A 72,089-nucleotide genomic window follows, 5' to 3' on the forward strand; every position below is an offset into this window, starting at 1 on the left:
GCTTAGGAGCAAAAATGTTCTTGTAGCTGCAGTCAAGTCTTTAGCAGCAAACCTTTGAAGAGGTAGGTGCAAGGCAAAGGACAATGTTAAGAGAGAGGGCGGCCGACCCCACAAGTAGTTAAATGATTTAAAACACCTTTAGGGCTACCACAGAGAAAGGGCGGCCTGGCAGAACAATGTACCTTAAACGTGGAGAAGTGGCTCCTGCGGTGGCGGTTGTTCGTGGTAGTTCCTGCATGTCGAGGGATCCAACAGAGGAAGAGAGGCTCTCGTCGTGGAGGAAGGGTTGAGTCACTGTACTACCCAGGGATGAAACCAGCCGTGGTGCTGCCAAACGAAGTTTAAAAGGTACGCTCCTTTTAATCGCAGTCCGGGTCGATAGCTGCCTGGCTATCTGGTCTTCAAGTGCGGAGCACTGTTGAGTCAACCAAGGCAGGTCCGAGGATGCGATAGGTGAACTGGTTGACTCCACCAGCTCAAGGGAAGGAGGCTCCTCCGCTGAGGATCTCCTCTCGTCGTGTGGAAGAAAAGTGGTGAGACGATCCGGCAGGGCTTCACCGGTGGTGTAGATGCTGAAGATGTCTCTGGCTTCTCTTCCCTTCGGTTCCGTAGTTCCAGTGGCGACGTCTTGCTCTTCCAGTCCTCAGGACCCTGCTTTTATGCAGAAAGAGACCCATTCATACAGCCTAGCTGTGACTCACACAGTGGAGTGGTCATCTTGGCGGGAGACCCTCCAGACTATCAGGTTAGAGTGCGACCAGAGTTGCGGTGGCAATTCTGTCCGGGGGTTCTACTCCCCCTCCCAAACAACAGACCCACCCCAGACTCAGAAGCCCGCCAAAAGGAGGAACAAAGGATCCCCAACCTGGGTTAGGAAAATGGAGTAAGACTCGAGAAAGAAGTTTTATCAAAGTTCTTGCAAATAAAACCTACCGAAGTAAAGTTAATAAAGAAATAGACCGGCGGTATGTTAGAGGCTTTCAGTAAAAGTGGTAGCCTCGAACAAATCCCATAGAGAAATATTTGCGGTTGAATATAAAAGGTAGTAACCACTGCCACCAGCCCGAAACTTTGTGGAGAGGGACATTAGGACTTTAAGGTACCCTCTCGAAAATGAACATAGGGGAAAAACTATTAACTATTAACCCCTTCCAGTACTTCCATATTAAGATGGGGTGTACTGGTTAAGTTCATAAAAATCGACTAGTAAAGTCAATGGGGACTTTACATGCCCTGGGAGACAGTAGTCAGTCCCAGGGTATGGAGTCTATGTTTGGGGGTCGCTACGACACCGCTGTGTCACGACACGGAGGGTGCTGTGTGACACATATGCATAAAGATGGTTCCTATGGGGGAGAGAAAAGATCCCATAGGCATTAAACACAAAGATAGCCTAGAACACACACAGCAAAAATGCCTAAGAGTGAGGAAAATAGTCTCGCTCTTAGCAGGTAAAAAGAAACAAACCCTTCAAATCCAGCAAAGCTGCTGAGGGACTCTATAGGTAAGGGAAATTAGCCATGAAATGAGAATTCTCCCTAACAGAACCACTACGGAAAGTGTCTGAAATAAGTACAGGAGCTTTGTTAGGATAGTCATTTTTATAACTGCTACTCTACCCACCAGTGATAGCTCTTGTGAACTAATAAAGAAAAAATAAAAAAAACATTTATTGTCATCCACATGAGTTATACACAAACACTGCAGTTTCTAATGACGTTACAACTTCGCATGTGATCGACAAAAGAGTTTTTTAACATTTTGAAAATCAAAAAACAATTGTGAGAAAAGACCCTGCTAAGCCCCCCCTCTCACCTCCCAAGAAATATGCCCTCCTCTCCCCCCTTCCTAGGTCCTTACTACTCGGGTATGTAGGGAGTCCGTTCAGTTCGATCCTTTCACTGTGTCGGTCCATCTGTCTGATCAATGCAGAGTGTCCTACCCCTTTGTGTGAAACGGCTGAGGGTCACAGAATAAGGAGCATAGCCTTTGAGTCCGTGTGTGGTTTGGGCTGCCTCGGGATGGAGTGGTTCTAAGATGTGCGGTTGGGTGGGGTTTCGCCTGTTGTATTTCTCGGCTGTCCAGTGAGGTGTCAGGGCCGGTTATTTGCTTCTCTGAAGAAGTCCAGATAGGGGAGCCATTGCATGTCGATATGCGAGTGGGTTTCCATAAGTAGCACTTCGAGGCTCTCCATTTCATAGATCTCTTTTGCTTTGCGCAGCCAATCTGTTTTCGTAGGGAGCGAGTTTGCTTTCCATTTTATAATTACGCATATTCGTGAGGCTAAGAGCATGTTCCTTGGCATGTGAGGGAGAACTTGATATTGCTCTCCCGTATGCTCGACCCTAAATAGCACTAGGAGCACTACGAGAGGGGAGAGTTCGAGGGGATTGGGTCCTCCGACGTATTCCATATCTATGACAGTAATCACCACAGCGGTGCTGCTTCAGAAAATCTTTCTGCGTCGATGACGTTGATTCTCCGTCCTTGAGGGCCTCCGTCAAGCCGACGTCACCGGATGTTATAAGTAGGACGCACGACGCCCGTAGCCTCAGTTCCGTTTTTTCCACAAATGTGTTTGTTTCGGAGATCTCAGCGCGCCTCAATTCTACTGAATCCTGTTCTTTCGGTTCTTCGAACCTGTTTCTTCATTGCTATCGAATATGATGTCTTCGGCTTCTTCCACCCCGCGGTCCGGGTTTAAGAAGTGTCGGGTGTGCGGGTCCAAGATGTCCCTGATAGATACGCACGTCGCTTGCCTCTGGTGCCTCGGGGAGGACCATGATACAGACGACTGGGATCATTTAAGCCAGAAGGTTATTCTTCCAGCATTTTATCCTCCGCCACATCCTGGTAAGGATGAAGAGAGGGTTCATAGGCTGGATCCTAGGAGAGCTTTAAGTTTCTACATTTCACGCATGTCCCGGGTCAGAGTGGACGATCAGCTCTTTATTGGTTACGCTGGAAGGCGTTTGGGACAAGCTGTTACTAAGCAGACATTGTCTCGATGGATTATCTTGGCAATTTCTGAATATTACCGCTTGGCGGTTAAGGACCCTCCGGTAGGCTTACGGGCCCATTCTACTAGGGGTATGGCTGCCTCTACTGCCCTGCAGAGGGATGTTCCTATTCGTAACATCTGTGATGCAGCCACTTGGGCTTCGGTCCATACTTTTGTACGTCACTACTCCCTTGATTCTATCCATGTGCAGGATCTGGACTTTGGCAAGGAGGTCCTTTACTCTGCAATTTTTTTTTGAAAATCAATTTTATTAAGTTTCCTTGGTGCATAACGAGGTTACATTCTTGCATTGCATTTATTAATGTGAGTTAACATAAAGAGAAAACCAGACGAAACACACCCCATGCCCCCCCCCCTCCCTCTCCCTCCCCCCACCCCCCTTCAGTTCGCGCTTACATAGCCTTGATAAACACTTGCACAACGGGCTCTCTTAATGATGGAGGCGTCAATACAATATGCGTGTGGCACGCCAAAGTCATATGGGCCAAACGAGTTCAGTTCTCAGCCGGGTCCTTGGCCCATGGTCCCACATCCGTGGGGAGGAGGGGAATCCCTCAGCTCAGTCTTCAGGACCTAGACCACTCGGCCGTACTTATCAAAGAAGGGGAGCCAAATTTCCTCGATACTGGACTTAGACTCATCGAGCAGGTGTGTGAGGAACTCCATGTCGTAGATGGCCCTTACTTTGGTCACCCAGGTTTTTTCCCCTGGCATTCTCGGGTGTTTCCATTTCTGCGCTAGACAGCATCTAGCTGCTACCAGCATCACCTGGAGCATGTGATCATGAGTGTTACCCCGGTCCTCTTCGTTACTAATCCCGAAGAGGAAGAGCCACGGGCAGGATACTCGTTCTATCCCATCTACCCCTTTGATCCAGGTCCGCACCTTGTCCCAGTATTTCTGGACCACTGGGCATCCCCACCACATGTGGATATAGTCACCTCTCTCTGTCCTACATTTCCAACAGTGTGGGTCATATCCTGGACGCATTTTGGCTATTCTTTGCGGGGGGTAGTGCCATCTATGTAATATCTTGAGGGCCTGATGGCGATATTGGAGGGAGGATGTGGATCGATTGGCCCGTCTACACATCTCTGTCCATCTCTCGTCATCAATTTCCTCGCCCAGGTCCCTACCCCATTGTATGCGTGCTGGTGGCGGGTCTCGGGGGATGGAGAACAGAAAGAGCTTGTATAGGCGGGAGATTATCCCCTTGGAGCCCCTTGCGGTCAGAAGGAGTTTTTCAAAGTCTGTGAGTTCCCTCCTGAGGGTATCACCCCAAGATGGTTCCGTGAGGGCACCCTTAAGCTGAAGATATCGGAACGGGGAAAGCGTGCCTATTCCCAGGGCTTCCTCAAGGTCCTTCAAGGGGAGGAAGGAGCCCCCCACCCACAACTGGCCGGTCCTACTAAGGCCCGCCTCGAACCATGTCTGGTAGGCTGCTGGTTCCGCTATTTTGGCCAGGAAAGGAGGGGCCCAGATGCAGCTCAAGGGGGAGGGCCATGTCGTGAGCCATCTATAGTAACCTCCCTCTCTCCACAGGGACCACAGTACTCTTAGAATCGGGTGGTTCAAGACTGATCTGGGGATCGTTCTCCTTGGGACCCAGAGCCATTCCTCTAGTGTGACGGGCGCCAGGGGCCTATTGTCCATGGCTACCCACTGTTTTTTCGGTCCCGGTGAGAAGTGATCGACCAGGATCCTCAACTGGGAAGCCCTATAATACGTCTCGAGATCAGGGTAGCCCACCCCTCCATCTTCCTTGGTCCTAGTCAGAACCTCGTATGAAATCCTGTGTTTTTTGCCCTGCCAGAGGAATCTAAGGAGGATGCGTTTTGTCTCGTCAAAAAAGGCCTTGGGGACTTGGACCGGGAGCATTTGAAAGAGAAACAGAAATTTTGGGAGGATAACCATTTTTATAAGGTTAAGGCGTGCCATCCATGAGAGACCCGTTCCCGCCCACCTTTCTATGTCTCTCCTGATTGCTGACCAGAGGGGGGGGAAGTTGGCCCCATACAGGTCCTCAAGGTTACGTGTGATTTGGACTCCCAAGTAACGGAACCCCTCATCGCTCCGCTTGAAGGGGAGACCCTCCACAAAGGTCACCTCCGTGTCTGGCAGGTTCCCACCCATGAATGCGACCGATTTGTCCAAATTAACCTTATACCCCGATAGTTCTCCATATCTTGCGAGGCCCTGCAGAACCCGAGGGATTGTTTGGGACGGTCTGGTGACATAGAGCAGGGCGTCATCCGCAAAGAGGCAGATCTTGCAGTGCATATCCCCCATCTGTACACCACTGATGTCCGCATCATTGCGGATCGAGATTGCCCACGGTTCCATCACCAATGCGTAGATTAACGGAGACAGGGGGCATCCCTGCCTCGTGCCACGTTCAAGGGGGAATTCCCTAGACTCAATCCCGTTAGCCACCACTCTGGCCGAGGGGGAGGAGTAGAGCGCGGATATCCATCCCAACCACCTTGGACCCATCCCCACTGACAAGAGAACCTCCCTCATGAAAGCCCAGCTGACCCTGTCAAAGGCCTTCTCCGCGTCAAGAGCCAGTAGGAGAGCGCCTTCATTCCTGGCCTCGGTCGTGGCCAATACATGGAGGGTCTTCCTTAAATTATCGGAACCCTGTCTATTGAGGACGAATCCCGCCTGATCAGGATGTATCAGGCGTGGGAGGGAGTTTTCCAATCTGGAGGCCAGGATCCTAGCAAAGATCTTGGCATCTAAGTTGAGAAGTGAAATGGGTCTGTAAGACCCACAAGCTGCCCGGTCTTTACCAGGTTTAGGTATGACGGTGATGAGGGCCTGTAGGAAAGTCGGGGGGATCGTGTCGTTGCCTCTAATTTGGTTGAACAATTTGGTCAGGGGCTTCACTAAGGTGGACTGGGTCTGTTTATAGAAATCCGCTGTGTAGCCGTCAAGGCCAGGAGCCTTTCCGGCCTTCAGTCTCTTGATGGCTCCCTCCACCTCCTCTTCTGAAATTTCCCCCTCGAGGGCCTCCAAGTCCTGGTCGGTCAGTTTGGGGAGGGGGTGTTCTGCCAGGTAGGAGGCAATGTCCTCCCGAGATTCGCCCGCTTGCCTAGAATAGAGTTTGCTGTAGTACTCAGCAAAGCATTCCGTCACTTCATGCCGGTTCCCATGAACCCTGCCCTCTTCGTCGGTCAACCGGGTAATCCCTCTCTCCACTCTACACCCCCTCGACCTCTGAGCCAGCAGAGTGCCTACCCTGTCGCCCTGTTCGTAGTATCTCTGTTTGGTATATCGCATCCTCTTAACCACCTCCCCTATGAGAACCGTATGGAGCTCCTGTCTTTTGCCCTGCATCTCGTCCAATAGTGCCCTCCGGTCCACTCCCGGGACTCCCAGTCTGGCCCGCAAGATCTGCAGCTCCCCTCGGAGTCTGCTCTCGATCAGGCCCCTCTCTCTTTTACGCCTCGAGCCCTCCGCTATGAGGAGGCCTCTGAAGGTGGCCTTCCCCGCTTCCCATACCATGGACATGTCCGTCTCCCCCGTGTCATTTGTCTCGAAGTAGGCCAGCATTTCCTGCTTCATGAACTCACGGAATACTGGATCCCTAAGGAGCGTGTCGTTGCACCGCCATCGAGCCGATCTCGGGGCGATGGGCAGGGACCAGTTAGCTATAAGTAGTTCATGGTCCGACCACGTTATGGTCTCGACTTTTGGTTGGGTCATCGCCCCATCTCCCTCCTCTGAGGCCAACAGAAGGTCGATTCTGGTGTAGGTGCAGTGCGGGGGAGAAAAGAATGTGTAACCACCCTGGGCCGGGTACGCCTTGCGCCAAACATCTACCCAGTAGTGATCCTTCAAGAGGTTCTGCAAGGCCAGGTTATCCCTCGTGATCCCCTTGGGTACCCCACCTCTGGCGGACCACCAGTCCAGTTGGGGGTCGGCTATGAGATTAAAATCACCCCCGAGAATCATGGCCCCCTCGGCCCATTCATCCATGACACCAAAGATCCGTGTGAGGAACTCCACCTGGCCCGTGTTGGGCGCGTATACGGTGGCGAGAGTAACTCGCTGCCCCTCGCAAAGCCCCTTGACACCCAGAAATCGACCCCCAAACCCCCTCTTGGTTTCCACCCCCGTTAGTTGGAGAGCCCTTCCCAGGAGAATGCCCACCCCCTCCTTCTTCGAGGTCGGGTGTGAAGCCCAATAGTTGCTACCGATGTCTTTCCCCTTGATTCTGGATTCCCTCCCGCGCTTATAATGTGTTTCCTGTAGAAATAGGACCGTCAGGTGTTGTTTTCGGAACATGTTGCCCGTGAGGGATCTTTTATTTTGAGAGTTTAGACCCTTGACATTTAACGTGCCCACCTTCCCTTCAATCGTTGTCATCATACCGTGTGCGTATTCTGAACCCCTCGTGGTGATTGAATTTTAGTGCCCCTTGCCAAGCGTATTCTTGCGGTCTGAACTGAATTTCCCCCTGAGTCCCCCAAACTACCCCGTTATCCCCCCCATCCCCTCCCCCCTTGCAACTGACCCCCCTCCCCGTGTCTTCCCTCCCCCCTCCCCACCCTTGTACCTTGAGGCGTCCGTCCACTCTCCCCAACATGTGTTGGGGCCGGTCAACGAACCACCAAGGACTCCAACCCCAGCCCCGGGGTTTTCGTGTGTCTGGAGAGTCCCAGATCGCAAGTCCGATTCAGGTCGGCCCCTGCAGGCCTTCGGTGCACTTAACCGAGACAAAAACCAGAGACCCCGCCCGGGCCCTCAACCCACAACCAGAAACCCAAACGCGGGGCAACACAAATAAACAGTTAACTTTTTAACATAATGGTCTGCCGACCCAAGGTCCGGTGGGCCAAACGCGACACCGCCGCGGTGTCCGTTCAAGGCAGTTCGTGGGCCCGGGGCCTCCTGCGTCCGTACCCTGAATCGTCTCTCACCTCATGATTTTCTCTCCTTCCAATCGAACGTCATTTTCATGAGTCAGTGTGATTTTCCGGGTTCATCGACGGGTGTCTGGTTTTCCGAAACTTTCGGGCCCCCTTGACCTTAGATTTCCCACTGTGATTTCCTGGGCCGTCGGGACCCCTAGGGGGGTCCCGTGGTCCTCCCTCCTGGGCGCCCGAATGGCCCGCCTGGTCGTTCACCAGATCGTCCGTGGCTCTTCGTATGTCCTCCTCCGACACCAGGTGGTGTTTCTCACCTAGCCACTCAAACTCCAAATAGAAGGGGTGACCCCACCGATATCGGACTCCTTTTCCCTGCAACCATCTTGTGAGTGTGCCGCATTTCCTCCTCATTGACAGGGTTAGGGCCGAGAGGTCTTGGAAGATGGATACCTTTGAATCACCGTACTGTATGGTGCCAAGATGTCTCGCCTTTTCCAGGATTCTGATCTTGTCCCTGTAGTAGTGCAGCCGAACCAGAACCGAGCGTGGGCCTCTGCCTCCCCCCCCCGCTCGGTGCACCCTGTCGAAGTTGGTCGCCCCCACGTCTTCCGTTCCCAGGGCGATCCTCACGATATCGTGCACTTTGCCTTCAAGTCCTTGTACGGATTCGCCCTCAGATTCCATCAGGCCAAAGATTCGAAGGTTGTTCCTCCTCTCCCTATTTTCCATGTCGTCAACCTTGAACCGAAGCTCTTCCTCGCGCCTTTCCATGTCTCGGAGTCTCATGTCCATTTGGGTTTCGAGGAGTGTCGCCGAAAGTTGGTTATTCTCGACGCCCTCCACGCGGTCTTCTAGGGTGGCGACCTTGGTGGTGAGGTCGGCCAGTTTGGCCCCCATGTCTGTCCTCATACCTCGTATCTCCTCCAGAATCGTTTGGATGTTGTTCTGGATAGCCCCCAGATCCGGGGGTGGGACGGTGGGGCTACCGGCGGCCATGGTCCTTTCTTTGGGAACAAACTGATATTTCAGCAAGTTCTCTCTCCAGTTCATGAGGGGTTCGTGTCGGCCAGTTTACGACGGACGCCGCCTTTCTCCGGGTCAGGCCGGGCCTCGGGCACCAGAGGCGCCGGGCGTGCGTTCCCTGTGTGGGTGGACGGTTTTCTTCAAGTCGGAGGATGCCCAGGGGAGGAAGCGCCGCGGGCTCACCCTCTCGGGCCTATTCGTGGGCGGCGCGGCTCGTGCTGTCTCCTGCGCCACTCCGCGCCAGGTCGTGGGGGAGGGGCAGCCGATATCGCCTTGGTCCGTGTAACTCCGCACAGGAGCGTCGGATCGGAACCAAAGTTGGACCCAGGTGGGGGCCACAGGCTTCCACGTCTTTTGGGGGGGGTCGCGTAGTATATGGGACCCTCGTTTCGCCGATAAATCGTGATTCACCCGGGGCTGGGTGCGGAGCTCGACGTTCAGGCGTCCATCCTGCCCGCGCCCCCTGGTGGCCTCCCACTCTGCAATTTAATTGGGAATTCTAAATTTGTGTATTCAAAATTTTTTTCCCACCTCCTTACGTTGGTACTGCTTTGGGAGTCTGTCATAGATATGGAATATGTCGGAGGACCCAATCCCCTCGAAGAACAAGTTACTCTCTTACCTGGTAACGTTCTTTCGATGGGATGGTCCGACGATGTATTCCATATCGCTCCCTCCCTGCCTACCCCACTACAGAATTTCTTATGCGATTGCAGCTTACATTTCCGCAAGGCTTTCTGTGGTCATACTGGCATTAGATTGGTGCCACACGTTCTGGGGAAAAAACTACAACTGAGGCTACGGGCGTCATGCGTCCTACTTATAACATCCGGTGACGTCGGCTCGATGGAGGACCTCGAGGACGGCATATCGATGTCATCGACGCAGGACGCAGAAAGATTTTCTGAAGCAGCACAGCTGTTGTGATTACTGTCATAGATATGGAATACGTCATTGGACCATCCCATCGAAAGAACGTTAAGAGGTAAGAGAGTAACTTGTTCTTCTCTGTGAATGCCTTCTATCTGGTGGATCCACCCCAGGCTTTCCTTCCAATATGTCTGTATGTGGGGACAGCTGCCAACACTGATGCCAGTAGGTGCATATTTGGGAGCAACACCTTCAGCAGTTGGGGGAGATACCTGTGTACATTCTGGCCAAGCGTTGGGAGGTCAGATGCCATTGTGTTAGGATTCTGCAGTTGTGCATCTTATATTGCACTGCGATGGAAGATTTCCATACCGCTCTTGTATCGCTTACCACCCCTCACAGTTGTCCTCCCATCCCAGCGCTTAGTCCCATTTTGTTTTTGTACTTGGGGGGGGGGGCGGGAGAGGTGACCTCTGTCCAGGAGTGCTCTGTAAATCTTTGTTATGAGGCCTCTTGTACCTTGGGGCGTGTTCAATATGCTTTCGAAGGTAGTAAGGGGGTGCCGCAACTGCCCTTTCCATTTTGTATCTGTTAGGACCCCTTTTAGCTGTAGATATGGGAGTGGCCTAATCGCCAGCCCTTGCTGTGCGTTCTCCAGTCTGTCCTTGATCAGGAAGGCCCCATCTTTCCACATCTGGCCCACCCTATCCAGACCTTGCTCGTATTGCGGCTGGAAGCGTAGCGGGTCTCTAATCGTGTCTCTGATGGGGGGGGCAGGTGCAGCTTAGTGGGGAAGACCAGGTGGCGATTCCGGCCATGCTAGAATTGATTGCATTCCATATGGACCACAGGGCCTCTAGGACCGTGTGTTCCCGCACGCTGTGTGGAATGGATTGGGGGGGGCATAGCCATTCTCCCAGCGTCACCGGGGTAAAGAGACAGTTTTCTAGGTGAACCCACTGCTTGGCCTTTGAGTCTCGGATATGGTCTACAAGAATTCTCAACTGTGATGCTTTGTAGTATTCGTGGAGGTCGGGGTATGCTAGGCCCCGTTTCTCGTTTGGGAGGATCAATGTATTATAGGTGATTCAAGGCTTTTTCCCTTCCCAGAGGAAGGCCAAGAGGGCTTTTTTTGCTGTGTTAAGGAAAGGGGCTGGGAGTATGATGGGAAGGGATTGGAAGAGGAAGAGGAGCCTCGGTAGTACGTTCATTTTAATGGAGGTCAGCCTTCCCGCCCATGAGACTTTCAATTTTCCCCAGCATTCTAGGTCTTGTTAGATCGTGGCCCAGAGCGGTTTGTGGTTGGTTTGGAATAGGTCTCTGAGTCGCCTAGTCAGGGCTTTAAGTGGGCCGGGGCCTGCCGGGGCTGGGCCCCGGCAGGCTCCGAAATTTCGTTTTGAGGCAGGGCCCTGCCGGGGCCCACTAATCTCCCCGGGCAGCCCCGGCCACTACACGAAAGGGCATTTTTTTCTACAGCCTGAAGCTCTCGCTCGTGTGCGAGAGCTTCAGGCTTCAGAAAAAAATGCCTTTCAGCTATAATGGTGGCGCCGCACCTGCGAGGCATCCCTTTAATCAAGGGATGCAAGTGGGCCGGCGCCACCATTATGGAGAAACGTGAGGCCGCTGGAAGCAGAGGCCTTGCTTTCTAAATACTGAAGCTCCCACGGATTCGCGGGAGTTTCAGTCTTTAGGAAAAAGGCCTCTGCTTCCAGTGGCCTCACCCTTTCAGCCTTAATGGTGACGCTGCCCCTCCCCAGCTGGCGAGGGGCAGCACCACTATTAAGGCTGAATAGGCGAGGCGCTGTCCCCTGCCAGGCAAGCCTATACAAAATAAATGCAGAGATCAGCACCCTCTCCCCCATAGGGGAGAGGGTGCTAATCTCTACAAAAGGCAGCCTGGCAGGGGTGCCAGTAGCCCATTGAGCTGGGGCTCGTCAAGGGGGCGTGGCCTAACGGCCCATCAAGACCCCGTTGTTAGGCCACGCCCCCTCGATGGGCCCCGGCTCGATTTGTAGTGCCACTTAAGGCACTGCGCCTAGTGATCGTTATCCCCAAGTAACATATGCTGTCTTGTGCGATTTCGAGACCCCAGTTAGCCGAGTTAGCAGCTTGCTGAGGGGCTGCTTCTACCAGGGGGAGGGCCACGGTCTTGCTACAGTTTATCCGGAACCCGGACTGGTTCCCGTATTCCGTTATCCTTTCTAGGAGCGCAGGGATGGATTGTTCTGGGTGAGTGACATACGGTAGTACATTGTCTGCAAATAAAGCTAGTTTAAACTCTATGCCACCTCTCACCAGACCTGTAATCCTATCGTCAGTTGTTATGTTCTGGGCTAAGGGCTTGATGATCAAGAAGAAGACTAGTGGCGACAGGAGGCACCCTTGTCTGGTTCCTCTGGATAGTTCGAACTGGGTGGATGCTACTCCGTTGACTATGACCCTGGCCTGCGTGTTCTTGTACAAGGCCTGTACACCTCGTACCCAAACTGGACCAAGGCCTGCCTTCTATAAGACCTGAGTCATAAAGCACCATTCGACTCGGTCAAAGGCTTTTTCAGCATCGACTGAGCTCAGCATCGGGTCTGTGTCGTGTTCGTTTAGTGAGGCTATTAAGTCCAGCATTTTGCGGACGTTGTCGGCCCCTTGTCAGCCCCTCACGTACCCTACCTGGTCAATGTGAACCAAAAGAGGTCAGACTTCGCTCAATCTGTTGGCTAGGATGCTGGCATATATTTTTGCATCAACATTTAGCAGTGAAATTGGCCTATAAGAGCCACATTCCAGCTTATCTCTGCCCTTCTTTGGTAAAACAATGATCCTGGCTTCGGTGAATGACGGTGGGGCTATCCCTGTGGCCATGATGTCGCTGTACAGTAAGGTCAGGAAGGGAGCTAGAGCTCCTCTCAGTCTTTTATAGTATAATGGAGTGAATCCGTCTGTGCCCGGCGCTGATCCTGCTTTAAAGTGTGAGATGGTGTGGTCTACATCTTTCAATGTTATGGGGGAGGTTAGCATCTCTAGATCAGAGGGTTGAAGAAGGGGGAACATAACGCCCGCTAAGAATTCTGTGGTGGTGCCTGGTGAGGGGTTACAGTCCGAGGAATCTGAGTAGTCCGAGGTTACAGTCTGTTGGTAATATCGGGCATAGCAGGCAGTGATGTCAGTGGGGTTAATCAGGGTTGTCCCTGTGTGAGAGTTAATTTTGAGGACTTCTCTTCCCGCTCTTTGTTTTCAGAGTCTAGCTGCAAGCAGAGTGTGCGCTTTATCCCCCTTCTCAAAGTAATTCTGCTTGACATATCTAAGATGAGTTCGGGCTCTTTCCTGCCAGATTTACTTTAAATCTTGTCTGAGGTTTCTAATGTCCTCCCTGTGTTCTGATGTGTCCCCTCCTTCTCATCCTCTGGCTGCCTCCTTGTCTTTTATTTCTAGTTTAATTTTGGTTTCTCTGAGGAGTTTCAATCTTTTAACTGAGGCTCCTTGGGCAATCAGTAGACCTCTAATGGTTGCGTTTGCGGCTTCCAACACCATATTACTGGAGGTTTCCGCGGTGTCATTTCTTTTAAATAAATCTCGTGTACTTCCTCATTGAGCGTTTCCCTAAAAAGCTTGTCCTTAAAGAGTGTTGTTGGATGTCCATCTTCTTTCAATGTGCTTTCCTGGGCCTAGGTCGAGATATATAGTGATCATGTCGTGGTCGGACCACCCTATCACTTCTATTGTCACGTCTTTAGGCTGGAATTCTAGATCTCCCTCCAGGAGGAAATGGTCTATGCGCGTGTATGTTTGGTGCGGGGGAGTAGAAGGTGTATGTTTTGTCTAGTGGGTGCTGGGTGCGCCATGCATCGATCAGTGAATGATCTGTGATTAGTTTTAGGAAGGCTTTCGTATCCATTGGGGGCGGGCATCCTGTCTGTACGATCTCCAGCCAACCTTAGGTTCCATGATGAGGTTAAAGTCGCCTCCACAAATCAAGGAAGCCTGTTATTTCCGCATACAGTCTTGAGAAGAGGTTACTGCAAAAAAGTAGCTGTTGTGTGTTTGGGGCGTATACAGAGCATAGGGTTATCGCTCTGGACCTGATCGTGCCATGTATCACTAGAAATCTACCCTCTGTGTCTTTATGTGTTTGTTACAACTGTAGCTCGAGGGAGGAATGGTACACAATTCCCACCCCCCTCTCTTTTCTGGCCCCGAGGCCCACACAGACCTACCTAGATTCCTGCCCCTTAGGGTGACCTCCTCATTGCGTCCAAATTTGGTTTCCTGCCCAAAGAGGATGTCCAGCTTTGTCTGCTGGAAGGCTCTAACCAGCATAGATCTTTTCTGTGGCGAGTTTGGGACTTTAACATTCAAAGTTCCTATACAAACAATGTCATTCGCCATCTAGGTTTCATATGGAGTGCATTGTTGGGGGCCACGCATGTCGTGGCTCTCTCCATAGGATGTGGCTAACGTGTCATGAGTTATCCTGTGGCTCTTGGTTGGACCCTTTATGTGACTTTTTACCCGCCTTAATCTTCTGCATGTGGAGTGGACTGAACGGAGTAAACTCTAAAGGCGATTCCGTTCCCTTTATTGTTTCCATAATCTGAGTGGACCTTTGTGAAACCCCCCGCACTTCCCTTTGCCGATAGAGAAATGGGAAATGGAGAAAAAAAAGAATCGAAAAAGAAGGAGAGAAAAGAGAGGGCTTTCTCCAAACTTTGGAGACGCCTTGTGTGTAAGCATAGGGCCACACAATGGGTGTGCCGTGGGAACCATTGGATCGAGCACAACTTCTAGCAACTATTGATAGGCGGGTGTGTGTAATGGCAGCATCTTCAATTGCCCAGCCGGGCTTGCTTGGTGTTGCGAGGCCCTGGGGAGAAAGAGGGGAATGAACATCCCGCTCCGGTCACAGTGGGTATCAAGTTCATGTCTACTTCTTCGGGGGCTGGTTTTCACCCCTGTTCATTAGTGATGGCTTGGGCCACTCCTCCCCTCCTGGGCTTTGTCATTTTAAGGAATTTGCTGCTTCTTATTCCTTTCCTTTCAAAGGGTGTTTAGTCTGGTGAATTTCCTTTTGCTTTTGGAGCAGCCTCTTTGTGACCAGGGGCCTGATGGTTTCCTGGTTGGCTCCGATGAGGACGGCATCTCTTCACCCTCTGGCTGTCCCTCCGTGAACCTTAAGCCGCTTAGCACATTGGTGGCTTCTTCTTCTGAGACAACTCTATAATCTTCTTCTCCATAGGTGAACGTGAGCGCGAAGGGGAAACACCATCTGTATCTAGTGTTGCGCTCTCTAAGCCATGATGTTAATGGTCTGCAAGCTCTTCTTCGGGCCAATGTCTCAGCTGAGAGGTCCTGATAGATTTTTAATCGAGAGACCTCGAAGTTGATGAATTCCTTGTCTCTGGCCTGTTTGACTATTTCCATTTTGTGTTTATAGTGGTGGCATTTTGCGGGCTGTCCAAAGGGCCTCCTGCATGGAGCACCCTTTCAAATTCCAGTTCTGGGGTTAAGGAAGAGGGTAGAAGGGTGGCTATCAAGGCCTTGATTCTCCTTTCAAGGGTGGCGGGAGTCTCACTGGGGGTTTAGTTGAGGCCTTGGATTTTAATGTTCACTCTTCTCTCTCGATTTTCCAAGTCATCGATCTTTGCCTCCAAGTCTTGGTTTCTCTGTTCAAGGTCTTGGAGCCGTCCCTACGCTTTGAGCTCCATTATGTCTGATGAGTGTTGGTAGTTTTCCAATGCTTTGACCTTGTCCTCTATTTTGTGTACTTTCTCCTGGAGCTATGCGACTGTTGTGGTCATGCTGGTCCTGAATGAGCAGATTTCTTCAAGTAATAGGCGGACGTCCACTTTAGTTGATTCTTCCTGGTCTCCCCTGTGAATATGAGGAATCTCCTGAGATTGAGAGACTACCATTGATGTGTGGGTTCGGTGGAATTCTTGCAGTTTCTGTGTTGTTGCAGGGGCAATCTCGCCCTGCAAGTACGTCTCGATTTCCGGGCCTTCCTGAGGGTTTCCGACTGTGTGTCTTTTGAAGTCGTGACAGCAGCATTGTTATCTTTCCTTTGATTAGATGTGATCTTGAGTGCCTCTTGGGGTGGCCTGCATTTGGGATGACCTGCACCGCCCTCCTCACTGGGAAGCAGCGAGGGGGGGGACCTCCATTTGTGGTGTGTTCGGTAAACCAGGTAAAGGTGCCCAGACCTGTCTCTCCTTCTCCTTGGTGGCCTGTTTGTGTCTGTGTTTCCTGGCTTGGCAACCGTTCTGCTGTTGCGGGCAGGGGGCCATCCTGCGCTCCCCAAAGGCCATCAGATGGGCTCTTGCATTCAACTTTGTAGTTCCATGCGGTCTACAGACTCACGGTCAGGTCTGTTCTCCTGCAGGAGGGCCTCTGTGTTATGATCCCTCGTGTCACTTGCGGTCGCTTTATTGACCCTCAATGTGGGAATCAGTTCATAGAGGAGAGATCAGTATTACTTGTGGCGGGAGGGGTGGGGAGAGGGCGTTCTTCTGTGTCTCACTGCGTGTGTTTCCCGGGTCTTCCCTACGGAAGTTCCGTCTTCGGGGGGATTACTGACCCTTCAAGCCCCCTCCGCTATCTGGTGCGAGGGTTTCTCTTTTGTTTCTGGGTTGGCCAACCCAGGTTAATTTTGTTCTAGCGAGGCACTTCAGGCTTCGTGCCCGCTCTTCTTGTCAATTGAGACGGCTGGGGTGCAGGTTTAGAGTGATGGCTGTCAGGTGGCTGCTGGGCGACTGAAGTCACTCCCCCAACGGGGTTCACATGCTTACTCCCGCCTCGCGCACTGATATGCGGAGGGGTCAGCGGGCTGAGGGGGGCTCGACCGCACTGCCACCCTGGTGTCGCTCACAGTGGTTGCAACATCTATTTCGGGGGGGTTAACTGTTCCCCTGATCTCTTTGTGTTCCGTGGCACAGGGAGTGCCTCTTTGGTGTTGCCCAGGTCACCTCTGGCCAGATACAGATTTGTGAGGCGAGTCAGGCTTTATGTCGGCTCTTCTGTTGCTTGTGGTGGCTGGGACGCTGGATGGCTGCTAACCCTCTTTGCGCGGTCTTAAATGCGGGAGGTCCCGTGAGCCCTGAGGGTCCCAACCGCACTGCCGCTTTGATGGCTCCCACAGGAGCGGTGCGACAGAGCGGAAGGAGGGGGCACCCCGCCGGACCCTCCCGGCTACAGCTGCACGTGTGTCCTGGTGCAATTCGTGGTGCAGGTACTGCTGTCAGGTGCCGCCTGCCCCCCCACCCCTTACCTGCTGACTGATGGTCTCTTTGGCACGAAGGACCTGCAGTATGGGCGCTTGGGTTGTCACAGCGCAGGTGCCCAATAAGTCCCACTAAGTCGGCACCTTCACTGCTGCCCTTCGGAGGGGCTCTGCTTCAGACCCCAGGCACCGCGCCACACTGGTCTCGCGGCGGGCCTCTTGCTTCCGTCTGTTCACTGGATCAGGTCGCTGCGCTTTGGGGCTGCTGGGCTGGCGGCAGCCCAGGAGTGCTCCTATCGTGGCTCACCTGCATGCAGTCCAAACTGCCTGGGCAGGTCCATGTATCAGGGGTAGCGGGGAGGCTTTGTGGTTCTATCGCGGTCAGGCTGAGCGGCCGTGATACGGTTTGAGCCCCATCTTCGGTTGGGCCACGTGGTCTATCGAGTGCTGCTGGCGGGGGCCTTGACTGTTCTTGCTGCGTTCACTGGGATGCAGTGCCCGTTTTTCTTTGGGAGTTGGCCTAAATCCTGCTGGCACCCTCCCCTTCGTCCCAAACTTCCTTGAGTCTGCTTGCCCCCGGGATGATCCAAGGTTCAAACAGACCTGCGTGCTCAGGTGACCTGCGTGCTCAGGTGACCTGCGTGCTCAGGTGGCCATTCCGCCTGCACCCCCTGACGGTCCTCCTGCGAACTCCATTTGAACATGTTGCTCTTTATTTTGCTCATGTTCTGTGGGTAGTTCGCGCTGTGAGCGATATGCCTAGGTACCGAATGGCCTTCACCACCCACTTGAACAGAGAGATGCCTATCATGCCCTGCAAGTCTGCATGCCCCATGGGTATATTCAGCGCCTCACATTTATCAAGGTTTATTTTAAACCCTGAGGCGGCTCTGTAATTTTCTGGGAGCTTAAGTATCGGTGTGAGCGAGTCCTCTGGCTTAGACAGCGCAAGAAGCATATTGTCTGCGTACAAAACTATTTTATGTTCAGACCCTCCCTATCTGATACCCTGAATTTCCTTCTTGCCCCTGACTTACTCCGCTAGCGGTTCTACTGAGAGTGCAAAAAGTAAGGATGAAAGTAGGTATCCCAGCCATGTACCCCTTCACACCCGAAAGCCCTAAAAGAACTGTCCATTGACTGCAACCTTTCCTGTTGGAGCGTTGTACAAAGGGAATACTCCTGTTATGAATTGGTTGCCCAGGCCTAATTTATGCAGCACCACCCGCAAATAGCCCCACTCAGCCAGGTCAAATGCCTTTTCGGCATCTAAGGCTACTAACATGGTAGGGGTCTTTGTTTTATGTGCAATATCAATGAGATTTAAGACCTGTGAGTGTTGTTCGCCGCATGCCTCCCTGTCACAAATCCTGATTGGTCCATCGACACCAGGGAAGATAAGACTGGATCAAGCCTGGCCGCAAGTATCTTGGCGTACAATTTTCTATCAGTATTTAGTAATGCTATAGGACGTGATGACGAGCATTGGCTTGGCAATCAGAAAAGGGGGTACTGCTACCAAGGGGTATTCCCCATGTTGGTTATATTAATCAGAACCTAATTGGAGATCCCCAATATTACTGATCGGAAAAATCATAAAATCCAAAAGATGTCCGAAAGGAAACACGTAGACAGACTGAGGAGTAAGCTCAATTAATTATATTGAAAAATTGGGCTTGTTTTCACGATTAACAATACAATATTAAGAGTGTATAATGGCACCCCTAACAGTGAAATTGCTTCTGAAGCAAATACAGTGTACTGAAAAAGTAATAATGAAAAGGAACTATTGTGAAAAACAATCATATAGAACATAAACAAGAAGACCTGTGTCAATTTGGACACGGTTACCAAAACATGACAGTTAAAATTCACAAACAATGATTCACAAAGCACCTGAGTTTCAACCCATAGGTATTAGCTAGAGAGAGGTTCGCTGTTGCAAAGATCACAGAGAACGCACATTGGATATAGAGTACAAACAATATTCATGTCTACCAACTAAATGTGAGTTCTGCATATGTTAATCAACCAGGTAATCAAACTGACAATGATTCTACCTAAAGGTTCACATAAACATTCTATATTCCATTCTCTAGAACATACAGTGGTCTCTATTGACTATTTTCACACAAAGACACACTTTGCCGACGCTGCATGGGGTAAACTGGGTAGATCCAGTAGGTATGTGCTTGCAGTGTCTTCTAAGAGTCCAAAGGTTGTCAGCCTAAAAACTATTCTATGGATTCCCCCTTGCTCAATGAGTGTTTCGGCGGAAGATAAACAACAGTCAAGGGTAAATGAATGCAGTTTGTGGATACTCGAAATGGCTGCCTTCTTCAGGGCGAGGTAGACAACCTCTGTAAGATAAAAAAGGTCCCCTTTAGTTCTGTGTGTTTCCTTCACGGGCACTTAAAGGCCTCGAGTAATAATTTAGAAGAATTAAAATCATATACACATCATTTTGTTGGCAAAGAAAAGTTTAGTAGAATTTGTATCTCTAACAAGCTGTGGTGATAAACAAGGAATTCTAAACAAACTCACACGGGGGTCCTCAATGTGTTCTCACAAGAAAATGCCACCTTGAGATACTGCTTTTATCTCGGGCTGTCCCTGTAGTGCTTTCTCGTGGGAAGCTCTATGCTGGTAGTGCTGAGTGGCACATATCAGTCGGGTTGGACATGCAGGAAGTCAACTTGTCCAGATTCTCTAAAATGAGGAGATAGGCATGGTGGGCCATTAACCATACCAACCTGCATTTATGTGGGTACATCATGCAGGTACCACAAATTATCACACATATTTGTAACTTCATATGTTACCTGTGCGTCCACTTTTTTGTGCCCCATTCAATGCTCCAGCCAATGTCACTGAGTGAGTTATAAGAGTAGGCCAGCGGACTGATTGATTGAATAATCAGGCATGTTCCTTTTTATCTTTCCAGGATGCTGGGAGAAAACAGCAAAAATAATGAAAAAATGGTAAATAATATATTAATACCCAAGAGGCCACGGTCAGACCTTTCGTTAGTCATATCTAATTTGCCTATATTGTTGACAAGGAAAGGCCAGAACCCAAAGTGTGTTTAAGTTTTATCTGTGACCGCAATCGGCCGGGGAAGAAGAGGGTCAAGTCCGATGTGGGAACGTGGAGCAGCTCGTAAACCGAGCCGTAACCCAAAACCTCCTCACAAATAGCCTGCTCACGTTCATGCAGGCAGCACACCGTATGGAACTGGTTTTGTCGAGAGTCAGCCATCAGTGGACTGAAATGCGAGGCAGCGCCATTAGTGAGTGGCTCCGCTGAGTCCCTGTGGGTGCGTCATGCGCATATCCAATGGGGCACAGGCTGGTTCTTTACATTGCTGTGAGTGTGTGTGTAACATCCAATCAAGTGATCGAGCATGTCGAACTTGACTGGATGCCGCATCTGAATACGGAAACTAACAATGGCATGTTCGGTAGGAGCCGATAAAGCGCCTTTTGAAAGAAGTATCCCTCATCGGAACGGGCAGAGAGCGTGTTAGGATATTGCACCCTACGTGTGTCCTGAGTAAGAGGGGAGGACAAAATGTAATTAATTAATATAAATAATTAGAATAGGAGGGGAAAATGAAATAAAACCCTCACTGTCATATAACAATTGCAAAGATTTTGTATGAGTGTTGTACATATTGAAGCACGCTTGGTGATTGCTGACCCCATTCCATCCAGAAGGCGCGCATGTCAACAGATGAGGTCCTGTGTGTTGGGGTGGCAGACCGTGATCTGTGCCCATCCGCACGACCACAGTCCCAAAAGATCAGAGGAGATAATAATGGCCCGGAGTCTGCCTTGTGTCTCGGGCATACAGTCCGTATGGGGTCATTCTCAATATCTCACACGGAAAAGTCACCTCAGTATTGTAGAGAGGTGAACAGAGGAGCTAATTCGACTAATATTGATCTTATATGTGTTGAAAGGTAACAATATGGTGAAGGGCCCTTTCGTAGTGGAGTGATTTTGTGGAGGAGTCCTCAGACTCAATGTAAGAGTGGTCCGCGAGTCAATAACAAGGATGGCTTTTTTCTAGACATCGACACTCTGTGTGACGCATGATTGTCTTAATTGAAGTGCAGAATAATGGATACATTATGCTGGACTAAGTGATCAGGTAAGGAGTGTACGGAGGCTCTAATCTTGAGCCTTTGTTAGTGATACGGAAGGAATTGTTCATTGAGTCCATGTGCAACAGAGTCCATCCTATGAATCCATCTGCATTCCAAATCCAGCAGTCGGCCTTGGATATTGGGGCCAGTCCGGACCCGTTCAAGGACCCACCACTTCAGATCATTAGGGCTGTGTCGATTCTCGACGTAATGTTGCACTAATGGGGAGGTTAGATTTTTACACCGGATCCTTGAACGGTGCTCCGATATCCGTATTCCTACGTTCGCATCGTTTGGCCCACATATCTTAACCTGCAGGGACACTTGACACAATACACAACTTGGTTGGTTTTACAGTTGGACAGGTCTTTAAGAGTCCATGTCCGTTCACCCACTTGAAAGTGTTGTATTTTACTTGTGAACTGACATACTGAACAGGAGCCACAAGGGTAGTGTCCTGTCAGGGTGCGGAGGTTCCAAAGACTTCCCTGGGTAGTGTTTTGTAGTATACATAGAGAGGACAAGATATTCCTTCAGGTTGCAAGATCTTTTTAACGCAAACCTTGGTTTCTGTTGGTCCGGTATGCAAAGTCTAACGATTGGCCAGTACTTGTAAATTATCTTTTGATATTGAATACATGTTAGCCATGGGTAACCACACATGTAATTTGGTCTTCTCCTTCTTTGGGTGTAGATGTTTTTGGGGTCAGAAGTGAGTCCCGACATGTGAAACGGGCTCGTTTTTTGGACCAAGAGACCAGTTTTTTGTGGTACCCCCTTTTTGTCATAGTCTTGTGCTCAGGAGTGTAGCATTGTAGTGAAATTCATCCAACGAGGTACAATTCCTACGGATCCTCAGAAACTGTCCATACGGCAGGTTCTCCTCAATGTGTTGCGGATGGTCACTAGCAAAATGTAATAAAGTGTTTCGATCTGTAGTGTAAGGGATTTCAATCAGGCACTCACCCAGGTCTCGCCTAGCATGTAGCGCGCGATGAAACCCTTATTTATTTTTGTCTAGAAGTTCAATATTCTGAATGATATACCACTCATATCACACCCGTCTCAAAATACCCCCCAGGTCACACTGAACCAGGAATCAGGTTAGTTGTAAAGGTAAATATTTATTTAATTTATTTAATATTCAAATCACAGATAAGTTTAATATCTATATATATATATATGGGACAGCAATCACCAAGGGGTGACAATACACCTAAAAAAATAAGCAAAGCAATTGAATTCACTTATACTAATGCAGAATAGAAAACAGTAAAAAGAACAGTTTTGTTTTGTGAACAGATAGCGTTTAGGTTAATATTCCTGCTGCAAAGTTTTTTTTTAAATACAAATGAGCAATCCTACACCAAGGTGAGTAATCAGCGGGTATTCAGGAATGAAAGACAACATCTAGAATTAGATGCAATCTTCCCTCCCTGAACAAGAGAGAAAACAGTTTTTGGAAATGGACTCTTTTAAAAATGACAGGTGAAAAATGGCTTTGTGAAATACTGCAAAATGGTCATAAATGCTTAAATGGGGAAAAATTCTAAAGAAAGCAACTCTAAACAAGTCCTAATGCACAGGAGCTATAATATAAACAGTAATACACACTTCAGATCAGGATGGGATCGAAGAAGCACTTTGAAATGGGCAAAAGACACATGTAACTTTGACTAAAATTGCAAATTCGCGGCAAACTTTTGCTATGCGATATTGGAGAAAAACAGGTCAAATACACTATTCCTCAATGCATTTTTTAGTTGTGGATGTAGCTAAGGGTCTTAGGTATCAGTGAGAGTTGAAACTGAAGAAGTTATAGAGGTTTTAGTGAGAGGCGTTTTTGCAAAATAGGCGCATAGGTGGAAACAGAAATTCGATTTTAAAAATGACAGATAGGTTTTCTTATACTATATCAAGGACTATAAAAAAGAGAATGCCACACAGGAATCAGTTATTCACGGCTGCTCATAACTCTTCATGTGTGATACTCTAATTTGCATTCTGTATGGGAATTACTTTAATCAAAATCACTAAGGAGTTATGGTTTTGTAACACAGATGAGAGAAAAGTCAGCGCAAGAAGGATTCTAACGATACTAGGGTTCTGAATTTAAAGATGGGATGTGTGGAAATTGGGACAATACAATGCAGATATACTACGGTTCACTCTTCTTTCTATTCATACTTACAGTCCTTTGTAATTAAATTGGACCGTCAGCTCTGGTCAATGAATTGGATCAGGTCGACCGGCAGCAGGGCACCTCTGGAGGGATTTGGATCAGCGGCGCGGTTCTGATCAATTTTGGACTGCACCTCAGACCGGATTTGGAAGGGCCCCTTCTGGTTACTGGACACGGTAGACAGAAGGATGCAAGTTTCAGCGGGCAAGCCTTAATGGTAGCAAGCCAAGCTGAATTAGAATTATTCTTTTAAGTTCTGTATGTTTGCAATTGGGTCAAGCTAGCAAGAGTTCTGCAATGCTAAGTCTGGATTCTGCAAAGAAATCTGGATCTTCAGAGATTCTGGAGTCAGCTACAATATGAAGATTTCTGGTTCAAGGTGCTGCGCCTAAATCTGGATGGGTTCTGGAAGCAGTGTCCTATGTTTAGTGAAACTCATATTTATCAATTGCAAAGTTTATGGCAAGGGCAGAACGTCAAAAACACACCCCCATGTCTGTGAGTGGCTACAGGCATGTGCTTTGTCCTGGTTGGCGGTCTGAACAGAGCTGTCATCTTTTATGACAGGATTTAGGAACTCCCACCTTGACTTTTACCAAAACATAACTTTTGCACAAATGTATATTTCTAACATTATGTACCCTAATAAAACTGGACACATATATTTGATATTCGATTGTCTACATTCACATTCATTCCCCATCCTTGTGCGAGCTGTCTTTCTCATTCTACGGATTTTTATCAATTTTAACTATAATGGTTTGGATTAATCATTTCTAATTCGGTACATCTCTGGGCGCGGATCAGTGGATCATGTACATACAATTTTAGGTTTGCAACATTGATCGTTCTGCTAAAATAAGAAATTTTTCATAACTTTGGTTCCATAAATGGTACAAGTTTCATCAATGTCTTCAAATCACAAGGCTGAAATTAGTTTAATGTCTACCAATTTTCAGATTTGTTCCTCTTTAGGTTGCTCAGTTAAAGAGTTCTAAACTTTAATCAAACATAAGGATTTCACATCAAAGTTCTCCTTGGTAACCTCCCCTTCTCAAGTAGCAGCTGTCCAGTCCTTTTGATTAGGGAGGTGTGTCCCCCTTCCTGGAGGGAAGCTCCCCTGTAGAGATCAGTTGGGCAGCTTGCCATTGTCCTCAGCCCCAGACGACAGTCTACTGAGGTCCCATTGTACTGCTTGTTGTCATTATGTGGGAGCCATTAGCATCACTTAAGCCTTGCTGTAGCAAGGTAGTGTCAAGCTGAGATGTCAACTTTTCCAGGCCAGGCACTGTCAGATCAGAATTAAATAGTTGATTGGCTCCAGACTGAGTTCCTGTAAAATTCACCTACAATCTCTTATTTAAAAGATGTAAAATGAACAGAGTTTACAATGGATTTTGATATTTTAAAGGAATGAAGCCCTTCACAAAAAAATGCTTTAACAGGTGGATTTTTCACTTCCTCTGGAAAAAGAAAACACATTTAAACTGGGTTTGATAGCCAATTTCCATAGGCAACTGTCAGGCAATGATACCTGGATTCATCTGACTGCCTGGAGAATCCACGATTTCAGCACACTTTCCTTTGCATAATTCTCTGGGAAAATGACTGAATTTTTAAGGGAATTTTCTGATTTTGCCCTTCTGTGGCCTTGTTTCAGGTGACAGCAGTGATTCCTGTTTTTATACCAACTTTGCCTGTGTGTGTGGCAGGGTGTGCAGCTCCTTTGTGGGTTGTGAACCATGCGCAATTTTACAGATTTCGTGCGCACAGGGGTTATCACCTCAATTTATGGCAGTTTTCTTTCCCCATTGGCAAAAGGATGTAGGGTGGCGCATTGGTGTGGATAAACATATTCCACAGTAGGTTAGCGGAAAATGCTGCACATGAGCTTCACTTCATCATAACTAATTACGAGATCTAGAAAATGAATTGAGGAGTTACTGTGTCCCATTGTAAACTGAATGCCGTTGCTACATGTATTCAACCAGGCAAAGAAGGCCTTTGGTGAATCCTCTGACCCATTTTTGATATTGTTTCGCCAGGGGTTAATTTGATAAAAAATGTATTTGCTCTCAAAGATGGCCATAAAAAGAATGGCCAGACTTGGAGCAAAAGTTGCACCCATGGCCGTCCCCTTTGTTTGTAAGTAGAACTGATTATTGAACACAAAGAAGTTTTTACATAAGGCCAGGGTCATAATTTCGTTAATAAATGATGGTGGAACACGTATTTGCAAGTTGGATGTTATCAGATGTTCATATATACAATCTATAGCCGCCAGTTGTGGAATGCTTGTATATAGGGATTTGATGTCCAGAGTCACCAGAATTTCTTTTTGTGGGCCGAAGCCTAAGTTCTCGAAGATCTGCATGCTGTGCATCGTATCTCGGATGTATGATTCTGTAGTTACACTAATTGGTTTAAGGAAAAAAATCAACAAACTTACACAGAGGCTCCAACACAGATCCACACCCTGAGACAATTGGTCTGCCAGGGGGGTTAGTGGAGTCTTTGTGTACCTTGGGTAAAGCATACAGGCAGTGAGTTCTACCTTCAGATGTAGTTAGGAAATCAGATTCCTTTTCCGTAATCCAATCGCGTTCCAGCACGAAGGAAACGATTTCAGAGATCTCTGATTTCAAGTCCTTAGTTGGATCCTTTTTTAATGGTTTATAACTTTCTTGATCGTCTAAAAGCTCAATGACCATATGAAGGTACTGATCAGAGCTCATAATAACGATCCTGCCCCCCCCCCCTTGTGTGCTGGTTTGATGACCAAATCTTGTCTGTCTGATAGTTCTTTAAGGGCCTCTTTCTCTGACCGCGTAAGATTCTGATGTCTTCTCGGTTTATCTCTTTTACTCAGTTCCTTGAGGCCTCTTAGGACACATCGTTCAAAGGTGAGTAAATCGTCCGCGACTTGATTGTCAGTGGGAGAGAATGAGGACTTCAAACGAAGTCCTGTATCTATTATTTTTCCACTGTCTTCATATTCCTGAGAGTATGTACGTAACCTGACAGTGCGCAGGAAGTGTTTAATCTCCAATTCAGTGTTCTACCAGTCAGTATTCGAAGAGGGCACAAAGGACAACCCTTTCGACAGAACTGAGATTTGTGGTGCTGTTAAGTCTGCCTGGGCCAAATTAAAAATAGGTAGGTCTGTAGTAGCTATTAAATCTACCTCCTCCGTCACTGTTGGTGTCTGCGTTGGCCTTGGTATGGTGGATTCCATGGGGGCAGGCCCCATCCACCTCCTAGCCCTCCTCTTCCTAAAAAAGGGGGTGGTGGGTGGATTTGTGATTGGGGTTGACCAAATTGATTGTATTGAAAAGGATTGTAGCTATAGTTTGAGCCGCCACTTGAGGAGCTGCTACTGGAGCCTGAGAAAGTGACTCCCCTTCTTCTTGCTCCTTGTCGTCCTGTTTGCAGGGCTTGGGTCTTTACCCTCCTTAAGAATCACCAAGATCCTCGCCTCTTCCATTGATGCCCAAGACCACCCCTTGAGTCAGACTGTTTGCTAACCTTTGTTCTATGTTCTGGCCTACCGATTACTCTCTCTTGTACATATGTAATTTTGATGTCCATAACTGTATATTATTTGTAAATTATTCCTTGTTCTGTATATTATCAGTAATGGTTACTATGTTTGTATCCTAAGTGATGCGCCCGGATGCCCTTCATCCAGGTGCACTATATAAATAAATAAAATACAAACACAAATCCTGGGATGTGGCCATCCCTCCAAATTGTGTTGAACTATCACACTCACCTGTGTCTCTGCAGGAGCGATGGATAAGCCTCCTTTGACCCGAGATTTCACTTCCCCTGTTTTGCCAGGAGGAACACCTGTCAAATACAAGATGTACACTCAGACCAGAATTCACCTGTTTTCCCCCTGGGCCCTTCCTTTGTGCTGTGATGTCCCTTAAGAGCTTACCTTGAGTTTTAGTAAGGTGTGCACTCCATCCTGCACTCGCAGGGGCGCGATTCACTCGTAGAGGTGGTGCCAATATCTGTTGGCTGAGTTCTGATGCCACACGATGTTATGTGCCTTCACAGCGAGGCAGAGTGTCCAATGTGCCAGTTTCTTCACTAGCTAAATAGTCCTTCCACAAAGTGAATGTTGCGCAGTGGATGTTGAGTGCCCGGAATTGCCCATATTGTCCTTATTTGCCAAGGTATGTTTTGGGTGAGTAGCGCTGCGTGTAGAAGTCAGCCACTGGTAGGTATGCGCAGCGTCACTGGTTCGAGCGCATCTGGTAATGTCTCTCCTTTCCCTTGCAGGAATGGTTTATGGAAAGCTAGCGCCTCGAGACTGGGTTCAGCGGTTCTGGAAACTTGGTGGTCTGGTAAATTGAAACTGAGGTGAGTATGTAAAGAGTTATTAGAGAGTGCGCAGTGAATAATGTCTCTTCTTTCTTTTGCAGGGCTTTGAGCGCTCGGACCACTGACCTGGATTTCAGTGTAGTGAGAAGATTCGGTGAGTATGCGCAGCGTTATGTAAGTGCGTACGATAACAACGTTCTTCTTTGCGCTTACAGTTGCCGGTGTCAGATTCTCCTCTTGACCAGAGAAGGCTGCGGCGTGGAGAAAGCACGAGGGTAGAACCGGAGCAGGTAAGCAGAAACGGGATGATCCGGAGCAGTTAAGCAGAAACGGGATGATCCAGAGCAGGTAAGCAGAAGCAAGATGATCCAGAGCAGGTACACAGAAGCAGAGCAGGTAAACAGAAGCAGAATGATATGGAGCAGGTAAGCAAAAGCAGGTTGATCTGAAGCACGGCAAGTGTGTTGCTGATGCAGCTCACAGTAAGCAACACGAAGCACTGGAAGGATCTTGGGTGTGACTTATATAGCCAGCCACACCCAAACACTAGAGAGCTCATGAATTGTCATGCACTTCCTGTTTGGCAACAGGAAGTGGTAACCAGGAAGAAACTACAAACACCAGGATGGAATGAAAAGAAGGTATCTGCTATGGGCTTCTTGTGTGCCTAGGCCAGGCCTGCCAAACCTCCACCCAACTTGCCCCAACTACCTGCCTGGTACCCATGACAGTCTTCCCCCTCAGGACCCCTCCCAATTGTGTGTGTATGGGTTTTGGTTTATCCGGATAGTCCCGATGGAACATCCGCACCAATCGAGGGGCATGCACGTGTGTGCTGGGTTCCCATGATCTTTCCTGGGGTCCGTACCCCTTCCAATCAATTAGGTAATACAGGGTCTTTCGTACTAGTTTAGAATCTAATATGTTCTTTACCTCATATTCTGGTTCTTCTTCCCCTACTTGTATGGGTGCGGGAGGTGTGGAAGTTCGAGTTCCTGGGTGTGCTGTTTTAATAGTGACACATGAAATACGGGATGTGTACGCATATGTTGAGGTAACGCCAGTCTCATGGCTGCTGGATTAATCACTGCCTCAATACTATATGGGCCAATGTATCTAGGCTGAAATTTTTTGGGACCTTTTAAAGCAATGTGTCTAGTTGCCAGCCAGACCGAATCTCCCACTCGATAATCTGGGGCTTTTAGTCGATGGCGGTCAGCGTTCCTTTTCTGTGTTTCTTTGGCTTGCTGCAGGTTCTTACTGGCCTCTCTGGCTGCTTTCATGATTCTGGCATGCAGTTTCTTTACTGCGGGCAATATCAATGTTTTCTGGTGGGTCGTAGACAGATGTTCTGGGGTTCGACCATATATATTGAAGAAGGGTGTTGCTTGGGTTGATGAGTCTGTTGAATTGTTGTAGGCATACTCTGCCATCCATAGTATTTCTGTCCAGCTTTGGCTTGTTTGGTGTAATAGACAGCGCAAATACTGTTTCATGGTCTGGTTCGTGCGCTCGGTTTGGCCGTCTGTTTGAGGATGGTGACTAGAAGACAGGCAGATTTCTACTCTTGCCAGGGCACAACATTTCTTCCAAAAACGAGATACAATTTGGCTGCCCCTGTCAGAAACTTTTACGGTGGGGAATCCGTGTAACTTGACAATTCGGTCTCGAAAAACCTGCGCCAGAGTCTGAGCAGAGGGAATACCTTTCAGAGCTATGAAATGGGCCATTTTGGAGAAGAGGTCAACTACTACCAGGATGGAATTATAACCTGAGCTAGGAGGTAAGTCAGTGACAAAGTCCATTGAGACTGTATGCCAGGGCGCTGGTGGAATGGTGATTCGCTGAAGGAGGCCGGCTGTTTTTTGCCTGGATGTCTTGTGTTGTGCACACACCTCACAAGTACCTATATAGGTAGCAATAGCCTCATGCCAAGTTGGCCACCAATAAGATTTGCTCACTTTCTTCATGGTTTTGGCTATACCTGGATGGGCTTCTAATAGCGAGTCGTGGTAGTCCGATATAATTGCTTGTTGCAAATCTTTAATTGGAATGTAGAGATGTTTTTGGTAATATGGTAGTTTGTCTTGAATGGTGAACTGATCTCCCTTTGAGTCCCAAGTCTGTAGGTCTTTTTCAGACATATTGGCCCTCATTACGATACTGGCGCTAAACCATGGCGCTATTAGCACCATGGTTGGTGCCGGTATCGTAACGAGTCCGCCAATGTTCAATGGTGAATTACCACCCCGTCCCAAGGTTGGCAGGGCGGTAATTCCCCATTGAACATTGGCCCTTCCCCATTCCCATTTTTGCCCTATATGGCTCAATGGGACTGGGGAAGGCGCTAAGTACGGTACCGCAAATTGCGGTACCGTACTTTGCACCAAGGTCCCTTTGCGGGTCCCTACTTTAACGGCTGATCTAGACCAGCCGTTCAGGTCGGGTCCCGCAAAGGGACCTCGTAGTAAGGCGCTAATGAGTTAACGGAGCTGCAGCCTTTTACGGCGCCGTTAACCCATTAGCGCCAGGGTCGTAATGAGGCCCATTTTCTTTTATTGTTTCCTGCAGTGTGTTTAACTGAGATGGGCTCATGCAGAAGCTGAGAATTCTATGACTGGGTATGATCTCCACCGGATTAGGGGCATTGTAGACTTTCTCTTCTGTGCCAATGCGGGATAACGCATCCGCTTTCCCGTTCTTAACTCCGGGACGGTAGGTGATCACAAAGTCGTATTCCATTAAGGATAGGGTCCAACAGAGTTGTCTTGGAGACTGAGCTTTTGCTGAGCGTAAGTATTGCAAGTTCCGATGATCCGTTATTATTGTGATGTGTGTTTTGCTTCCAGTAACTAATGTCCCCATTTGCACAGTGCGCTCTTGATTGCTAGGAGTTCTTTCTCTGAAATCGCATAGTTTAATTCTGCTGGGGAAAATTTTCTTGACCAAAAGGCAATGGGATGAAGGCATTCGGTTTCGGGATTTTGTTGAGACAATGCGGCCCCCATGGCAATGCTTGAAGCGTCCGTTTCCACAATGTATGGTAAATCAGGCTGTGGGTGTTGCAGTATTGGGGCTGAGGTACATTTTTCTTTTTGGGCTCGGAAGGTTTCTTCCACCGCTGGTGTCCATTCAAACTTTCGATGTTTGCGCAGCAACGATGTAATTGGGTGTACAATATGTGAGAATCCTGGTATGAAGCGTCGGTAGAAATTCGTGAAACCTAGGAAACTCTGCACTCCCTTTACAGACGTGGGTGAGGACCAGGTGAGGATTGCCTCCACGTTTCTATTGTCCATCTTGATTCCCTGCAGGGTCAGTACAGAAACTCCACCTCCGTGACGTGGAAGGAACCTTCTTCAAGTTTTGCATACAGTTGGTTTTCACGCAGCTTGTAAAGTACTGTTCGCACATGGGTTACGTGTTCTTGGGGGGGGGTGGAGTAAATCAGAATGTCATCGATGTAGACGACTGCGCAGACATCAAGGAGTTCCCGTAACACATCATTCATAAAATGCTGGAACGCAGCCGGGGCATTGCAAAGCCCAAAGGGCATGACCTGGTATTTGTACAAGCCATAGCGGGTACGCAACAAAGTCTTCCACTCGTCCCCTTTCTTCATGCGTACCAGGTTATATGCACCACGTAAGTCTAACTTTGTGAAGATCTTCACTCGTCTCATCTGGTCTATGAGTACTGGTATGAGAGGTAATGGGTACTTATTTTTTATGGTGACTTGATTTAGGGCCCGGTAATCAATACACGTTCTTAAATCCCCCAAAAGTGGGGAGGTGGCAGGGGACTTAGATGGCCTAATGAAACCGTTGTCCAGGTATTGGTCCAAGTAGGTCCGTAGATGAGTGTTTTCTTCCTCTGTTAATGCATAAATATGGCTGCACGGTACTTGTGCCCCTGGTAGCAGATCGATCTGGCAGTCATAAACTCGATGTGCTGGTAGCGTATTAGCTTGCTCCTTCGCGAATACATCCTGGAACTCCTGGTATTCCACTGGCAAAGTGCCCACCAAGCCTAAACCTGCTATCCTTTCCTGGGAAGCTAACAACGGGCCTCCTTGGATCCCTTTGTTGTCGTAGCAAGAGGCGCATTCCGTGGAAAAGAGTAAGGTTTGAGTTTTCCAGTCTATCTTTGGATTGTGCGTCTCTAGCCACGGTATCCCAAGAATTAGCTGGAATTGGGGTGCAGCGATAAGGTCGAATCTTATACTTTCCCTATGGCCATCTTGGCAGATTAAGGAGAGAGTAGAAGTACACTGTGTTACTGGTCCTGAAAGGAGTTGCGTGCTATCCACAGCTGTCACAATTTATACGGTGTCCTTACAGTGGAATGCCAATACCAGGATGTTTGCGGTATTTATCTCCAAGTAGTTTCCAATAGCCCCACTGTCTATGAAAGCCTTCAGGGCATGCATTCGGGTGGGCTGAGAAGGATGTACCAGAAAAACAGGAATACTGAAATGTGAGATTTGAGTGCTCCGTTCCTGGCTCGACAGACCAATCTCTACATCTGCCGGGCATTGGAGTTTTCTGCTTCAGTGTCTTCCCTTGTGTTATCTAGTACCCCGATTGTCTTCCGTGGAGGTTTAACTGTGCAGTTCCGGAGGAAGTGACCCGATTGGCCGCAATATAAGCAAAGTTTTTCCTGACGCCTCCGTTTTCTCTCTGCTTTGGTGAGTGGTCCCCTGAGGACACCCAATTGCTTGGTCTCTGAGTGTGTTTCAGAGGCCTGGCGATCGGACGCTTCTTTTGGTCAGACATACACTGGTCTATGTTCTGATCTGGTTTGATCGGCCTTGCGATCCTGTAACCGGTGGTCAAGTTGCATAGTTAAATCAATGTATTCACTATAATCTTCGGGAGGATTAACTACTTGTGCCAGGACATCTTTTAATTCTCCTCTCAGACCTCGATAAAACAACATTATTCTTTTTTCTTCTGGCCAACCTGATTCGGCTATTAGACGATTGAATGTGGCGATATATGAAAGAAGGTCCTGACCACCCTGTCGCAGAGAGAGAGCAGATCGTCATCCAAGGCCTGACCTCGAGTCCGATGGGCAAACAGTTTTTCCAGTTCACGCTAAAAATCAGGGTGATTCCTCAGTGTAACGCTCACCTGAATCCCTCGGAGGCGCAGGTCTGGGCTGGGGGTTCTCGGAGTCTTCTAGGGTCACGCGCAGGCCTCGAATGCCACCCTGGAAAGGCCCTTTCCTCACTGAGATCTTGATCTGAAGGGTGAGGTGTCTGCAATTATGAGAGCAAGGGGTTAATATGGATATATAAGCCTGACTGGGTAAGCTGCCTCCCCTTCCTGGTACTCCCAAGTAGTTCGTAGGCTAAATGTGCTCACCTTATGTATGTGAAAGCGGAGCTCTCCATCCTGCGTCTGTGCAGGGGCGCCGAAGCCAGTTACTTCACTGGTTAATTGTCCAGCCTCTTGGTTACAGAGGATGAAGATTTGGAGCTAGGCCGTTGTTAGCAGCACGAACGGCGGTTGCTTGAATATGGAGGTCCGGAGAGCGATGGAATGGCGAAGGTATTGCAGGCAAGTAAGTAGAAAATGTCAATTCGAAGTTAAAAGCACTTCTTAATGCCTCTTTTCCTTTTACAGGTCGCAGAAGCAGCTGGGTAGAAAAATGGATGTCGAGGAATGCACCGAAGAGTGAGAAAGATGAGCGCTGCCCAAAACACGTGCGTATAGATGGATTTTTGTATTTCTTAATGATGTCCTTTTGTTTTGCAGATGCGAGTAGCAGCGTCGGCGGAGGCGAGAAGAATGCAGCGCAGGTAAGGAAAGTTTCACTGAGGTTTACTAACCAATGTCTTTGCTTCCACAGGGTGCCGGAAAAATGAAAGCTGCAGCCCGTGGCTTGAGATGCACCGATGGACTGGGTAAGTGCTGCGCTGGTTTTTATCTCGTGCTAACCTGGTGTTCTTTTCCCTTTTGAGATGCTGCTGAAGACGAAGATGGTATTTCGGAAGGTAAGATTGCGGATTTCTCTTCCCCAGATGCAGAAGTTGAAGATTCTCTGGAGCTGACACGGTGAGCGTCCTGCTGCTATTGCAGAATAACGCGAAGCACGTTGCTCTGATCGGGCGTGGTTTAAATAGCTTACTGGAGTGCTTAGGTGTCTCCTTCCACAGCAGCCTCGCCCAGGTAAGAAGTCCCAGCTTCCAGAATAGTTCCAGTATCCAGTCCCAGGGAGTGGTGCTGGCCACACCCAGAAGGTAAAGTAGTTCCAGCCATGGATGGATGAGGATTTCATCCTGCAGGTGAGTGAGCAGCATGGTCTGCAGCAGGTAGGTCCACCCAAGCACCATTCCTTACATCATGAGCCCGGCACGTCCTGTGCCGGGACTGGGTCCCCTTATGAGCCTGGCGCCACTGGCGCCAGGACAAGGTCCATAAGGCCCCTATGGGAGCCGATGGGTGCCTGGAAATGAAGTTGTGACCCAGCTTCCGAGGCAGTTGGGCTAAACCTGACTCCTTGGAGGCTGCGGTCATGACACTCAGTAAAGGGTCGTCCCTAAGCACTAACGGGACAGACCAGTCTGCTGCGTGCCTTCCTAGATAGGAGAGGACGAAAGCTACTTTAGCTTGGTCGTTCTGAAAGGATTCTGGTTTGCATATGAAGTGCAGGCGGCATTGATTCATGAACGCTCCAAATTTCTTGGTATCCCCAGAGAAGCGTTCCGGGGGTGCTAAAGGGATGTTGCCTGGAAGTAATACCTGGACAGGTGTGACTGCAGGTGTCACAGTTGGCTGCCCCTACAGGGCTCCACCTGGTAGGGGTACCAGAAAAGCTTGGGTCTGCAAGAGCTGTCTTACCAAGTCGTCTGTTTTATCCCTGTTGACCATCAGTTTGCGCGGTAAGGCATTTGTCTTAGAGCGGGCTGCATGCACCTCGGCCCATAGTTCACCTAACAATAGGGAAAGCTGGTCTACCTCCAAGGTTTCCATCGCTCGGGCAGAGGTTTTGAGGAGGGCTTTGTGTTCTGTCACACTCACCTGTGTCTCTGCGATGGATAAGCCTCCTTGACCCGAGATTTCACTTCCCCTGTTTCGCCCGGAGGAACACCTGTCAAATACAAGATGTACACTCAGACCAGAATTCATCTCTTTTCCCCTGGGCCCTTCCCTTCTCTCTATTTGTGCTGTGATGTGCCTTAAGGGCTTACCTTGAGTTTTAGTAAGGTGTGCACTCCATCCTGCACTCGCAGGGGCGCGATTCACTCATAGAGGTGATGCCAATATCTGTTGGTGGAGTTCTGATGCCACACGTTGTTATGTGCCTTCACAGTGAGGTAGAGTGTCCATTGTCCCAGTTTCTTCACTAGCTAAATAGTCCTTCCACAAAGTGAACGTTGCACGGTGGATGTTGAGTGCCCGAACGTTGCACGGTGGATGTTGAGTGCCTGGAATTGTCCGTATTGTCCTTATTTGCCAAGGTATGTTTTGGGTGAGTAGCGCTGCGTGTAGAAGTCAGCCACTGGTAGGTATGTGCAGCATCACTGGTTCGAGCGCACCTGGTTATTTCTCTCCATTCCCTTGCAGGAATGGTTTATGGAGTGCTAGCACCTCGAGACTGGGTTCAACGCTTCTGGAGACTTGGTGGTCTGGTAAGTTGAAACTGAGGTGAGTATGCACAGCGTTATTAGAGAGTGCGCAGTGAATAATGTCTCTGCGTTATTGGAGCAAGCTCAATGAATAATGTCTCTTCTTTCTTTTGCAGGGCTTTGAGCGCTCGGACCACCGACCTGGATTCCAGCGTAGCGAGAAGATTCAGTGAGTATGCACAGCATTATGGAAGTGCGCGCGCTAACAAAGTTGTTCTTTGCGCTTACAGGTGCCGGTGTAGGATTCTCCTCTTGACCGGAGAAGGCTGCGGCATGGAGAAAGTGTCGGTACTTCAATAGGTGCTGTTACTCTAATAGACACTGGGCAGAGCCCAACCGCTGCTCTTTGCTGGTTAATTTGTTCTTCATACGTCACATACTTTGGCGTGAAAGTACCAGGTACTACGAAGGGGGTGGCTGGAGTGTGGATGACACTTGGAAGTTCCTCTTGGGAGCGTGGCTAGGAGGCCATGCAGGAGCAGGCAGAGCTCGTAATCCGCATAAACTGTCACAAACCGCCAAGAAAATACAGCAAAAATGAAGATAAAGGGGTCTGAGCATGCAAGGAACAGCTGGAGGGAAGGCAACCAATAACTGGCAAGGGAATCGCACAGAAATCACTGGTTGAAGAGTTTGCCCACTGAATCCAAAATGGTGGGTGTAAGCTGCGGGACCCACAGTGGAGAGCAGTCTCATTGACGGGGGTGTTAAGCATGACATAGCTGATTGTATGATATGCATTTTGTATATATGTAACTGATGTACGTAATTCGCTCTCTTGCGTCCCTCGAGGTCTAGAAAATACACGTCGCGGGGCGTGAGACCACAGTTGGCCAATTGGGACTATTTTTGCTTGCAATAAACCCTAGCATTCGGAATTTGAACCTCGTGTCTGGCGCATCCTTTCGTGTATGGTTATTGCCTTGTTTCCATATCGCGAAGGACCCCTATGAGTAATGCCTCTCTTCTCGCCGAACCAGGTCGGGATCCTCAGTGTGTCGCAGCCTCGAGCTACGCCTCCCTCGCGATACGGCTGTAGACTTCGATCCCTGCTGTGTCTCCGCTGGGGCTTGTTCCCATGGCGCACACGGTGCTGCTGAGCCCCTTTCAACGGGAGGGGCGGGCATTAGCCTGGGAGGACCCACCGGACTACGGCGGCCTGGGTTCTGCCTGGGTGCAAGGGTGTCGAGCACTAGGCTGTGAAGATAATACACAGCAGCACCGTGTGCGCGCTGTGAACAAGCCCCAGCGGAGACACAGCAGGGATCGAAGTCTACAGCCGTATCGCGAGGGAGGCGTAGCTCGAGGCTGCGACACACTGAGGATCCCGACCTGGTTCGGCGAGAAGAGAGGCATTACTCATGTGAGACGAGAAAGCAGACAGGAGACACAGCAACAGCGACCCGGACCACCCAGAAGGGGCACGTGCCAACATTGGGGTTGGAAACCCACTGTGCAGCACCCCAGGCATGCCCAGAGGTAAATACAGGCAGCTAATAGTTGAAGATACAAAGAAACAGGCACAAATGCTGAATTAGGTGGGAGTGGGGAATATAACCCACGGAGGCCCACATGCTGAGTTGCATGGGCCACAGCTGGTTACCACTGGACACACGCACATAACAGGCAACATGTCACGATGCCCGCTCCCGGGGAGCCGGCTCAGACCCTGCGTCCCCGAAAGCGGACATCAAGTCCCCAGGGAAGGTCCCAGCAACCCCTTATAGGGGCCCTTTGGACAGCGTCCTGGCGCCTATGGCGCCAGGCTCATAGAAAACATCAGTCCTGGCGCCATAGGCGCCAGGCTCATTATGAAAGTGTTTGGGTGCACTTACCTGATGCAGACCATGCTGCAGAACCCCGGCCTCCTTGAGGCCTGAAAGGAACTACTTTACCTGTGGGACTCATTTACCACCCGGGCGTGGTCGGAGAAGGATACATACCTGATTGGAGGAAGGACACATTCTAGGAACTTCTTCAAAGGCTATTTAAACCACACCCGATCAGCCACACGTGCTTCGCGTTGTTCTGCATCTAGCAGCTGGACGCTCACCGTGTCTGCTCCTGCATCTTGACTTCTGCCACACCTGCCAGCATCCTGAATCACCTGCAAAGGAAGGGAACAAGAGAACAGAAGAAGGAAAAGGCCTCACCTGCTAAATCTGCATCCCAGAGACATTTCGCCGACAATCCTGAAAAGGAAGACATTTATTTTTAAAAGCGCATCGCATCGATCGCTGCAGCGCCGCATTCTACTCACCTTTACAGGGCGCCTCCATGTTCAGCAGCGACCATCCGGATTCGCAGTCGCGCCCCCGCGCCTAGGGAGAAAAAGACAAGAACAAAGGTGAGAGAAAGAAGGGAAAAGGGAAGCTAAAACTCCATGTCAAGACTTACCTGTTGGGTCATTCCCTTTTCATTTCGGGTCTGTGCCGCATCCAGGCATTTTCGGACCCCGGCCCCTAAGGGGAAAAAGACATCAGCGTTAATGAGTCAATGAAAAGACATTACCAAAACACTCATTAAAGACTTACCTGATTTCCACAAGGATTTCACCGCTCACCTCGGGTCGGTGTCTGTTCCCCGGCATTCCGTACCCCGGCCCCTATGGGGAAAAAGACACTAGCATTATAACATTAATGCATGGACACAAGGGGAACCACTTATAGAAAAACTTTCCTGGAAGCCAAGCAAGTTTGGTTCTCACCCATCCGAAAATCCAGTGACGTAACTGGATACCAACGCGCCCCTGCATCAGAAGCAGGATGGAGAGCTCGTCCTTCCAGACCCTAAGGTGAGACGCTACGGGGAAGCACAGAACGGTTTTGAGGAGGGTGAGAGGGGTAAGTGGGAGGCCGATTGCATTACCCCGCAGACAGTTAACCCTCTATTCTCACCTACAGAAGGATACTTCTGCGAGTCAGACAAGCCAGATCTGGGGCCCGGTCCAGTCCGTCTTCCGAACCCTGCGCATTACCTTAGACGAGGTCACAGCAGCGCGAACCAGGCCAGCGCCCCCATGGGAGTCAGGTGAGCGTTACAGAACGCGAAGCCTTCCTACAAATTCCCACCCAGACGCTATGGAAACTTCTGTGACTGATCAGTTGGCCCAATTACTGGGGGAATTACTGGCCGAAGTACATGCCGCTCGTCAAGAGACTAATGCCCTCAAGAGGGAATTAATAATATCAAAGGAAAGAACTGATGACCTGGCCAGACAGCTTTTGCAAGGTCAAGCTGGACAAACTCCTCTACCCTGTTCCGGAGGGAACCCCGTTCCTGTGGTTCCCAGTAACCCTGTGCAGATTAATCTACCTGGAAACATGCCGCTGGCCCCACCTGAACGCTTTGCTGGGGACCCCAAACGATTCGCCGTATTCATGAATCAGTGTCGTTTGCACTTCCTATGCAGACCTGGGGCCTTCCCTAATGATCAGACCAAAGTAGCCTTTGTATTGTCATATCTCAGCGGCTGCGCTGCCGATTGGTCAGTTCCACTGGTTACTCAAGATGACCCGATTCTCCGTGATTTTCAAGGATTTCAAGCAAGCATGGAAAGGTTATTTGCTCGACACTCTCAGGGGCAGGCTCTGGATGACGAACTTCTATCCCTGCGACAGGGCAATCAGGACCTCCTATCCTATATTGCAACCTTTAATAGACTAATTGTGGAAACAGAATGGCCAGAGGATAAAAGAGTCACGTTATTTTATCGAGGTCTACGCAGAGAACTTAAAGATGTCTTGGCCCAAGTTGTAAATCCGCCCCAAGAATGCACAGAATATATAGACTTAGTGGTCCAATTGGATCACAGACTTCAAAACAGAAAAACAGATCGGTCCAGGTTTGAGACCCGGGTGTTGGTCAAGACCCACGCTAACCCCAAGGGAGTTGATGTCTCTGAGCCTATGCAAATTGGAGGGGTTAAAGAACCCTTAACTCAAAAGGAACGTGAAAGGAGGCGGCAGTTAAAATTATGTCTTTATTGTGGGAACTCTGGACACTTTCTACGAGATTGCCCGGCAAAACCGCCCTGAAAAGCAGTAGGAGCCGCTGATAAAAACCATGAAGACTCTGTTTCGGGAAACGACTCAGCCCGACAAGCGTAGGGGTCCGCTTGCCGAGCTTGAAAACTAACTCTCAGACCTCGTATTTCATTGTGCCAATGGTTCTCGTAGATCCAGAAAAGCCTAAGCGGTTGCATGCAATAAAGGCATACATCGATAGTTGGGCTATTGGAAACTATGTGGATCGTGAATTGGTCTCTAGGATTAACCTCCCTCTCCGTCCTAAAACCAGCAAAGATGTCATCACCACAGTCGATGGAACTGAAATTGCCTCTGGACCGGTAACACATTCCACTACTGAGGTGACTCTTATTGGTCCTGACGGCCATCAAGAGGCAGTTGTGTTTGATGTAATCAAGGCTCCACAGTTTCAGGTTATTCTTGGAATTCCTTGGTTAGAGACACATAATCCTCGAATTGATTGGCGAGCTAAGAGAATAACCTTCCCGGATTGTGCACAAACCTGCTACCCAGAAAACCTGAAGATTAATCTAGCATCTGTAACCTCTGCCTCCATGCAATTACCTCCGGAATACCAGGACTTTCAGGACGTCTTCCAAAAGGAACAGGCCAACACGTTACCTCCTCACCGATCCTACGATTGCCAAATCGATCTGGTGCCCGGTGCACAACCCCCTTGTAGCAGGATTTATGCCCTTACCGAACCTGAGAACCTGCATTTGAGACAATATTTGGATCAATACCTCGCCAATGGTTTTATTCGCCCGTCAAAGTCCCCGGCATCCTCGGCTTTGTTCTTCGTGCCTAAAAAAGAAGGCGACCTTAGAACTTGTATCGATTACCGCGCATTGAACCAGATAACGGTTACAAACCGTTATCCTCTGCCTCTGATTCCTGAACTCCTTGACCAGGTGAAGGACGCTTGCATATACACCAAGTTAGATCTCCGGGGGGCATATCATCTGGTGCGAGTAAAAGAAGGCGACGAATGGAAAACAGCCTTCCGTACAAAATATGGATTATTCGAATACCAGGTAATGCCTTTCGGGTTGTGCAATGCGCCTGCTGCCTTCCAATTCTTCATGAATGATGTCCTTCGGGAACTCATCGATGTTTGTGTTGTCGTCTATATCGATGACATTCTAGTGTACTCCTCTTCGGAATCTGATCACAGAAAACACGTTAGGGCAGTTCTGGAAAAACTGCGCCAACACAAACTATTTGCTAAACTGGAGAAATGTGTTTTCCATACCACAGAAGTTGAGTTTCTCGGTTTCATCCTGACACCCAAAGGAGTCCGAATGAACTCAAGAAAAGTGGATGCCATCCTCAAATGACCATCACCTAGCTCTGTAAAAGGGGTTCAAAGCATGCTCGGCTTTGCCAATTTCTATCGCAGGTTTATCCCGGAATTTTCACGCATAGTACAACCCATTACTGCACTCTTGAGGAAAAAAAACCTTTTGAATGGTCTGAAGAAGCCGAGCAGGCCTTCCAGGATTTAAAAGCTAAGTTTACCTCCGCACCTATATTGAAACACCCACGTCCAGATCTCCCGTATGTCGTCGAAACTGACGCATCCAGCCTAGCCATGGGAGCAGTTCTGTCTCAAAGAGATCCTGAAACCAACCAACTACATCCCATAGCATTTTGGTCCAGAAAATTCTCGGCACCAGAGATTAATTACGCAATCACTGACAAAGAACTGTTAGCCATAAAGTCCGCTTTTAAAGCCTGGCGGCATTTCCTGCTTGCCGCTCGACATACCATCACGGTGATCACTGATCACCGGAATTTACAGTATTTGAAAACCGCCAAGGCTCAGTCATCACGGCAGCTCCGATGGGCTTTGTTTTTCGCTGAATTTGATTTCGTGATTACCTATCGACCTGGCTGCAAGAACGGCAAAGCAGACGCCTTATCCCGAATTGGAATGGGAGAATCTGATACAAACTCAGAAACAGTACCAATAATTCCCGAACAGAGAATTCTAGGCATGACTTCGTTACAGACGCTTGAAGACATTCAAGTCAGAGTGAAACAACTCCTGGACCCTACAGTCCTACAGGATTGGATACAAAAGGGATCAGAATTTACCATAGATAATGGTTTACCTTATTACCAAGGACGCTTATTCCTGCCGCACAAGGATTTACACGAACTAGTTATTTCAGGTTATCCTGATACATTAATAGAGGGACACCCTGGTATTGCCAAGACAATGGAAAAGGTGAAACGACAATTCTGGTGGCCCTCTTGGCGAAAAGATGTTAAATCTTTTGTGATGTCCTGTGGTATTTGCGCCCAAAATAAAGGTCAAAAGAAAAGACCAGCCGGTCTCCTTCAACCTCTAGACATACCGCCAGCACCCTGGCACACCCTATCAAAGGATTTTATTACGGACTTGCCTCCTTGTTCGGGATACAATACCATTCTGGTAATTGTGGATTTGTTTTCCAAAATGGCCCACTTCATTCCTTTGAAAGGTTTACCTTCAGCTTCTGTCCTAGCCAAAGAATTCCTCGAAAATATTGTTCGGCTACATGGATTCCCATCTATACTAATCTTGGACCGGGGAAGACAATTCATTTCCCACTTCTGGCGCAAATGTTGTGAAATGGCGCAAATCGACGTAAGATTATCGACCAGTCACCACCCTCAGACCGATGGTCAGACAGAGTGGACAAATCAGACCCTTAAGCAGTACTTACGGTGTATGTTACAGCAATCTGAAAGCAACTGGAAAGACATTCTTTGGATAGCCGAATACGCATATAATAATTCGGTACACTCTGGAACTGGCCATAGTCCTTTTTATACCTTGTTTGGACATCACCCTCGAACCTCAAACCTCGACTCACCTCAGAACCTCGGAGTGCCCGCAGTAGAACATCTGCATTCTACCATTACCCTAGCCTTCAAAGAGGCAACCACGCATTTACAACAAGCCAAGAGAAAATACAAGGAGAATGCTGACCTACATCGGAGTGAAGCACCTCCGTATCAGATTGGGGATCAAGTGTGGTTAGCTACCAGACATTTACCGCTCAAAGGGCCTCGAACTTTTAACCCAAAATATCTGGGACCTTATTCTATTACGGCAATAATTAACCCAGTAGCGGTTAAACTTGATTTACCAGCTAATATGCAAATTCACCCTGTTTTTCATGTGTCACTTCTGAAACCAGTGGTACCCGGAACCCGACTACTCAAACCTCCAGAACCTATTCAAATAGATGGGGAACCCGAATTCGAAGTGAAGAACATTTTAGATTCAAAAATGTTTAGGTCAAAGCTTTTCTACCTAATTGATTGGAAGGGGTACGGACCTCAGGAGAGGTCGTGGGAACCCAGTGACCATGTGCATGCACCTCGATTAGTCAGGAAATTCCACCGACTCTTCCCAAACAAACCAAAACCCCCAGAGGGAACAACCTTGGGAGGAGCCTTGGGGGGGAGTGCTGTCACGATGCCCGCTCACGGGGAGCCGGCTCAGGCCCTGCGTCCCCGAAAGCAGACATCAAGTCCCCAGGGAAGGTCCCAGCAACCCCTTATAGGGGCCCTTTGGAAAGCGTCCTGGCGCCTATGGCGCCAGGCTCATAGAAAACGTCAGTCCTGGCGCCATAGGCGCCAGGCTCATTATGAAAGTGTTTGGGTGCACTTACCTGATGCAGACCATGCTGCAGTACCCCGGCCTCCTTGAGGCCTGAAAGGAACTACTTTACCTGTGGGACTCATTTACCACCCGGGCGTGGTCGGGGAAGGATACATACCTGATTGGAGGAAGGACACATTCTAGGAACTTCTTCCAAGGCTATTTAAACCACACCCGATCAGCCACACGTGCTTCGCGTTGTTCTGCATCTAGCAGCTGGACGCTCACCGTGTCTGCTCCTGCATCTTGACTTCTGCCACACCTGCCAGCATCCTGAATCACCTGCAAAGGAAGGGAACAAGAGAACAGAAGAAGGAAAAGGCCTCACCTGCTAAATCTGGATCCCAGAGACATTTCGCTGACAATCCAGAAAAGGAAGACATTTATTTTTAAAAGCACATTGCATCGATCACTGCAGCGCCGCTTTCTACTCACCTTTACAGGGTGCCTCCATGTTCAGCAGCGACCATCCGGATTCGCAGTTGCGCCCCCGCGCCTATGGATAAAAAGACAAGAACAAAGGTGAGAGAAAGAAGGGAAAAGGGAAGCTAAAACTCCATGTCAAGACTTACCTGTTGGGTCATTCCCTTTTCATTTCCGGTCCGTCTCGCATCCAGGCATTTTCGGACCCTGGCCCCTAAGGGGAAAAAGACATCAGCGTTAATGAGTGAATGAAAAGAAATTACCAAAACACTCATTAAAGACTTACCTGATTTCCACAAGGATTTCATCGCTCACCTCGGGTCGGTGCCTGTTCCCCGGCATTCCGTACCCCGGCCCCTGTGGGGAAAAAGACACTAGCATTAGAACATTAATGCATGGACACAAGGGGAACCACTTATAGAAAAACTTACCTGGAAGCCAAGCAAGTTTGGTTCTCACCCATCCGAAAATCCAGTGACGTAACTGGATACCAACGCACCCCTGCATCAGAAGCAGGATGGAGAGCTCGTCCTTCCAGACCCTAAGGTGAGACGCTACGTGGAAGCACAGAAGGGTTTTGAGGAGGGTGAGAGGGGTAAGTGGGAGGCCGATTGCATTACCCCGCAGACAGTTAACCCCCTATTCTCACCTACAGAAGGATACTTCTGCGAGTCAGACAAGCCAGATCTGGGGCCCGGTCCAGTCCGTCTTCCGAACCCTGCGCATCACCTTAGACAAGGTCACAGCAGCGCGAACCAGGCCAGCGCCCCCGTGGGAGTCAGGTGAGCATTGCACAACACCCCAAAAGAACAAGGGGACCAGTGGCAGAGCGCAACAAGGGTGGTGCAATCATACAAGAGCCACCCAGGAGGGTACGAATGAGTGGCTGGAAATGGGTGACGTGGGAGTGCACAACCCACTGTGAGACAATACTGGGTCCCAGACCACTTGAGGGCTCGGAGCACAACCGCAGGAAGGCCTGACCCGCCCACCCGGGAGGAACAAAGGCTAACTAGACTGGAGACGTGGGAGAGCACAACCCATCCGCTGCCTACCAGGGGGGGGCCAGAGTAGAAACCCGGGAAGGTGCGCAACAGAACCAAGCCAGTGGAGTGGATCTGACATAGGACGTCACTCGGCAGACTCACTAGCCAGAAAGGCCCATTGCCGGGCCTGCCAGGACAGACACTGGGCAGGCAGTGCCGCCTAATCTCTCAGGCTATAGCAGTCAGCATTCTGAGACCTCCTCCACCTTAGGTGGGCCGACGCCAGAGTGGAAATAAGGACCGACAAGTCCACACGAAGGTGTAATGCTCACCTGGTATCCACGGGGACGTCACTCAGCCTGTTCTGACCTCTTACGACCTTGAACCCTTCCCTGGAGTCTACTCGACTGGAGACTGGGCCTGAAACACAGGATTGGCAGAGTTTAACTCCCTATTGTCTCTGTGTGCTTGAACCCCTTCTTCCCCAGGGACCAACCCCTCCCTTTGATCCACAGCTCACCTTGTTTTCTTGGAAAGTGTGCTCTCCGTCCTGCTTTCAGCGCAGGGGCGCACTGATTGATGCGGGCTCATTGCTGCCTAGTTACTTCACTGGCAAGAGTCCGACAGGTAAGTAAGAGTCTTTTGAACAGTTCTCTAACTTCGTTCCTTTCCTTCCTTAGATGATGGCCGGTGTCCGGGGGTGGTGACGTGCTGCTGAGATGAGTAGCGCTGAAGGTGAGTGAGAGCGCGATGGGCGATGCGACCCTTTCGTATTTGTATTGAACTGAGTTCTTTTTCTGTGTCTTTTAGGTGCCACAACGTTTTCAGCGTGGATGCCGGTTATGAAGAAGGAATGTGGTGAGTAAGCGCGCTTCGCGGCACCTCTAGATGTTTCCACGCTAACCTGGAGTGTCTTTTCCCTCTTGCAGATGGATGAGAAGTTCTGGAGACAGAGTTCCCCCAGAGCGGCTGGAATTCAGGTAAGCGTTTGAAGCTCGTACAGTCTTTAAAAAATAAGCGAAGATTTGCTGAATGCTTACTAATGCTTTTTTTCTGTTCTTTTCCCTTTTCCTTAGGAAGCGGCGTGCCGGGATGGGAATGACACCGCCGAAGATGCCCGCAGAACAGAAGGAGCGATGAATGATGGGCAGAAGCGCCGCAAGGTAAGGCTGTTCCTAACAGTGTTCTTGTTCTTGCAGGAGCTGAGCGCAGAAGAAAGATGCAGGCCTACTGGAGACCGATCCGAACACGGTGAGTGCCACACTGCAGGTGCAGAAAACACAAAGCATGTTTCTCAGCCTGGGCGTGGCTTAAATAGTCTCTGGGTATCCCAGGTGTCTCTGGGCTGAACCACACCCAAAAGACTAGACTGCACATGCAGTTCTGGGAACCGAAATATGTGGGGACATTCATCTTGTCCCCATCAATGCACTACAAGTCCAATCCCCAATGTTATCCTATGGGAGTGAGTGAGTCTGGTGCCACAAGCGCCAAGTCTGACTCCAAGTGGGTCTTTGGAGGGATGGAGAGGCCCTTGAGGGCCATGTAAGTGATCGTGGCCTGGCTCCAGCCTGACATCTTAGAGGGCTGGGGACATGAGGGGCAGGAATCATGACAGCACTCCCCCGAAGGCCCCTCTCAAGGTGGCTCTTCTGTCTGGTCCTGGTTTGGTTGGATGGTTTTGATGAAATCGTCTAAGCAAGCGAGGTGCATGGATGTACTCACAAGGCTCCCATGTCCTGTCTTGTGGACCATACTTCCAGTCTACTAGGTAGTATAATTTGGATCTGACGTACTTTGAATCCAGGATGTCCTTGACTTCGAATTCTGGCTCCCCGGCGACTACTACTGGCTGCGGTGGCGTTGCTACCCGGGTCCCAGGTTGACCAGGTTTAAGGAGAGACACGTGGAACACAGGATGAATCTGCATGTTTGACGGTAAAGCTAGTCTGACCGCCACAGGATTTATCAGAGGTGACGGTGAATGGACCCAGGTATCTTGGATGGTAAATTCGGGTTCCTTTAATGGACACGTGTTTAGACGCCAGGCAGACTTTGTCTCCCACTTTGTAGTTGGGGGCCTTTGCTCGGTGTTGATCAGCAAACTTATTTTGGCGATTCTTAGCTTGAAATAGGTGTTCAGCTGCCCTTTAAAAGGTTTGAGAAATGGTCGTGTGCAAGGTTTTGACTGCTGGCATTTCCAGGGTTGTAGGAACGTCCAACTCAGAAGTACGTGGGTGCCTGCCATACATGGTATAAAAGGGTGTCTGCCCAGTGCTGGTGTGTAGGGAATTATTATAAGCATATTCAGCTATCCATAATAGGTCGAACCAGCTTCCTTCAGCTTGGTGTAACATGCAACGCAGATACTGCTCGAGCATCTGATTTGTCCTCTCAGTTTGACCATCCATTTGGGGATGGTGACTGGTGGATAGCCGGATGTCGATCTGGGCCATAGAGCAGCATTTTCTCCAGAAGTTAGATACGAATTGAGTACCTCGGTCTGAGACCAAAACTGAAGGAAACCCATGGAGCCGTACAATGCCTTCAAGAAATACCTTCGCCAGAGTGGAAGCATTTGGGAGCCCCTTAAGAGGAATGAAATGTGCCATTTTTGAAAATAGGTCCACGACCACAAGAATAGTGTTAAACCCTTGACTGGGTGGTAAGTCAGTAATAAAATCGAGGGACAACGTGTGCCAGGGTGCTGGTGAGATTTCCAATGGTTGTAATAGCCCAGCCGGTTTCTGCTTGGATGACTTGTTTTGAGCACACACTCCACAAGATAGGATGAATTGGATAATGTCTTTACGCCACGTGGGCCACCAATAATTTTGTTTTACCTTGACTAGGGTTTTAGCGATTCTGGGGTGGCCCTCAATCAAGGAATCATGATACCCGGACATGACTTGTTCTCGTATCTCTTGGTTTGGTAAGAATAAACGATTCCTGAAGTAGGGCAACTGATCTTTTATCATGTAATGTTCTGCTCGTGCACTCCACGCTTGTAATTTCTCCGGACTCATCCGGTTTTGGATTTCTTCATGTAATTCTTTCTGAGTTATGGTTGCTGTGATTCCTAGGAGCTTGTCACTCGGGATGATTGCTATTGGGTCAAGGGTCTGATACCCTTGCTCTTCCACCCCCATACGGGAAAGGGCATCGGCCTTCCCGTTTTTCACCCCTGGTCAAAATGTAATCACATAGTCATATTCAGCAAAAAATAAGAGCCCAATGTAGTTGTCGTGAGGATTGGGCCTTTGCTGTTTTTAGGTACTGGAGGTTCCGGTGATCAGTTTTTTTTTTTTTTTTAAATATATTTTTATTTTATATATATAAACCACACAACATTACAACTTAAACATAAATAAACACGTTTAACAACAAACAACACTGCAATCCCCATCCCTCCCCCCTATGAGCCTGTATGGTGTTCGCATTTGGTATCCGCTGTGGGCGAGGGGGCGTCATCACTCTCAGAGTCAATTGAAGCTGACCCCGTTCCAAACAGTTCAGCTATCAACAGTTTCCATGCCGCGAGAGAGCACATTTCCTCGTCCTCCCCCGCGATACTGGCATCTCGCCACACAGCCGTCTCGGCCTCCGCCCATTTTTGGAGATCCCTCCACCAGACCTCCGTTCGTGGCTTATGACACTCTTTCCAACCCATGGCAATCCTACGTTTAGCAAGCACATAAGCCAGATCTTTCAATTTATCGACATGTCTAAGTTTACGCGCTCTGGGATATCCCCCCAGTAAGCAGGCCCAGGCTGAATCCACTTTGAGCGTAACACCCTTTCCTGCCAGCCTCTGCGCCACTTCACCCCAATAGCTTGCAATTACTGGGCACGCCCAAAACATGTGTATCATGTCTGCATTCTCCTCGTCGCACTTGGGGCACGCCTGGCGTCCAACACCCCGAAATTTGGATATTCTCAAAGGGGTCAGGTATGCTCTGTGCGTTATATAAAGCTGTATTTGCTTAAACCTGGCATTTCTCGATACTTTTTTATGATACCCAAGGGCTCGCTCCCACAACCCATCTGCCATCGGGGCCCCCATCTCCGTTTCCCATTCCAGTCTCAAGTGCTCTAAATCGCTCCCAGCCTTCGTCATCAACATCTCGTACAACCTAGAGACCTCATGCCCGCCCTTCCGATGTGTCATATAGTATCTCCACCGGGACATCCGGTTCATCGGCCAGGGTAGTTTCGGGCCACCTATTCCGGATCTCCTGCACTATCCTGTGATATGTCATATATTGACCCCTGTGCAGTCCCGACCCTGCCTCTAATTCTTCGAACTCCAAGATGGTCCCATCCTGCCAAATATCTCCCATGGTGACCAACCCCACTGACTCCCAGTATATCCGAATGGTTGCCCTGAGCTGCCCGTCTCCCTTCGCCAGTGCGACCAATGGGAACTGCAACACACACGGCGAAGGGTTGCCCATCATCCGGCAGGCCCGTTTCCACATGTTCCGTCCCAAAGCTAGCATACTAGGCCGCTCCCTCATGCATGCATTAGCCACCCAGATCACCTCTCGCAAGTAAAAAGGGGAGCAATCCTTCCCAAACAGCCTGTGTCAGGGGTCTCTTCATCAGAGAGCCACCTGGACGCATATTGTAGCTGCGCTGCCACATAATATGCCTCAAAGTTCGGCAGCTTGATTCCGCCCTTCTCATAGAAGTTCTGTAGCTTCCACAGTGCGACTCTGTTGCGCATGCCGTGCCACAGGAATTCTCTGCAAACACTATGTAGCCTCACAAAAAACTTCTTAGGAATCATGTAGGGGATGTTGTTAAAATAATGCAGAAGCCTGGGCAGCACTACCATTTTAAGCATGGCTCCTCGGCCCATCATCGCTAGTGGTAATCTTTCCCAGAACCTCATACATTTCTCGATCTTCCCCACAGCAAGTTCGGTGTTATGCTTGTGCTCTTCCACGGTCGTATGATACACATCAATCCCCAAGTATCTAAAGGATCTCGTCGCCCACGGGATCTGCAACACTGGCAACCTCTCCACTGGAGTCCCCACATAGCCCCCCAGCGGAAATAGAATGGATTTCTGAGGGTTTACCACTATACCGGACAACCAGGCATACCTCCCCATCACCTCTAAGACATACTGCAAATTTTCTTCTGGGTATCTTAGGTATAACAGCATATCATCTGCATACAGGGATATGAGGTGACACTCTCCTCTCACATCAATGCCAACCGGGTCATATTGCTGCCGGAGGTAAATCGCTAAGGGTTCTAGGGCCAGGATGTACAACATTGGGGACCAAGGACACCCCTGCCTAGTGCCTCTGCCCAACTGCCATCTCTCTGACACCACTGCGCCCGTACGGACCCTGGCCAGTGGTGCACTGTATAACATCTCGGCCCACCTAACATAACCTGGTCCCATCCCGTACCCTTTCAGAGCCGCTAGCAGCCAAGGCCACCGAACAGAGTCGAACGCCTTAACCGCGTCCAATGCTACTATCGCCATTTCGCCGTCCTCGCCACCACCCCACTCGACCACCCTGTGGAGGCGCCTGTGGTTGTAAGTGATGTTCCTATTGGGGACATAGCCCGTCTGGTCAGGGTGGATCAACTTGCCGATCACTCTACGCATTCTAGTAGCCAGGACAGCTGTCAGGATCTTACTATCTTGGTTCAGCATCGACAGGGGCCTGTAGGAGCCACAATCATGTCCCGGTTTGTTTGGCTTGGGGAGCGGTATTATAATCGCCTCCCTAAGTGACTCCGGCAACCGTCCCATCTCATACGCTTCGTTGAGCATTTCCAACATGGGCGGGAGCACTTCCTCTGCATAAACTTTATAAAATTCACTGGGGATCCCATCTGCCCCTGGGGCCTTACTAGTGGGCAACTGTCTCACAATCTCCTTCAGCTCTTCCAGGGTGATCGGAGCATCCAGCTCCTCTCGCTCCTCATCGCTGACCTTGGGCAAGCCTACATCTTCCAGCACCTCGTCTATCTCCTCCTGGCTGCCCCCCTCGCAATCTTCGTATAAGACCTTATAGTATTCCACGAATGCCCTGTTCACGCCTTCTTGGGTGTCTGCCTCCTCCCCCTTTTCATTGGTTACCATTCTGATCGGGGATCGTGGGGTCTCACTCTTGTACAACCAAGCTAAGAGTCGGCCCGTTTTATCTCCCCCCGCATGCAGTCTTTCAATATACTTTCTATAGTTCAAATTACAGAGCCTGTCCCAATGTTCCGCACACTCTTGTTGCAATTTGGAGACCGCCTCCGCATCTGTCCCACCACCTTTCAACTCCTCCTCCAGCGCAGTCTCAGCTCTATGCAAATCCGCCAGGACTCCCCCCATCAATCCCTTAGACTTCGCAATGGCGATCCCCCGCATTACGACCTTAAAGGCCTCCCATAAGGTGCCAGCCGACTTAACGCTCCCTTTATTCACCTCAAAATAAGCAGTTATCTCTTCCCTAATATCCTCTCTGAAGGCGGGGTCTTTGAGCGCCTCCGCCCTTAGGCGCCATGTTGGAATACGCGCTCGTGGGGAATACAGTTGCCATCGCATGACCAGGGGTGAGTGGTCAGAGAGGACCCTCGCCCTGTAGTCTATATGGTCGCACTCCGCGACTATGTCTGGCGTAGTGAAAAAGTAATCAAGCCTCGTGTGCAGTAGATGCGGAGCCGAATAGTGCGAGTATTGTCTCGCGCTCGGGTGTTTCGCTCTCCACACATCAACTAGGCCAAAATCCGCCAGCAGCGTCTGCAATACCCTAGCCGCCGGACTGGGCCCAGCCATCTTGTCATCCGACCTATCCTCCCTGGGGTTCAAGACGCAATTAAAGTCACCACCCCATATCACCGTGCCCCCCATCCCAACACTGAGCTTGGTGCACAGCGTCCTAAAATATGTCGCCGTTTCCTGGTTAGGCGCGTATGTGTTTACAATGCACACTACTTTGTTCTCTACCATCCCCCTCACCATAACCAACCTCCCATCCTCCTCCACAACCTCCTCAATTAGCTTGAATGGGACGTGTGGCGCCACCCACACCAGCACTCCTCTGGCATAGGCGGAGTACGTTGATCCTACCACTGTTCCCTTCCACTTCCTCCCTACCAGCTCCAGTTTCTCTCGCTTTAGATGTGCCTCCTGTAGCAGGGCTACGTCTATCTTCTGCCTCTTAAGATACAACATGACTTTATTTCGCTTAAGATAACTGTTAAGCCCCCTAACGTTCCACGTTAATATCCTGAGGTCTCCCATGGTCTATCAGTAGTTTCCTCCCCCCATCCGAGGCAATCCCTCCCCACTTTGCGAACACCCACTCCCGGTTTCACCCCCAGGCTCATACAAAAACTAAAACTCCCCCCCAAACCCCTACCCCCAACCACTGCCCAGCTCCATCCCTGGATCTCAGGCATCCCTGTGTTCGGTCCTCCTTGGAAACCCAAATAGAGAACCCGACAGGGTGTCACCCCACTAACAGTGACTAAACTAAACACAAAAAGGGGGTGTGAAGGGTGGCTTCAGGTGGCTCCTCATCTTCGCAACCATGTCCGCGCAAGGACCACGTTTCATACCCCCTGACGCGCGCATGTTCTCAAGCGAGTTCAGTGACTATAATCTAGTCCCAATGTTCATGACCCGACCGGGCCTACAGCGTTACTTATCTCGTCCTTTATTTTCCACCGGCCGTCTGGACATCTGACTCCTGAGGGCAGTTGTGTGCATCCAACCACTCCATAGCATCCTCCGGGGTGACAAAGAACAGTAGCTTGCTCTGAAAGAAAACCTTCAGTTTGGCCGGATAGAGCAACATGTATTTAAGCCCCGCTTCCCGCAATCTCCTCTTCCCCGCTCCGAAGTTCATACGACTGCGCTGTACCTGCAGGGTGTAGTCGGGATAGGCCGTTATATTCGCCGCTCCTCGTTGTATTGTGCCTCCCTTGCGGAAGTGTTCAAGGATCCTTTCTCGGTCCCGGTAATTAAGGATCTTAGCTATCACTGGCCTGGGCGGGTTTCCCGGTGGTGGCTTCCTAGTTAAGGCCCTGTGCGCTCTCTCAACCGCAAAACCCTGCGACAGGGTGCCTCCCGTGATCTCCTGCAGTAGCATGTTTTCAATAAATTCCGTTGGATTGTGGCCCTCAGTTCCCTCCGGCAGGCCTACGATACGAATGTTGTTCCTCCGGGCGCGCCCTTCTGCCTCCTCCGCCCTACTCTCCAAGTTGCCCACGCGTTGCACCAGGGCATGGAGTTCACGCTTATGCACAGCGCAGTCTGCCGCGGTAGGGCTCAATTCTTTCTCCAAAGTCTCTGTACGCTCTGCCAGGGTACGCACGTCCTGCCTTAGGAGGTTCACGTCCTCCTGCACTGCCCCAACCTGGAGTTCCATTGCGGTCTTCAGTTCAGCCACAGCGAGCTTGGTCTCCCAGGTCGCTTTCAGGTCTGCGATCGCAGCGAGGACCTCGTGGTTCGCATCCCCGGCGGCCATTTCCTTGGCTTGCGTTTTGTCCTTGCTTTTGGCTCCGTCTGGGCCGGGAGGCGTTTTAGCGTATTCGTCGAGCGTGTGCTGTTTGGTCTTCGCTCTCAGGGGCTTGTTAGACATGTCTCGCGTCCTTCAATCCCCGCTCGGATCTGGGGCAGGGTTTTACAGTGCGCTCTGCGGGTGCCCCATTGTTATCACCACTTCTCTGACACAAAGTTCCTCTGTCCTCCGGCACCCCCGGCCATCTTGTCTATTACCTAGCGAAGCCAGGTCGCGTCTCACCCTCTGAGGTCCACTTTAGGCCACAAAAGGCCCGGGGCACAGTTCCCGGTCACACCGCACGATCCGGTCATAAAGTATCTTCGATCAGGCCCTGCTCCCTTCCCAGGTCCTCGCCGTCGGCCTCACAGGACTGGGTGTCCTTAATGACCTCGATGCACCCGCGTCATGCACCTACACCAGATCAAGCACCCCTTTGTTCCTTTGTTCGGCGGCGGCGGCCATTTTCTCGTTCATCGCACTCTCGCCTCCAGATCTTCTTTTAGCTTTTTGTTGCGCTCTCACGGTGCAGGCCCGTATCGAAACACAACCTCACGTTCACCTGAGATTCATGCGCGCAGTCATATCAGTCTCAGCCAAATTGCATCGGTCCTTGCACTGTTTTCAGTCGGATAATGTGCGGATCTTCGGGAGCCCCCGTACAGACACGTCCTTTCACATGGCTTCCTAGCCACGCCCCGGAGGTTCCGGTGATCAGTTATTACGGTGATTGTGTCTCTGGCGCACAAGAGGTAGTGCCGCCATGCCTTAAAGGCTGACTTAATGGCCAGGAGTTCTTTGTCTGTGATAGCGTAGTTGAGTTCAGGGGGTGTGAATTTACGTGACCAGAAGGCAACAGGGTGTAACTGGCCCGTTTCGGGGTCCTTTTGTGAGAGGACGGCTCCCATAGCCATGCTTGAGGCGTCTGTTTCCACCAGGTATGGGAGATCAGGGTGAGGGTGGCGTAAGATTGGGGCAGATGTGAATCTTGCTTTGAGTTCCTGGAAAGCTTCCTCGGCTTCTGTTGTCCACTGGAACTTTTTGTTGCTTTTCCTTAGCAATGACGTGATGGGATGCACGATTAGCGAAAATCCTGGGATGAACCGGCAGTAGAAGTTTGCAAAACCCAGCATACTTTGAACCCCCTTGAATGAATTTGGGGATGGCCATTTCAGGATAGCATCTACCTTGTGTACATCCATTCGGATTCCATTCGGGCTGAGAATAAAGCCCAGGAATTCCGCCTCGGAGACGTGGAATGAGCACTTTTCGAGCTTGGCATAGAGCTGGTTTTGACAGAGTTTCTCCAATACAGATCGGACGTGTTTAACGTGGTCCTGCTTTGATGTGGAATATACTAGAATATCGTCGATGTACACTAGAGCACAGACATCAATCAATTCCCGTAGGACATCGTTCATTAAGTATTGAAATGCTGCAGGCGCGTTGCAAAGGCCAAAGGGCATTACCTGATATTCGTACAAGCCGTATTTGGTGCAAAAAGTGGTTTTCCATTCGTCCCCCTGTTTTACGCGAACAAAGTGATATGCCCCCCTCGGGTCTAGTTTTGTGTAGATTTGGGCATCTTTGACTTGATCAAGCAATTCAGGGATCAGTGGCAGGGGGTAGCGGTTTTTTACGGTAATCTGGTCCAGTGCGCGATAGTCGATGCACATTCTCAAGTCCCCCTCCTTTTTCGGTATGAAGAATAGAGGACTGGCTGCTGGATACTTCGAGGGACGGATGAACCCGTTGGCCAGGTATTGGTCAAGATAGGCCTTCAGGTGCTGGTTCCGTGAGTGCGTAAATTCGCCCCCAACAAGGGATTTGTGCGCCGGGTATCAGGTCGATTTGGCAATCGTATGGTCTATGCGGTGGCAGGGTATTAGCCTGTTCTTTCTGAAAGACATCTTGAAAGTCCTGGTATTCACTTGGTAGGGTGCCGATTGCCACAGTCGCAAGCGTGGAGGTTCTGGTGTCTATTGGTTGTTTCTCTTTGCGTTAACATGTGTGGGTGCAAGTCTCGGGAAAGGCCAATTCTTTTGCCTGCAAATCGATCCGAGGATTGTGAGCTACCAACCATGGCATTCCCAAAATCAACCGGAACTGTGGTGCCTTAATGAGGTCGAAAACAATAGATTCTTGGTGTCCATCCTGGCACAGAAGGGTTAAAGCTGCAGTGCATTGGGATACTGGACCAGAAGCTATTTCTGTGCTGTCGACAGTGGTAACAATGTAGGTGGTTGATTTAGGGTGTAACGGAAGCCCCATCTTTGCTGCAAGATCCTGATCAATGTAATTCGAAACGGCTCCACTGTCAATGTACGCTCTTACTGCGTGCATCCGAGATGGTTGTTGTTGATTGATCAAGACCACATAGTGCAAAATGGGAGGTCTGTAGTTCACTTTCTTCGCTCGACAAGTGGATCCCTACACTTGCCGGGCTGGGGAATTTTCCGATTCCTTGATGGTATCTTCTTTGTCCGTGGCCCCTACCATCCTCCTCGGTGGCTTCACAGGGCACTCTTTAAGGAAATGACCTGACCTTCCACAGTACAGTCATAACTGCTGCTGTCTCCTTTAATCCCTTTCCGCTTTAATCAAGAGGGATCTGACCCCGACGATTTGCATTGGTTCTCCTGAACCTTCCGTTGTGCAGGCAATATTGTCCTTTGAACGCACATACATAGGGCGAGGGTCCGGTCTGGTTCGATCTGCTCTTCGGTCCTGCAACCTATGATCCAGTTGAACAACAAGATCCATGTATTCTGAGCAGTCTTTCGGGGGGTTCACTACTTGTGCGAGCACATCCTTGAGCTCCCCCGCAACCCCTGATGAAATAACGTGGTTCTCTTCTCCACTGGCCATTCTGCTTCAACTATGAGTCTATTGAACGTGGCTATGTATGTTAATAGGTCTTTAGTCCCTTGGCGTAGGGACAGAAGTTCGTTGTCTAATGCCTGCCCATGAGTATGGCGGGCGAACAGGTTTTCCATCTCCTGCTAAAAGCCCCTGAATTGATGCAGCAAAGGATTGTCTTGGGCCACAAAGGGTACAGACCAGTCCGCGGCGCTACCACTCAGGTAGGATACCACAAAAGCGACCCGTGATTGGTCATTCGGAAAGGCCCCTGGTCTACAAAGGAAGTGCAGGCAGCACTGGTTCATGAACGCTGCAAACCTCTTGTGATCCTCCATAAATCGTTCGGGCGGGGCCAAGGGAACTGCCCCAGGAAGGGTTATCTGAATGGGATTGGCTGATGGTGCTGGCATCGAGGGCACGCTTCTCGGCAATGGTGCATGCCCTGCTTGTGACTGGAGAAGTTGCCGGCTTAAATCATCAGTGCGTTCTTTGGCTACTATCAGCTCTCTCCTCAGGGTGTTGGTCTCCTGCCTGGTTGCATGTACTTCAGAACGTAGCTGCCCCAACATGTGGGCTAACCGGTCGGTTTCTGACGTTTCCATGATGCCCAGGTGGATTTTGATGTGAGGCTTTGTGTTCTGTAACGCTCACCTGGTATCCACGGGGACGTCACTCAGCCTGTTCTGACCTCTTACGACCTCAAACCCTTCCCTGGAGTCTACTCGACTGGAGACTGGGCCTGAAACACAGGATTGGCAGAGTTTAACTCCCTGTTGTCTCTGTGTGCTTGAACCCCTTCTTCCCCGGGGTCCAACCCCTCCCTTTGATCCACAGCTCACCTTGTTTTCTTGGAAAGTGTGCTCTTCGTCCTGCTTTCAGTGCAGGGGCGCGTTGAATGATGCGGGCTCGTTGCTGCCTAGTTACTTCACTGGCAAGAGTCGACAGGTAAGTATAATGAGTCTTTTGAACAGTTCTCTAACTTCGTTCCTTTCCTTCCTTAGATGAAGGCCGGCGTCCGGGGATGGCGACGTGCTGCTGAGATGAGTAGCGCTGAAGGTGAGTGAGAGCGCGAAGCGACCCTTTCGTATTTGTATTGAACTGAGTTCTTTTTCTGTGTCTTTTAGGTGCCGTAGCATTTTTAGCGTGGATGCCGGTTATGAAGAAGAAATGCGGTGAGTAAGCGCGGTTTGCGGCGCCTCTAGATGTTTCCACACTAACCTGGAGTGTCTTTTCCCTCTTGCAGATAGATGAGAAGTTCCGGAGACAGAGTTCCCCCAGAGTGGCTGGGATTCAGGTAAGCGTTTGAAGCTTGTACAGTCTTTAAAAAATAAACGAAGATTTGCTGACTGCTTACTAATGCCTTTTTTTCTGTTCTTTTTCCTTTTCCTTAGGAAGCAGCGTGCCGGGATGGGAATGACACCGCCGAAGATGCCCACAGAACAAAAGGAGCGATGAATGATGGGCAGAAGCGCCGCAAGGTAAGGCTGTTCCTAACGGTGTTCTTGTTCTTGCAGGAGCTGAGCGCAGAAGAAAGATGCAGGCCTACTGGAGACCGATCCGAACACGGTGAGTGTCACGCTGCAGGTGCAGAAAACACAAAGCATGTTTCTCAGTCTGGGCGTGGCTTAAATAGTCTCTGGGTATCCCAGGTGTCTCTGGGCTGAACCACACCCAAAAGACTAGACTGCACATGCAGTTCTGGGAACCAAAATATGTGGGGGCATCCATCTTGTCCCCAACAATGCAAAGTCCAATCCCCAATGTTATCCTATGGGAGTGAGTGAGTCTGGTGCCACAAGCTCCAAGTCTGACTCCAAGTGGGTCTTTAGAGGGATGGAGAGGCCCTTGAGGGCCATGTAGGTGATCGTGGCCTGGCTCCAGCCTGACATCTTAAAGGGCTGGGGGCATGAGGGGCAGGAATCATGACAGAAGGAAGGGGACTGGCCTGCAGTACTACGGCTGCACACATACAAGAGGGGTGGAGCGCCCAAACGAGGGAAGGGCATCCAATATCAGGCCCCAAGAGAAATCAGTGGGTGCACAAAGGAAACCCGGGAAAGCCGCCTGACAAGGAGAAGCAGAGGAAGACGATATATACAGCTACACAGCAAAGCATGCCAAGTAAATCAAAGAGGGGAAAAGGTAGACAAACCAGCATTGATTCTTTCGCCAGGAAGCCGGACAAAAGCCAGCCCACTCCATCGGCTACAGCCATACCTTTACCTAGCTCCATGAGGCAGAGGGGAGACGATGGCGAGAGCTTGATTCGGGGAGCTATTGCAGCCTTGAAGGCATCACTGGAAACAAAGCTGGATACAGCTATAGCAGACTTGAAGACGTCACTGGAACACAAGATGGACACAGTCATGGTGGATGCGGGTCTACTCCGGCAAGACGTGAAGACCCTGGCGGACGAATGGGCACAGCAGAACAGCAAGTGTAGCAAAACACCAATGATGTTGCGACCACACAGACCCAAATGACAGATGTGCTGCAACGGGTGAAGATCCTGGAACGGAGGGCGGAGGACATGAAAGGGAGGGCCTGAAGGAAGAACATTCGGATTGTTGGACTGCCGAAGGGTGAGGAGGGCAACAACCCCACAAACTACATTGAGAACCTGTTGCTGCAGGAGATTGGGGTAGGAGTACTGTCCCAAGGCTTTGTGGTGGAGAGAGCCCACAGGGCCCAGATCAGGAGACCCCAACCGGGGGCCCCCCCGAGATCTATGATTGCAAAAATACTGAATTTTAAAGATCGGGAGAAAATATTGACATTTTCAAGGGAAGAAGGGGGAGTGATGACAAGAAACTCCTCCAGAATAACGATATACCCGGACTATACAGTGATGGTACAGAGGCAACAGGCGCGATATGGCCCCACCAAGGATCGCCTTAGAGCGGTGGTATACGATACATGCTGCTGTACCCGGCAAAACTCAAGGTTTATAAGAGATGGCAGGTCACACTTCTTTGAGACAACAGAGGAGGCCCACGCATGGATGGATCAACAAGGTATTCCGCAACAGAGACCCGGGAACGCCAATAACAATGATGATAATCCGGCTCACAGACAGTAGGAATGAGGCATGGATGGGCAAACAAGGTACGCCGCAAGGGAGACCCAGGAATGCCAATAATGATGCAAATCTACCCAGGGGGTAACAAGACTGAGACTGCCATGGGAAAGATGGTCTGACACCCTGAATACTACGTAAGCCAGATGGAAATAATTAAAGGAGCAACGAGTGATGGGAATGCCGCAGATGGCAACAAGACACGCAACCCCAAGACTTACGTTAGTCAGGATGCCAGTTTTAAGGCATCACGTTGCTGCGGGCCGGCCCCACCTTGGTGGGTGAAGCAAGAGAGGCAGCGGAGCCTGAGCAGGGGGAGGGAGGCTGGGCGTTTGTTTAATATTTATGCTTAGTGAGTGGTTAGTTAGGAGGACTGAAAGCATGCGTGGGGGATGAAGCACCAAGCTACAGGAACGAAGCACAAATGGCAGGCAAACAGACAGATGTCCTGATGACGGCTACCGGGGAAGCACAAGACGGCACACTCGCAACAAATCCTAACGTGTAAGACAGCATGAAAGGGGAGGGTCAGACCCACCCCATGAGGGAGAAATCAGTGGACGATGAAACAAGAATGCCCACCAGCAGACACAAGCTGACAGGCTGGCCTATGGGAACAAATGGGCCATGGGACAATGCAACCAAATGAGCCAAGAAAAAGCGGTCATAGCCACCTGGAACGTCAGGGGACTGAACGCCTACGTCAAGAGGCTAAGGGTCTACGCCTGGTTGAATAGAGCAAAAGTACAAATTGCTATGCTGCAAGAAACACACATAACGGCGGAAAAGCAAATTAAGATAGCTAAGAAATGGGGAGGACAAATCTACAGCTCAACATACTCGAACTATGCCAGGGGAGTTCTGACATGGATAGCTCCGGGAGTTCCCTTCAAACTAATAAAACAAGAGAGGGACATGGAAAGAAGAATGGTGATCGTACACAGAATGTTGTAGAGCAAAGAGGTGTGCCTGATAAACACTTACGCCCCCAATCACGACGCGACAGAGTTCTTTAAGACGATTACACCCTGGCTAGCCCCCTACAGAGGAGCATCATTCATATGGGCAGGAGACTTCAACTGCACGCTGAACCCGCAGGTGGACAGATCCGACAGCAAGCAGAAGAAACCAGCTCCGTCGGCCGGGGCCCTACAGAAGAATCTAGACCAGCTGGAATTGGAAGACGTCTGGAGGAAGGTACATGCCAACACCAGGGGATACACACACTATAGCGCCCCACACGGCACACACAACCGCATAGATGACTTATTTATGGGCAGGGAGTCCCTCTGGGAATTCACAGGGATACATATTAAGGCAAGAATGCTATACGACCACGCCCAAATAGTAGCAACATGGACATACACATACAGAGGAGCCCCCATACCCACCTGGAGACTGAGGGTGCAGGCACTGACAGATGAGGTCTTCCAAGAACATATTAGAGAGACCATAGAGGACTATTTTGAGCATAATGTGGGGGAGCGTGGCCAGCATTGGCATGGTCTGCGATGCTTTCAAGGTAGTGGTCAGAGGAGCAGCGATAGGGAAGGCAGGTGGATTCAGGGGATCCATTATGGCTGATCTGGGGGAAATAGAAAAGGAGATAGAATGGGCAGAAGCATGTGCAGGGGGCAAGGGAAAAGAACCGGAGGAGCTCACAGCGCTGCGATTGCAGTGTTGCGCAATCTGGGAAAAACTGGGCAGATTAGACTATGGGAAGTATGTACAGAGACTACACGCTGATGGGGACAAGCCTGTCAGGCTCCTAGCCTGGCTCACTAAACAAGAGAACAGGCACGAACCAATAACCACAATCAGGGATGAGCGAGGCGAGGAAGTGAGGACCCAAGACAGGATTCTTTTTAAAAATCATAGTTTATTGGCATTTTAGGTTATAACATCATGCATTATATATCAACATTGTTCTCCTTGACACGATTATAACAGTGACCCTCTCCCATCCCACCCGCCACCCCCACACCCTGCCGTAGATCGAGCACAGGTATCTAGATCATCTAGCGAGTTCATAGAAAACATTTTAAGGTACATTCAGTCAGTTCCTTGCACATTGGAGTTTTGGCCCCGGTTTTGTTGCCCCTATGAGACATATCTTGTGTTTCGCATCATTTATGCATAGTACCGTTCCTGGTGGCCTTTCATGTTTGGGTTGTTCCCCACGTGCGATGCTGTCGCTTCAGGCCAGGCGTCCATATTTTTCAAAAAAGGGGAGCCACAATTCTTCAATGTTCGATTTCGATTTGTCAATAAGGTGTGTTAGGAACTCCATATTGTAAATAGCCGGAACCTTAGTGACCCATTATTTTTCTCCTGGCAAACGCAGACTTTTCCACTTCTGGGCCAGACAACACCTAGCCGCCACCAACATGATCTGTAACATATGGCCTTGGGTTTCCTCGTGGTCACCCCCCCGTATCAATTCCAAAGAGGAGGAGCCATGGGCAGAGGGTCCTCCCCACCCCGTCGACCCTTTTAATCCATGATAGAACCTCTCCCCAATATGTCTGGACCACCGGGCACCTCCATCACATATGTATATAGTCACCTTTTTCCAACAGTGTGGGTCATATCCCACCCTCATCCTAGCAATCCTCTGCGGGGGATAGTGCCACTTATGCAGTACCTTCAGAGCTTGGCGTTGATATTGGAGAGAGGCCGTTGAACGGTTGGCTCATGTGCACATTTTGGACCATCTTTTATCGTCAATTACCCCCCTAGGTCCTTCTCCCATTGTATCCGCGCTGGCGGAGGATCCCTTGGAGCCGACAGAAGGAGAAGTTTGTAGAGAAGTGATATCACTCCCTTGGAGACCCGGGTTGAGATGAGCAGTCTCTCAAAGTCTGTCAGGTCCCTCCTGAGGGTTCGGTGAGCACTCCCCTGAGCTGGAGATAGCGGAACGGCAACAGGGTGCCCAACCCCAGAGCCTCCTCGAGATCTTTCAGGGGTATAAAGGAGCCCCCCACCCAAAGCTGGCCTGTCCTGCTAAAACCGGCTTCGTACTATTGTTGAAATGTGGCAGGTTCGGCTATCTTGTCTAGGAACGGGGGGCCCAAATGCAACTTAATGGAGAGGGCCAGGTTGTTAGCCGTCTATAGTAACCCCCTTCCCTTCCCTCCACACCGACCACAAAACCCCCAGCACCAGGTGGTGCAGGACCCCTCTAGAGATGCGTGATCTGGAGACCCAGAGCTACTCATCTAATGTTACAGGGGCAAGGACATTGTTGTCCATCGCTACCCACTGCTTTTCCGTCCCCGGGGCGAAGTGATCTAGCAGTATCCGTACCCGGGGTGAAGTGATCTATCAGTACCCTCAACTGAGAGGCCTTATAATATGTCTCCAATTCCGGGAACCCCACACCACTGTCTTCCTTGGGCCTAGTCAGTACCTCGTAGGAGATTCTGTGTTTCTTGCCCGCTGAGAGGAATCTCAGGAGGACTTGTTTTATTTCCATTAGAAATGTCTTGGGTACCTGCACGGGGAGCATTTGGAACAGAAATAGGAATTGGGGAGAATCACCATTTTCACCAGGTTGAGGCGCGCCATCCCTGAGAGTCCTGACCTCGCCCATCTTTCTATATCCTTACTTGACTGATGACAAGAGCGGGAGAAAATCTTATCAGGGAAAAGGTTGTTAGGGCTGCGTGTCACTTGAACGTCCAGATATTGAAACCCGTCCCTCTGGAGCCAGAAGGGGAGCCCTCCCACATAGTCTACCTCTGCGTCCGACAGATTTCACCCTACGAACACCACCGATTTCACAAGATTTACCTTAAATCCGGAGAGTTCTCCGTAGCGTGCCAGGCCCTGCAGCACCCGGGGGACCGTCTGGGAAGGTTTTGTAATGTAGAGCAATGCGTCATTGGCAAACTGGCCGATCTTGCAATGCAAATCTCCTATCCTTACCCCATTAATTGCCTTGTCTTTTCGGACAGATATCGCCCAGGGCTCCATGACCAACGCATATATTAGAGGGGATAGAGGACATCCCTGCCTTGTGCACCTCCCCAGGGAAAAAGCCTTTGATTCTGCCCCGTTTGCAACTACCTTAGCTGAGGGAGTGGAGTATAGCGCCGACATCCAGCCTAGCCACCTCACTCCCATCCCCAGAGAAGAGAAAACCTCCCCATAAAGGCCCAGCTGACCCTGTCGAAGGCCTTTTCCACATCGAGAGCCAGCAGGAGGGGCCCCTCCTCACGAACCACCATCGAGTTCCGCACGTGGAGGGTCTTTCGCATATTATCAGAGCCTTGTCTATTCAGGATGAATCCCACCTGATCGGGGTGGATCAGGCGGGGAGGCATCTCTCTAGTCGTGTCGCCAGGATTCTGGTGAAGATCTTAGCATCCAGGTTCAGAAGGGAGATAGGCCTATATGAGACACACTCTGCCGGGTCCTTGCCAGATTTGGGTATTACAGTAATTAGGGCCTGCAAGAACGTTGGCTGGGATTGAGTCTTGGTTTCTGATTTGGTTAAACAATTTAGCCAACGGCTTCATCAGAATAGATTGGCACTGTTTATAGAAATCTGCTATGTATCCGTTCCCCCCGCACCCCTGAGGGCTTTTCCGGCTTTTAACCTCTTGATGGCACAATTCACCTCTTCCTCTGATATTTTCCCCCTCAAGGCCCTCGCGCTCTGGCTCGGTCAGTCAGGGTACTCACTGTCATGGGTACTAGGTTAGGTCAAACAGGCCAGTCGATTTCATACCTAGCTCATGGTAACACAAGGAGAAATCAGGCGGGGGCAGTGTGGGTAAGAGCTTGGAGGGCAAGGTCAGGTAAATATCCATGATTCCATTTAAAAACCGCTTACCCCCATAGAATAGCGAGGGACTTCCTGTTCATTTTACATGACTTCCTTTGTGCCAACCTGGACTTGCTGCAATGCTCTATTCTTTGGGCGAGGCTCCCTATAAAAGGCCACACCCAAAGAGCAGGACTTGCTTCGTGTGTTTTCTCTGTAGCAGTGAGCACGCGCTTACCTGGTTCAGTCTCTGGAGCTATTCTACGGCTTCCTGCAGTCCCGATCCTTGGCCGGACGACATCCTCGCGTCCTCGAGCTCCGCACCTGCAAGAAGGAAAACAACAGAAAGCATTAGTAAGCTTCATTTTTCTACTCACCTGTTCTTCGCTGGTCCGATCGTCTTTTCAGTTCGATCTTCATCACGCAGACCATCTGGCTTCTGCAGTTCATCCAGATTTCCTTTCTGCAGAGGTACTTCTTGACATACCTGTTGGGAAAAAGACAAAAGAAAGGCGGATTAGTCACTATAGACAATTCTGGTACAAGAACCCCAAAAGGACATACTTCTTTTCTCCTTACCTGCGCTTAGTGAAGTAACTGGGCCTCATCCTTACCTGCGCCTAGTGAAGTAACTGGGTCTCATCCTTACCTGCGCCTAGTGAAGTAACTGGGCCTCGGCGGACACTTGGACATTGTACTCTCACATCAGCCATATAAGGGTCAGTGAATTAAACTGCCCTTGGACTTATTCCCGAATTTCCGGAACAACCAAAGACTCGAAGAGGCGGTCTTCCGCCGCAACCCTCACAAACGGGGACAGCATCCCATACAGCACAACAGCCATCCGGCCCCGCACCATAGCGCCCCTGCTGAGCCAGGACGGAGAGCCCGCCTTACCACATTAGGAGGTGAGCCCCAAAACACCGCACTCACTCAGGGAGCTGGGAAGGGGTTGTTATCATGGCCTGGTATAGTATATAACCCGTTCTTTACCTACCCTTACAGAAAGAACCCCAGGAGAGAGAGATAGAACAGAATTCAGATAGGAGAGCAGAGGCCGAGAGAATCCATCGCTCCTGAAGAGTTTTCAGGTGAGCGTGACAGAACACAAAGCCAACCTTAAAACTTCTCCGCCTGAGCGATGGAGACATCGGATGTAGACCAACTGTCACAGTTATTGGGGGAGCTGAGGGCAGAGGTACACGCAGTTCGTTCGGAGACCAACGCCTTGAGGCGTGAATTGGCAGTGAACCGAGATAAGACAGATGAGATAGCCCGCCAATTGCTTCAGACTCAAGCAGGGATGGCCCCATTACCTGGGGGAGCCACGGCCACACCAAATGCACCAACCCAGCCTATAGCAGCTCCAGTACAAGTAGTCATTCCCGGCAATATACCCCTGGCGCCCCCAGAAAGATACTCGGGGGAACTCAAAAAATTCAGTACATTCATGAACCAGTGCCGTCTACATTTCCTGTGTAAACCGGGGTTATTTCCCTCAGACCAGTTCAAAGTAGCCTTCGTGTTGTCATATTTGGGGGGAGATGCTGCGGAATGGTCAGTACCGTTAGTCAACCGGGATGACCCGTTGCTTCCAAATTTTGCGGGTTTTCAACGCAAATTGGAAAAGTTTTTTGCCCGTAGCACACAAGGGCAGGCTTTGGACGACGAGTTGTTATCCTTGCGACAAGGGAATCAAGATCTTTTGGCCTACGTGTCGTCCTTCAACCGCCTGGTAGCCGAAACAAACTGGCCCGAGGAAAAACGGACAAACTTTTTTTACCGAGGGCTAAGAGGAGAGTTTAAAGACGTCCTGGCACAAGCAGTTAATCCCCCCGATGGGTGCGCAGAGTACATAGACCTTGCTCTTCAGCTCGATCATCGTTTGCAGACCCGGAGGGCCGATCGTTCACGCTCAGAGAGCAGGACATTTTACATACGGCCCAAAGACACAGCAGTTCGTCAGCCCATGGAAACACACCCCGAACCCATGCAACTTGGGGGAGTCCGAGGCCCCCTCTCCAAGGCTGAACGTGATAAAAGGCGGCAAGAACAATTATGCTTATACTGTGGGCAATCCGGCCATTTTCTTCGCAACTGTCCGGTCAAACCGCCCGAAAGACTGTAGGTGCCATAGATGTCGGTTTGTCGAGCGCAAGAAGACCTCCCCAGACCTCTCATTTTACCATCCCAGTTACCATCGTGGACCAGTGCCGACCCACTAGTTTACATGCACTAGAAGCCTTTGTGGATAGTGGAGCTATAGGGAACTATCTGGACCTCGAGATGGCCAACAAGATTGGCTTACCAATTTGTTCAAAGGAGACCGTGGACAATGTAACTGCTGTCGACGGATCTCAACTACTATCAGGATCCGTTGTACCGCCAAGGTCATCATGCTCTGTCAAGATGGGCACAAGGAGGAAATTTCATTTGATCTGATTTCGGCCCCGCAGTTTCAGATGATCCTTGGCATACCCTGGCTCGAGAAACATAACCCACTTATAGATTGGTGTCGTAGATCCTTAACCTTGCAGACACTGTTAGGGGTCCGGTGGGGCATTGGAGCATCCAATAACAGCATCACAGACAATTCTCCCACGGTTGGGGATGTTGGGAGTTTTGCCTCCCGAATACAAGGAGTTCCGTGACGTATTCGCCAAGGAACAAGCCAATGTTCTGACCCTGCACCGTCCTTATGACTGTCAAATTTACCTGGTCCCAGGGGCAAAGGTTCTGTGCAGCCGCATATATGCTTTGACGGAAGGGGAAAACGCTCACCTGAAGGCTTACCTGGACCAATACCTTGCAAACGGTTTTATCCGCCCCTCCAAGTCCCCCGCGGCGTCTCCCCTCTTCTTTGTCCCTAAGAAGGAGGGGGATCTAAGGACGTGCATTGACTATTGCGCATTAAATCAGGTCACGGTAAAAAGCCGGTACCTGTTACCTTTGATACCCATATTGCTCGATTAAGTGCGCCATGCGCAAGTGTTCACGAAATTGGATCTTCAAGGGGCCTATCACCTGGTGTGAGTTAAAGAGGGCGATGAATGGAAGACCGTGTTCCGCACCAGGTATGGCCTCTACGAATACCAGGTTATGCCGTTCGGGTTATGCAACGCACCGGCGGCTTTCCAACACTTCATGAATTATGTCCTACGAGAACTGCTCGACGTATATGCCGTGGTGTACATAGACGATATCCTCATCTATTCGTCTTCAGTACAAGAACATGTATCTCATGTACGGGTGGTTCTTCACAAATTGCGCAACAACCACCTCTATGCCAAGCTTGAAAAGTGCTCCTTCCACGTCACCGAAGTTGAGTTTTTAGGATTCATCTTGTCGCCACAAGGCATCCGTATGGACAACAGGAAAGTAGAGGCGATTCTCACTTGCCATCACCTTCGTCCCTAAAGGGAGTGCAGAGCTTCCTGGGTTTCGCAAATTTCTACAGACGCTTTATACCCGGATTCTCGCATTTGGTGCATCCTATTACCGCTCTTTTACACAAGCATCGGAAATTTGAATGGACCCCGGCAGCTGAGGAAGCATTTTGTGCTCTGAAGAGCCGATTCACATCCGCCCCAGGACTACAACACCCGAAACCAGATCTCCCTTACATTGTAGAGACTGATGCATCAAGCGTGGCAATGGGAGCGGTCCTGTCCTAACGAAATACAGACACTGGCCAACTTCACCCCGTGGCTTTCTGGTCGAAAATAATTTTGACCAGCAGAACTAAATTTTGCGGTTACGGATAAAGAACTGCTTGCAATAAAAGAAGCCCTCAAAGAATGGAGACATTATTTGCTTGGAACTAAACATACCATTACCATAATAACAGATCATCGGAATCTCCAGTATCTGCGTTCCGCTAAAGCACAATCATCTAGACAGCTCCGTTGGGCTCCATTCCTATCAGAATATGATTTTGTGATTACCTATCGGCCTGGAGTTAAAAATGGGAAAGCGGACGCTTTATAGCGCATAGGCAAAGGGGAACAAGCTTACAGAATCCCTGAGCCGGTGGACATCATCCCTGGGGACAAGAACCTCGGTCTGTGTGGAAATAATTCTTCGTGGGAAGAAGTCAAACAGAAGGTAAGAGACATCCTGCACGTAAAGGAAGTTGAGACATGGTAAGAGAAAGGAGATAATTTTTCCGTCAAGGATGAACTACCATACTATCGAGACCGTCTGTACCTTCCAACACATACCCTACAGGAAGAAATACTTGAAAACTATCATGACTCTCCAATGGAAGGCCACCCAGGAGTGAGTAAGACTACTGAAAAGATAGGGAGATCCTACTGGTGGCCAAAATGGCACCGGGATGTTCAAGATTTTGTCAACTCATGCGGGACATGTGCCCAAAACAAGGCCTCAAAGCAAAGACCTGCCAGCTTATTGCAACCACTGGTTACACCACCCACACCTTGGCATACAGTCTCTATGGACTTTATCACATACTTACCTTCCAGTTTCGGATTCAACACCATCCTTGTGGTGGTGGATTTATTCACCAAGATGGCCGACTTTATCGCTCTTAAAGGAATTCCGTCAGCCCAAGTCTTGGCAAGAGAATTCCTCTATCACATCGTGAGGCTGCATAGGTTTCCATCCATATTAATCTCAGATAGGGGGAGCCAATTTGTATCTCGGTTCTGGAAGCGTTGCTGTTCTCTGGCCGGGATCGAAATCTGGTTGTCTACCAGTCACCATCCTCAAACAGGCGGCCAGACTGAGCATACCAACCAGACCTTAGAGCAGTATCTCCGTTGTTTATTACATCAGACAGAACGCTCCTGGGAAGAGATCTTAGGGATAGCCGAATACGCTTATAATAATTCAATAAATACCCCCACCCGCATGACACCATTTTACACTCTGTATGGCCGAAACCCGAGAACCTCAGCATATGACCCACCAGAAGCCATCGAAATGCAGCCATAGAGAATTTACATGAGAGGATTTCGCAAGCAAACAAGGATGCAATTTAGCACCTTAAGACAGCTAAGGTCTCACAGAAGAAGTATGCTGATCGTCCTCGACAAGAGGCCTCTAACTACCAAGTTGGAGATCCTGTGTGGCTAGCAACTAAATATATAGCATTGAAGGGAGCCAGGAAATTCCAACCAAATTCTTAGGGCCATTCACAATAGAAAAAGTAGTAACTCCAGTCACCATGAGGTTAGCTCTACCCTCACAAATGCGCATGCATCCTGTGTTTCATGTGTCCTTGTTGAAGCCAGTACAGCCCGGGACTAGAACTATAACACCCCCGACCCCTCTGGTGTTACAAGGGGAACAACAGGAATTTGAGGTCAAACAAATACTACACTCGAAGATAGTGAGAAAGACCTTGTATTATTTGGTGGACTGGAAGGGGTATGGTCCTCAAGAGAGGTCATGGGAACCAAGTAAAAACATTCATGCTCCTCGGTTATTACTCAAGTTCCATAAGAATAATCCCACTAAGTCTGGTCCGGGAAACAAATCCTTGGGAGGGGTCTTGAGGGGGAGGACTGTCATGAGTACTAGGTTAGGTCAAACAGGCCAGTCGATTTCATACCTAGCTCATGGTAACACGAGGAGAAATCAGGCGGGAGCAGTGTGGGTAAGAGCTTGGAGGGCAAGGTCAGGTAAATATCCATGATTCCATTTCAAAAACCGCTTACCCCCATAGAATAGCGAGGGACTTCCTGTTCATTTTACATTACTTCCTTTGTGCCAACCTGGACTTGCTGCAATGCTCTAGTCTTTGGGCAAGGCTCCCTATAAAAGGCCACGCCGAAAGAGCAGGACTTGCTTTGTGTGTTTTCTCTGTAGCAGTGAGCACGCACTTGCCTGGTTCAGTCTCCGGAGCTATTCTACGGCTTCCTGCAGTCCCGATCCTTGGCCGGACGACATCCTCGCGTCCTGGAGCTCTGCACCTGCAAGAAGGAAAAAAACAGAAAGCATTAGTAAGCTTCGTTTTTCTACTCACTTGTTCTTCGGCTGGTCCGATCGTCTTTCCAGTTTGATCTTCATCACGCGGACCATCTGGCTTCTGCAGTTCATCCGGATTTCCTTTCTGCAGAGGTACTTCTTGACAAACCTATTGGGAAAAAGACAAAAGAAAGGCGGATTAGTCACTATAGACAATTCTGGTACAAGAACCCCAAAGGACATACTTCTTTTCTCCTTACCTGCGCCTAGTGAAGTAACTGGGCCTCATCCTTACCTGCGCCTAGTGAAGTAAGTGGGTCTCATCCTTACCTGCGCCTAGTGAAGTAACTGGGCCCCGGCGGACACTTGGACATTGAACTCTCACATCAGCCATATAAGGGTCAGTGAATTAAACTGCCCTTGGACTTATTCCCAAATTTCCGGAACAACCAAAGACTCGAAGAGGCTGTCTTCCGCCACAACCCTCACAAATGGGGATGCATCCCATACAGCACAACAGCCATCCGGCCCCGCACCATAGCGCCCCTGCTGAGCCAGGATGGAGAGCCCGCCTTATCGCATTAGGAGGTGAGCCCCAAAACGCTGCACTCACTCAGGGAGCTGGGAGGGGGTTGTTATCAGGGCCTGGTATGGTATTTAAACCGTTCTTTACCTACCCTTACAGAAAGAACCCCAGGAGAGAGAGATGGAACAGAATTCAGATTGGAGAGCAGGGGCCCGAGAGAATCCATCGCTCCTGCAGAGTTTCAGGGGAGCGTGCCACTCACCCCCTTGTTTGGTGTAAAGCTCCCTGTAGAAGTCGGCAAAGTATTCCACTATTTGCTCCCTCTTCTTGCACTCAGTGCCCTCTTTATCGACGAGGGGTCCCACCCTCCTTTCCGCTCTGCATCCCCTCGCCAAGCGTGCCAGGAGAGTCCACACTCTATCCCCCGTCCGTAGAATCTTTGTAGCATGTACCTCAATATTTTGACCACTTCCCCTATGAGGACCGTGTGTAATGCCTGTCTTTTTTCTTGCATTTCCACCAGGAGGGCTTCTCGGTCCTCCCGTCGATGGTGAGTCTAGCATGCATGGCCCTCAACTCTTCTCGGATCCTCTTTTCAATAAGACCCCTTTCCCACTTATGTCTGGAACCCTCGGCTATCAGGAGAACCAGGAAAGTGGCTTTTGCTGCCTCCCACACCGTCACCATGTCAGTTTCCCCGTTGTCATTTGTTTCAAAATATTTTATCATTTCCTTCCTTAGGAAATCCCTGAAGACCGGGTCCCTTAGGAGCATATCATTACAGCGCCATCGAGAGAATCTCGGGGATACGGTTAGCGACCAGTTTGCCACTAATAACTCATGGTCAGACCACATTATTGCTTCCACCCTTGGGAGCTCGGCCTTCCCTCCCTCTTCATCTGATATCAGTAGCAGGTCAATCCTCGTATATGTGTGGTGTGGGGGTGAGAAGAAAGTGTATCCCCCCAGTCCTGGCCATGCTCTGCGCCATACATCCACCCAGTAATGGTCCCTTAGGAGACTCTGAAGGTCTAAGTTGTCCTTGGTGCCTCCCTTTGTCCCCGCCCCTTCGCTGACCACCAGTCAATTGGGGGTCCATTATGAGGTTGAAGTCTCCACCAAGTATCATGGCCCCCTCAGCCCATTCACTCAATACCCTAACAATCTGGGTCAGAAACCGTATCTGGCCTGAGTTGGGTGCATATAGGGTGGCCAGTATAATTCCCCCAAAAATCGCCCCCCAAAGCCCCTTTTGGTTTCAATTTCCGTGAGGTGGAGTGCTTTGCTCAGGAGAATGTCCACCCCTTCCTTCTTAGTACTTCTGTGTGAGGCCCAAAAAGTGTTTCCAATTTCCCTTTATCATCGATTCCTTCCCCTGTTTGTAGTGGGTTTCTTGTAGAAAAAGGACCATTAACTGTTGCTTGCGGAACATGTTGCTCGTCAAAGATCTCTTGTTCTGAGAGTTTAAGCCTTTAACATTCAGTGTGCCTATCCTTCCTTCAACCTTTGTCGTCCTTGATCTCATTCTCTTTGTACCCCACTGCGTGTTTCCGATCTAGTGCCCATTGTGGAGCATAGGGCCATGGCTCGATCTGGCTGTTCCCATTCCCCTTGCCCCAACCGGTGTCTTCCCTTCACCCGCCCCCTTAACCTTTTCCCCCTCCCCTCCCCCTCCCCCTCCCTCCCTCCCTCCTTTCCCCCTTTTCAAGGCGTTCGTCTTCATCCCCCAACGCGCGTTGGGGTTAGTCAACAAACCACCAGGTACTCTCCCCCAGCCCAGGATAATGTAGTTACCGGGGTTCCCATCTCAATCTTCCACCCGCTCTAGATTTGTCAGTGGAGCCAAAATCAATATCTCTCGATTCACCCTGAGGCCATCTCACCCTTGCTGGCGCAGAATTGGTATTTGGAGAGGGCTTCCTTCCAACTCATGGGAGTCGCGCCCAAGTCGGATGAGGCAACCGCCCTGTGACCAGTGTGTGGTGATGAGAGTGCCGCTTACAAGTTCCTGGTTGTCTCCTTGGT

Source organism: Ambystoma mexicanum, chromosome 5q (assembly GCF_040938575.1).
Source record: "Ambystoma mexicanum isolate Mex_15411 chromosome 5q, UKY_AmexF1_1, whole genome shotgun sequence".
Taxonomy (NCBI): Eukaryota; Metazoa; Chordata; class Amphibia; order Caudata; family Ambystomatidae; genus Ambystoma; species Ambystoma mexicanum.